General features: G+C 37.6%; 10 protein-coding genes across 16 annotated transcripts; 8 read left to right on the top strand and 2 right to left on the bottom strand.

Annotated features, from left to right (window-relative positions):
* Positions 1-8,706: 8,706 nt before the first annotated feature.
* On the top strand, positions 8,707-12,886 carry LOC112193360 (serine/threonine-protein kinase STY13). 2 transcript variants are annotated; one of them, XM_040517162.1, is made up of 7 exons: positions 8,707-9,195; positions 9,374-9,622; positions 10,008-10,140; positions 10,308-10,503; positions 11,103-11,227; positions 12,019-12,177; positions 12,345-12,886. In XM_040517162.1, the coding sequence occupies exons 2-7, from the start codon at positions 9,456-9,458 to the stop codon at positions 12,636-12,638; spliced, it is 1,074 nt and encodes a 357-aa protein (XP_040373096.1). In that variant the 5' UTR covers positions 8,707-9,195; positions 9,374-9,455; the 3' UTR covers positions 12,639-12,886. The 2 variants fall into 2 exon arrangements, with proteins under 2 accessions (XP_040373096.1, XP_024189233.1); XM_024333465.2 differs by having other exon boundaries at positions 8,707-9,622.
* A 120-nt stretch (positions 12,887-13,006) lies between these two features.
* Positions 13,007-15,163, top strand: LOC112193358 (pentatricopeptide repeat-containing protein At5g15300). Its single transcript, XM_024333464.2, has one exon. It carries the CDS (start codon positions 13,346-13,348, stop codon positions 14,951-14,953), a length of 1,608 nt encoding a protein of 535 aa, XP_024189232.1. The 5' UTR covers positions 13,007-13,345; the 3' UTR covers positions 14,954-15,163.
* An 806-nt stretch (positions 15,164-15,969) lies between these two features.
* LOC112193357 (MACPF domain-containing protein CAD1) lies at positions 15,970-21,169 on the top strand. The gene is made up of 7 exons (XM_024333463.2): positions 15,970-16,713; positions 18,473-18,711; positions 18,793-18,988; positions 19,117-19,194; positions 19,386-19,569; positions 19,694-19,857; positions 20,195-21,169. The coding sequence occupies exons 1-7, from the start codon at positions 16,456-16,458 to the stop codon at positions 20,822-20,824; spliced, it is 1,749 nt and encodes a 582-aa protein (XP_024189231.1). The 5' UTR covers positions 15,970-16,455; the 3' UTR covers positions 20,825-21,169.
* A 1,767-nt stretch (positions 21,170-22,936) lies between these two features.
* On the bottom strand, positions 22,937-24,328 carry LOC112191658 (expansin-A2). The gene is made up of 3 exons (XM_024331050.2): positions 24,128-24,328; positions 23,727-24,039; positions 22,937-23,391 (listed from the first exon to the last, which is right to left on the bottom strand). The coding sequence occupies exons 1-3, from the start codon at positions 24,273-24,275 to the stop codon at positions 23,088-23,090; spliced, it is 765 nt and encodes a 254-aa protein (XP_024186818.1). The 5' UTR covers positions 24,276-24,328; the 3' UTR covers positions 22,937-23,087.
* Positions 24,329-27,731: 3,403 nt separating this feature from the next.
* Positions 27,732-29,381, bottom strand: LOC112191659 (F-box protein At3g62430-like). Of its 2 annotated transcripts, none has more exons than XR_005807725.1 (2): positions 28,576-29,381; positions 27,732-28,433 (listed from the first exon to the last, which is right to left on the bottom strand). XR_005807725.1 is itself a non-coding variant. In XM_040515804.1 (2 exons), the coding sequence occupies exon 1, from the start codon at positions 29,328-29,330 to the stop codon at positions 28,614-28,616; it is 717 nt and encodes a 238-aa protein (XP_040371738.1). In that variant the 5' UTR covers positions 29,331-29,381; the 3' UTR covers positions 27,732-28,194; positions 28,576-28,613. The 2 variants fall into 2 exon arrangements, 1 of the variants encoding a protein (XP_040371738.1); XM_040515804.1 differs by having other exon boundaries at positions 27,732-28,194.
* Positions 29,382-33,457: 4,076 nt separating this feature from the next.
* LOC112195143 (non-specific lipid-transfer protein 1) lies at positions 33,458-34,542 on the top strand. The gene is made up of 2 exons (XM_024335497.2): positions 33,458-34,235; positions 34,316-34,542. Exons 1-2 carry the CDS (start codon positions 33,904-33,906, stop codon positions 34,323-34,325), a joined length of 342 nt encoding a protein of 113 aa, XP_024191265.1. The 5' UTR covers positions 33,458-33,903; the 3' UTR covers positions 34,326-34,542.
* A 4,022-nt stretch (positions 34,543-38,564) lies between these two features.
* LOC112193438 (non-specific lipid-transfer protein 1) lies at positions 38,565-39,355 on the top strand. Its single transcript, XM_024333585.2, has 2 exons — positions 38,565-38,997; positions 39,116-39,355. The coding sequence occupies exons 1-2, from the start codon at positions 38,657-38,659 to the stop codon at positions 39,123-39,125; spliced, it is 351 nt and encodes a 116-aa protein (XP_024189353.1). The 5' UTR covers positions 38,565-38,656; the 3' UTR covers positions 39,126-39,355.
* A 5,393-nt stretch (positions 39,356-44,748) lies between these two features.
* On the top strand, positions 44,749-45,496 carry LOC112192331 (non-specific lipid-transfer protein 1). Its single transcript, XM_024332000.1, has 2 exons — positions 44,749-45,176; positions 45,273-45,496. The coding sequence occupies exons 1-2, from the start codon at positions 44,833-44,835 to the stop codon at positions 45,280-45,282; spliced, it is 354 nt and encodes a 117-aa protein (XP_024187768.1). The 5' UTR covers positions 44,749-44,832; the 3' UTR covers positions 45,283-45,496.
* Positions 45,497-54,993: 9,497 nt separating this feature from the next.
* Positions 54,994-61,507, top strand: LOC112192328. Of its 4 annotated transcripts, none has more exons than XM_040516055.1 (10): positions 54,994-55,153; positions 55,358-55,487; positions 56,825-56,879; positions 57,683-57,746; positions 58,035-58,099; positions 58,198-59,836; positions 59,935-60,560; positions 60,648-60,932; positions 61,020-61,125; positions 61,226-61,507. In XM_040516055.1, the coding sequence occupies exons 5-10, from the start codon at positions 58,065-58,067 to the stop codon at positions 61,352-61,354; spliced, it is 2,820 nt and encodes a 939-aa protein (XP_040371989.1). In that variant the 5' UTR covers positions 54,994-55,153; positions 55,358-55,487; positions 56,825-56,879; positions 57,683-57,746; positions 58,035-58,064; the 3' UTR covers positions 61,355-61,507. The 4 variants fall into 4 exon arrangements, with proteins under 4 accessions (XP_040371989.1, XP_040371990.1, XP_040371992.1 ...); XM_040516056.1 differs by having other exon boundaries at positions 58,017-58,099; XM_040516058.1 differs by having other exon boundaries at positions 61,006-61,125; positions 61,226-61,362.
* A 6-nt stretch (positions 61,508-61,513) lies between these two features.
* LOC112192329 lies at positions 61,514-65,437 on the top strand. 2 transcript variants are annotated; one of them, XM_024331998.2, is made up of 11 exons: positions 61,514-61,827; positions 62,042-62,519; positions 62,745-62,951; positions 63,037-63,126; positions 63,239-63,346; positions 63,452-63,706; positions 63,803-63,841; positions 63,939-64,247; positions 64,344-64,652; positions 64,753-65,026; positions 65,196-65,437. In XM_024331998.2, the coding sequence occupies exons 2-10, from the start codon at positions 62,052-62,054 to the stop codon at positions 65,017-65,019; spliced, it is 2,052 nt and encodes a 683-aa protein (XP_024187766.1). In that variant the 5' UTR covers positions 61,514-61,827; positions 62,042-62,051; the 3' UTR covers positions 65,020-65,026; positions 65,196-65,437. The 2 variants fall into 2 exon arrangements, with proteins under 2 accessions (XP_024187766.1, XP_024187765.1); XM_024331997.2 differs by having other exon boundaries at positions 61,514-61,907.
* The last annotated feature ends 3,823 nt before the right edge of the window (positions 65,438-69,260 follow it).

Below are 69,260 nucleotides of genomic sequence, written 5' to 3'. Positions count from 1 at the left end.
TTCAGAAGAAGATGAACAACAATTGTTTCTAAATTTCGTTTTGCGGGTTCATGATTTCTCTACTTATTTAGATGATAATCTTGACACCTTAGCCCATGATCTTGGTGACAATAGCCTTGCTGCTCTTCATTGCATTGACACCACTGTTGTTGAGATGTTGAACACAAGTGATGTTGGTTGGCTTCATCTTATTCTCTGCTTATTAACTCATGGATTGAATGATTGGAAAAGGAGTTATGGATATCATGTTGTTCTTGGTCTTGCAGTGTTGAAGATTTACCTCTTTGTGTTTACTGCTTGGCCTAGAGCTATTATTGTTGATGTGCTTACTATGTATCTCATATCCGAACTGAGGACAATCTTCAGCATGCTAGAAGTTGATTCTAAAAGTGAAACTTGAGGTCAAGTTTCTGTTTAAGGGGGAAGAAATGTTATGATTCATTTTATTTACAATTAAAACGCAGCGTTTATTTAGTTGGTGCGCACCTTTTGGTCCTTGTGCTGGGAGTATGTTAGGTAGGGGTCTTCACTAGTTGGTCGACACGTGTCCTAAACTGTTCTTTATCTACTAACTTTCTTGTACAACAGATCTATGAATGAAAAATATGCATTTCTATTTTCTTAGTTTTCTCTAGAATTTCTCTTTGTTTCATTTCGCAATGTCATACCATTGGCGTTATCCTGGGGATCCTAACAGAGTGCAAAATCGCACTACCCTACTTCCAGTTAGTTGTAGGACTACAACGTGGTCAGACACTACGAAGTTGTTATGGGTTCTTTAATTTTTGTTCACCTGAAAAAAATTTCCATTTGTAGATACCTCTACTAGCATGACTAGTTTGCTATCTCACCAAGCATAATTAACACCCTCTTTGGGACACCCACAAACCATGGTGAGGCCCAACCGCTACTTGCATCTTGTAGCCCTATGTTCAAGCTACGCTACGGTATCCGGAAGTCGCAAATCCGTCGCCGGGAAGCCACCTTTCCGGCCTTGCAAAGTTGCCCTCACAAACTAGGCTTTCTACACTAGAATAGTTGTTTGCTTGTCCCACATCGAAAACCATGTAAAGGAGATGACTTCCTTCACCTATAAAAGGAACTCTCCTCCCACTTAAACACCATTCATTCATTCCATCTCAACTCCATTACACACTTTGTAATCTTGTTAGGTCGCAAGGCTCAACACACATAATTAAACATTCAAGTGGACGTAGTCTCCCGCTCATGCGGAGGCGAACCACTATACTTCGCTTGTGTCACTCTCTCCCTCTCTTTTACTTATCGTTAATTAGATCCCCACGGATACAAGCATTAACATTGGCGCCGTCTGTGGGAAGCCAACACAAAGGCTTCGTCACCTACCACGAACTTTGACCCAAAAATGTCGAGTCGACGCTCATTCAACATCAAATTGGGGCCGGTCAACGCCGGGCTAGCTTGGTCAACGACCGGCGGAGTCGGTCAACGCCCAACATGGCTGGTCAACGCCCATCAAGGCTTGGTCAACGCTGAACCTTCAAAAAAAAAAAAAAAAAAATTTCTCTGGACACCCAGAAAACTTCTCTGGGCACCCTTCCAAATTTCAAATTGCCCGCCAGTCACTACCAATTGCAGCTCCGTCCACCTTCGACCTGGAACTCGTGGTCTCCATCAGGCTCCTCTCCGCCGAACTCTTCCTCCGCCAACCTCCAGGTCACCGCCGAGCTCTTCCGTCGAGCAAAACTTCCGCTAGCCAAACTGCTCCTCCGCCGGACTGTACACCGCTGACCACACCTGTGGTCATGCTCTACCAACCGCCGCTAGCCAACCCCGCTAGCAAACTTCCAAGCACCAGACCTTAATTTTGACTTCCGGCTTTGAAATTTTGTGGCGGACGAAACCCCCGCCAATCTCCATTCTTCCGCCCATATCCATCAGCGGCACATTCCTCCGCCCATATCCGTCAGCGGAAAAATCTCTGCCAGCCAAGGCTTCCTCCGCTCAGCACCATGAGTTCCCCAAACCCATCTTTAATCATCACCTCCGCTCCGCCAGGCTTCTGCTGCTAGGCAAGCTCCGCCAAGCTTCTCCGCTGTGAGCATCAGTAAACTCCGCTGGTGTCCCAGGGATCCGCCGGAAAATTCGCTGAGCAACTCATCCGCCGAGCTGTGTCGGCGGCAGCGCCAAAAATCCTCCGCGGAACTCCGTCAGCGGCAGCGGTAAATCTCATGACCTCCGCTAGCCGAACTACACTCCCAAGTCAACTTCCGCCGGCGAGCAAAGCCCAGTGCTCCATCAGCGACAACCTAGTCCACCAAACGGCCTTCCGCTAGCTATCCTCAACGGCCCCGTCGGTGTGCCGCAGGACAAAGCATAGAAGCTGCAACTGACAACACCACCGCTAGCTGCAGCCAGCGGAACCGGCCTCCTCCGCCAACTGTCAGCGGCTATCGGACCGCTAGCCACACCCCACTAGCATAGCTCCGCCGGCAAGATCTCATCTGCACAATCTCCGCTGAGTTCCAGTTCACCGCCTAGCACCTAAGCCTTCGCACTCCGCTGGGCAGCCTCCGCTAGGCACCACCAACTGGAAACAGATCTGCTTGCACCATCAGGCGGTAACCAGCTCCGCTAGCTGGTTAAGAATTGATATGCATCTTGATCTGATATGCAACAGCAACCCAAACAGGCCCCGAGCTTTTATGGCTGTCAAACTCTGCAAAATAAGATAAGCCTCTCTCTTTATTTTATTTGGTACACACGGTTAAGCATGCTGGCGGTATCATATCCACTCAACTATATTTAAACAATTTATGGTTTGCTATTCTCCCAGGGTGTTGTTAAGAATTGATAGTATATATTGACTCTATATGGGTCAATTCATTCATGCCATTTATCAAAACAATAGTATACTATCCATGCCGCCAATCAATTCACTTCTCCATGTGCTAGATGTTGGTTTTGCATTCTCACTCGCAGGATATATTACATCATGGACACATGCATGTTTTGGGGGGGCTCACTGTCAGTACAAATTATATATACCTTGGTTTCTCTACCTTATAAAGCATCAATAAATTGGTATATCAGTGGACTCAATTATGCATATACTCCCACTAGAAGTGCATGTTTTGACTCCAACATGGCAACAAACTTTGGGTCATATTGAATTTTACTTCAGCGGCACACTACTTATTTGCTTGCTCCAACTATTCTATTATAGTTACAATTAAGCATCAGGTGCATATCTCTACACACGTGATCTGGGCTTCTACTTGTCATTGATAATTGATTAAACGTCAACTCACAGATTATTTCATGCTCTCTCATATTTAATGGCTTGTGATTCATGGGCATCGTGTGCCTTCAAATGTCTTCCCAACACAATGTTGACAGGCAAGCATGTTATTTTCGTCACTATTGGCCCATGATATGCTTGCTCGTACACAAATATGCATCATGTAAACCAGCTGTCGAAATTAGCAAAAATGGATGTATATGCAAGTTATTTTCAACCACTACATTTGCTTTTACACTCTGATTACTGTTTTATCAAAGTACATATGCAAATTATTGATGTTGATTTTACAAATCTACATACTAATCATCTATTTTGTGGCAAGGAAATTCAATTATTTCTATCAAGCATCCAACCTCAACTACGAGTCGACGGACATTATCGGAGTACTTTATCCGCCACAAGCAATGAACCTCAAATCGGCATAAGATAAGTGCCTTCCTCTTATCTTTTCGCTCTTACAATTTGAGCTACCGCCGATGCCATGACTATACATGTCTCCATGACCCTTAAGCATGCCTATAAAATGTTATTAGCAACTTTACTACACACATACATGCTTAAATTCAATTACTTGTGACATGCATCTAGAAGCTTGTGACACTTATGACTTAATTAAACAAGCTCGGATAAACGACTTGTTCGGGTTTCGACTCGCTTGGGTATCGAGTATGGCCACGACTTGCGCTTGGGCCACGCCTCGCATGCTCGCACAACGCCTACACACTCAACTACACCCAACTTGCTCGAACAACCCGACTTGCTCGATCATGTCCAACATGCTTTACTTAAGCCCCAAGTTCACAAACGCTTCATACGATGTCACCGGGACTACTCCCACAAATTTATATGGACACCCATTACACTTGCCACTATCTATTGTGCGTGTTATATGGCCATAAGATCCACATATACAACTACCAATATTTTACATGTTCATACACATTAATGGGTTTTTTCATTGTGTAGGTTAAAAGAGTCCATTCTTGCTTACGGAGCTCGGGGACTTGTAGGGGCTCCGTACCGCCCGGTTACTTATGCTTGGTGACATCATGTGTATAACTCCCCAACCAAGAAGCTCCTCTTGCTTGCGGACTTCGGGGACTTGTAGATACCTCTACTAGCATGACTAGTTTGCTATCTCACCACGCATAATTAACACCCTCTTTGGGACACCCACAAGCCATGGTGAGGCCCAACCGCTACTTGCATCTTGTAGCCCTATGTTCAAGCTACGCTATGGTATCCGGAAGTCGCAAATCCGTCGCCGGGAAGCCACCTTTCCGGCCTTGCAAAGTTGCCCTCACAAACTAGGCTTTCTACACTAGAATAGTTGTTTGCTTGTCCCACATCGAAAACCATGTAAAGGAGATGGCTTCCTTCACCTATAAAAGGAACTCTCCTCCCACTTAAACACCATTCATTCATTCCATCTCAACTCCATTACACACTTTGTAATCTTGTTAGGTCGCAAGGCTCAACACACATAATTAAACATTCAAGTGGACGTAGTCTCCCGCTCATGCGGATAACACCATTCAATTTCCTCTTCCATCTTGCATTCTTTTAGGGCTATTCCAGTACGTTATGGGACTTGCCCCCTCCATTAAGTTTCCGAAAAGATTCTACTATATGACAAAATACGTACAGCAAAAATATTACGAATGAAATACTTTCTTCAATCATCACTGCATGCATTCTTTTTATCTTTTATATATGAAGACAACTGTTGACCAAGCTCCATTAGTGAGTCTTGCAATTCGCTTCTAATATGAAGTTATGAACTAGCTAGCGACTCGTTGTTAGATTCTAGGTGCCAGACTCGTTGCAGCTGTTGCTTATGCTGATTCTGGACCTAAGGGCAGTACTATTATTGTGTCGACCCTCTAGCTGTGTTCTGTTTTGATATCCACTTTATCTACTTTGATCAATAAATCAAGGCATGATGAGATAGAAGAAGTTCCTGATTTCCAACTCGACGAAAAGACGAAGCGACTCAGGCATGCTCGCTATAATGAAGGCCAATAGCTCCTGGAGATCAAAGACCACGCGTCTACTCGATTTGAGTATCAGTGTATCACTACATGAAATAAGATACAAGTCGAAATTATATATATGTAGATAGTTAGCGTTCATAGAGTTCAATGCCAATCCATCACGTTGAAGCTAGATAAATTTTCTTTCCATAAGGTGTGTCATTTCCACATAATAATTAGCTTTAATTGATCTCATGAGTCCCGTCGAATGTGGGGATTCAATGTCGTTTGTACATTTTTAACGTGTTATGTTCGCATCAGCTAACTTCCAAATAAGTACGTTGATTATTTAGCTATGATCTAATTTAGTGTGATTCATAATGATTGAGGATGGAGGATTCAGAGCACCAACTTGCATTTACACAAACTTTACAATAAAACTTTTTGGACCACATTAGAGCTTGTACGTCTATATTAGCTTTTTTTTTTTTGAATTCATGACCTCCCATGATGTTAGTTAGATCACGAGTCTTCCTTAGCTGGTTTTAAAGTGAATATTTGATTTTCTTTTTGTTTTTAGTTTCCAAGTAAATAATTTGCAGATTGGGAATTCCAATTTGTCATCAAATCTACCATATGAATTCTAATTAGTTGAGGATTGATTGGATCTTCTGGGCTGTTTAGCTAAGGCTTTTGAATAAAAGCTTGGGCATCTATCTCGCTGCTACGAGACAGAGAGACTTGGTGTTGCATGCTTATGTTGATTCTGGACCTAAGGGCAATACATGTTATTGTGTCGACCATCATGCTCTGTTCTGTTTTGATATCCATGCCACATTATCTACTTTGATCAATAAATCAAGGCATGCTGAGGTAGAAGAAGTTCCTGAATTCCAACTCGACGAAAAGACGAAGCGACGCAGGCATGCTCGCTATAATGAAGGCCAATAGCTCCTCGAGATCAAAGACCACGTCTACGTAATCATTTAGTGATACTAAATGAAATAAGATACAAGTTGAAATTATATGTAAATAGTTAGCGTTCATAGAGTTCTCATAGAGTTCAATGCCAATCCATTATGTTGAAGATAAATATATTTTCTTTCTAACTTGCATTTTTACCAACATTACAATAAAACTTTTTGGACGACACTACAACTCGTATGTCTATATTAGCTAAATTTTTTTAATTCATGACTTCACACAATGTTAGTTAGATCACGAGTCTTCCTCAATTAGTTTTTAGGTGAATATTTTTTTTTGTTTTTTTTTTTGTTACAAGTGAATTATTTGCAGATTGGGAATTCCAATTTGTCATCAAATCTACCTTATGAATTTCATGTCCTGATGAATGGTTACGAGTACAGCAACTGAGAACTAACTAAGCTACTTAAAAAAATAAAATAAAATAATACCTAGCTACTTTGAGTCAATCAAATCCTCTCAAGGTTAGAAGTCTCCAGACACTTGTTTCAATCAGGATGGTGATGGAACATGTGGGATCACATCTCCACCATTTCACTAACATGTAAAAGTAAACAAGAAATGTGATTGGCCAATGCGTACACAATGAATGCTACCTATACCCCATGCGATAAACGTATCACCCACGTCTCACTCACACGTGTCGTGTATTAATTGAAAGCGGACGTTCATTTTGAAAATATTAAAAGGAGTGGCTGGTATTCTCAAGTGGAGCCTTACCCTATTTATAACAACATGGACAAGTCTAAGAATCAAACTTAGTTCCATCAAATCATCTAATACTTTGGGTTCGAACAAATTAGACTATGTACTACATGTTGAAGAATATGGCCAAGTTATGTGTATCTTTCCCTCGTCGGCTAGAGCCATCGACTTATTTGTTTGGAAGTGAAAAAGAATGGTGAATATGAGAGGGGGATGATGAGAGAGTTATTTTAAAAATTTTATCGAGTACTAATTTATTGAACGGATGAGAAGATTCTAATAAACAACAGAATACAAATGAAGATAATCTAGGAGAACGAGTGAATCTCTTTAACTAGATAATTTTCCCATCATTATCTCATGTTATCTTCTAATTGTTTCGACAACGACTATGAGAATATTAGAAGCAATAAGGATATGATACCCCTGAAAGATAACCCAATAATATCTGAAAATTCCTCCATAACGACATCCCGTTAGAGACATTTTTTAAATTAATTGACAGGTATAATAAATTCAATTTAAAAGAACAAAGATAGTTGATGTAAGTAGCACCAGCACCCAAAATAGAGAGCATCAGATATATTGGTGTTTAAGTAATTTCATTTGCACAACTCTTTCCTTCCAAAATCCAATTATGCTCGTGATATGTTCATATTCGTCCTCATTCGTCGTAATTTTTCAAATTTTAGAATTAGCAAGGTATAATACCCGACATTTTGGTACTACCCTAAGAATTAATAAAAAAACAAAGTGTTACTATGACTCATACTTCAGTGCCAAACTTATTGAATATCCACTCAGAGAGAGTTGTATGTTGCATTTAAAAAGGATTAATCACTTTTGGAGAAAATCCATTGATTAGTAGCCAATGGTTAGAAATTGCAATAATTTTTCACGAACAAATATCTCTAGTTCAAGTCCAAAATAACATAATTGTGTTAAAGAAGCATTCAAGATGAGATTAGAAACGCTGTACAATCATTTCACTTTTTTTTTTTTTTATAATCTAACGTACTAGAAAAATTTAAAATTACAAATGTATTCATTTTGAGAATCTAGTGGGGAGGAGATGAGAATTGGTTTTAGTTTTCAGATCACAATGCAAACTGCAAAGTCAACTCATTACATATTGTATTATATTCACCTCAATATATAGGCAAATCAATGAACCAAATGTCAATATATATTACCTAATCAAAAGGGAAGGTTCTATCTAACAATAGTAAAAATAAAGTCAAATGTCAAAGAGAAACATCACAATTTCTAGCATGGCTCCTATCTAGATGAGAAGATGCACATTTCTTTGAAAAATGAACACATAATTAGCGTAGATGACAGTTTTGGAGAAATATCAATATCAACATCCACATCAGATACACAAGTATTCCCACTAATCTCAAATGAAACTTCAAGATTGTCTCTTTCTCTCATATTTTTTTTATTAATGAACAGCAACCCAAAAACAAAAACAAAAAAAGAACTGAAAATAATAGAAAAAGACTGGCCTGACTTTTTATTATAAAAAAAAAGTAATAAAACAATAGGCAATAAACACGAGGCAGAAAAATAACCCAAGCCGAGGCGAGGCAATTCATTCTCAACCAAGAACGTCAAAGTCGCTGATGCTACTATCAAAAAGTCCAATATGTGCTCTCCACGTGGGGCTCTCCCATTGGCCACTTCGCTTTCCCTTTTGAAAATTGAAAAAAAAAAAAAAAAGAAAAGAAAAGAAATTCGCTCTCTCCAACTTTTAATACAACCCTCGTCGTCGGAACAGATACTCGGAATATCTATCATCATCGGAAGCGCGGGCCTCTCGAGTGGGTAGAGAGAGAGAGAGAGAGAGAAAGTGCGAGAGATTTCTAGAGAGAGAAACTCTGAGACTCAAGAAAAGAAAAGAAAAAGACTCTTATTAGTGCTCTTTCTAGGGTTAGGCTTCCTTCAGCAGTTATTTTTTTAGTGAGTACAAGTTAAAAAGGAAGCAAAAGAAGGACGGGGAGCTTGATTATTGGAAGCTAGAGGTTGCGGGATTCTTTAGCTTTTAATTCTTTTTGTTTTTGTTTTTTGGGGTCAATTTTTCTTCTCCGGTGAATGTCGCGTCGATTGTAAGGTTGTCTGTTTTCCTTTTAGGCCTTTTGTGGGTTTGTGTTTATCTCTTTACCTTTTGTTGTGTGTATCAAGTGCGCGGAAGCGGAGGCTTCTTCAACCTCAAGCAAAGTGTGTGGTTTAATTTGAGCTAGTTTAGCGGTGAGAAAGCTGTGTTCTTTTGTGCTGGGTTTTTTTTTTTTTATAGTAATAGTGGAGTTTGCTCTGAATGTTTAGTGTGGAAAAGAGAGTTTTGATTTTTACAGGAGTTGGGTTTTGGTCTTATGGTGGATTGAGGATGATATGGAAATTGAGCCAAATGTTTACTGAAACTGGATAGGTAGCGTTTGTTTAATAATGCCAATTATTGTGGAGGATCATATTGAGATGAGGAATTCAGGGGTAATTTGAGGGGTGGCAATATGAGTTGTAGTGTGAACAGTGGAGGAAGACAGCAGAGGAATTCGGCTTCGGTCTCAATTACGGCGCAGCAGCTGGCAATCGACGACAGCCTGCTGGTTGATCCCAAGTTGTTGTTTATTGGGGCGAAAATTGGTGAGGGAGCTCATGGGAAAGTTTATGAAGGAAGGTAATGCTCAGTTGTTTGTTAGTCAAATCATTGTGTTACTTCTTGCTTGGTGTGATGAAATCAAAGTGTTCGCTGATTCCAGTTTAATTTGTTGCTTTGTTTGTTGATTATGTTGAGGATATGCTTTTGCCAATGTGGGGCGTTGGATATGTGATATAACATTCTTGTGAGTTGTGACTTTATATTCGTACATTTTTCAGGGGGAATCTATTTGACACTGTACTTGTGTGAATTCAAGCCTTCATTATTAGATTACAAGTTGTTTTTGTTTGTCAACTAGCGGGAGTTACTAGTTCTGATGTCAGCAGATGAATTGTTCTGTTTCGCTTTGCTTTGCTTTGCACAGAGTGTTCATGAGTAGTTTGTTGTCTAATTATTTTACCAGGTACGGTAGTCGAATTGTGGCTATCAAAGTTCTCAATCGTGGGAGCACTTCTGAAGAAAGAGCTCAACTTGAGAATCGATTTACCCGTGAAGTTAATATGATGACTCGAGTGAAGCATGAAAATCTTGTGAAGGTCAGTGGATGCTTAAGCATGTCCTTACACATGTTCATTTTGTATCAAAAATTTAAGCTGCGAGTTTAATATATATGTATTCCTGGCTGCCTCAACTGTTGAAAACCTTTTGTCTTTTGTGTTAGTTTCACTGGATGTAATACCTCTTTTTTTTTTCATCTCTTCAGTTTATTGGAGCTTGTAAGGATCCTCTAATGGTGATAGTTACTGAGCTATTACCTGGAATGTCACTCCGGAAGTACCTGATTAGTATTCGTCCCAATCAATTAGAACTTCATGTGGCCATTAAATATGCTCTTGACATCGCTCATGCAATGGAATGTTTACATGCCAATGGCATTATACATAGAGATCTAAAACCTGGTACCATATGGCTAGTTTGAGTTGTACTTCACTACTGTATTTTATATTCTGGGTTATGTACTGTAACAATTTGTTTGTTAACACTTATTGAATTTATTGACATAGTTTATTTTGAATGACATCCAATACTTCTAACGTTAACTTTCTGCTCTAGTTCTGATTCTCTGTTCATGAAGTTAGTAGAAATTGCAGCACTGCTTTAGCCATAAGTTTCCATAGCTTAATGTTATTTGTATCTCTTATTTTCTTTCTTGGTTATGCTTATCCAGTAGGCTGCAGATGGTTCTGAATTCTCCCTTGTCAAATTATTGATTCTGTTGGATTCTTCTCTTAATTCAGAAAATTTTACTCACATGATCACTTCATGTTATCTTAGGATTAACATTGTAGATATAAATATTGGTAACAAGACCGTACACTCAGTCTTTGATGCTTGCCTTTTATGTATTAGCTGGGGCTTTTTATGTGGTTAACTTTAATATTATGTTTGCTGCTGCTGATTAGTAGGTTTCATTTTATAGAGCATTTTTTTGTATGGCTCAATGAGTATGATTCATTTCTTTCTAGTTTAACGATACATATGAACTGTCTGATTGCAGACAATCTGTTGCTTACGGCAAATCAGAAATCTGTAAAGCTTGCAGATTTTGGTCTTGCAAGAGAAGAAACTGTGACTGAGATGATGACTGCAGAAACTGGGACTTACCGTTGGATGGCTCCTGAGGTTTGTAAACATGTTTACCTTGATCTTTTTGCACGACTTTTTTATGTCTTAATCAAGATCTTTCATTTAGTTCAACAAACTAGTGTGGGTGAATGCAAATGCTTCTCCAATCTTCTCTAGCACGGACTTTTAATTTGTGAAGCCTTTCAGGTCTATTGGGTATCTCTGAGGTTCTTGGAAGTGGACTTAATTTTAATTTTTTTCTCTTTTGGAAAAGCTGCATGTGTATTTGATTGAGTACAGAATGACAAAGTTATTACTCTCTTTTTGGCTTTTGAATGTTTTTATAGTGTGCACTTGAATCTTTCATCTATAATAGGTCAGGGATAATGATATTTTTTTTCATTTTGCACATGGATATCTCTTTTGATTCATTTTTCCTCTCTACATTTCACTTGGTGGTGCCTGCATTCTGAAACCTCGACTGCTCTTGGGGTGAAGACTGCTCTGGCCTTCCTGGTAATATATAACTAGTATATGGATCCAAATTTTTACAGTGAGCAGTTTCTTTCTTTTCTAGGGCTTGAAGTGGAGTGAGTTAGAGATGAATGGTAGGTTGAACTGGTTACTGACAATCTTGATATCATTTAGCACAAAATTAAAACACAAATTGGGTGTCAATCTTACAGCCCCTATTCACTGATGTGATAAAGTGTTAGTTCCCATTGGGTTAACTTGCGGTTTTGTTACTGAATGTGTATGTTATATATCGTGATTGCTAATATGTTCCTAGTTTCCTACTATGTTTGCACAATTGGTAGTTCCCTTTGACCAACTATTAGCATTTACAGCTATATAGCACTGTCACATTACGGCAAGGAGAGAAGAAGCATTACAATAACAAAGTTGATGTGTATAGCTTTGGGATCGTCTTATGGGAATTGTTGACCAACCGCATGCCCTTTGAAGGCATGTCTAATTTGCAGGCTGCCTATGCTGCTGCTTTCAAGGTGAGACTGATTATGTTATTTCTGTTCTTCCGGATGTCAATATTAGTGTGTTATGTGCAGTCTGCCGCTATGCTTTAGAGCATAATCTTTCTTTCATCTGTAAAGAATAGAAGACTGCTATCCTTGTTGGTTGCTTACTCTTGTATTGTTTCCATCTGAGAATGCAGCAAGAGAGGCCTCGACTTCCAGAGGATGTCTCCCCTGATCTTGCCTTCATCATCCAGTCATGTTGGGTTGAGGACCCCAATCTAAGGCCTACGTTCAGCCAGATCATCCGCATGCTCAACTCTTTCCGCTTCAAACTCTCACCCCCCTCACCACCCCTACCGGACAGTGACAGCAACGAAGCAGAAGCAAGTAACGGTACCATGAGTGAACTATCTGTCCGGGCAAGAGGCAAGTTTTCTTTCATTAGGCAACTCTTCAATGCTAAGAAGAACAAGAACACACAATCAAGCTGACCAAAATTTTGGAAACCATCCCGTTGTTTCAACTGAAGGAACACCTCGAGATCGATGGTAGAAACAATGTTTAGTAACTTTATGATTTTAACTACCCAAACAACGATGAAATTCAAATGATGAGAAAACACTGAAAGTGAAAAGGATGGATTCAGCACGGTTCACATTGTGTACGTGATTTGATTGTAAAGAAAACCACATGGTTTTGGAAATTTCTCTTCATATCAATGGAACCTCCCTTTCAATAAGCATCGTGCATTTTCGCAAATTCATTTATTCTAGGTCAAGAAATAGTTTAATAAACACTTAGGTCCCGTTTGGTTAGTAGGAATGTCGAAATAGGAAAAAAAAATTATTATCTTTTTCAGACCGATAGACAATGAGAAATGGAATTAGAATACCACTTGAAATTAGGTAATTCTCTTTCCAATCTCTAATTACAACCAAACAACACCTCTAAATGAAAAATGAAATTAATTCATATCCATAATATGATTTCCTGCCATCCAAACAGGGAGGACCCTAGTAATCTAGCCTAATCCTAATCCAATTTTTAATCTTCCGTCGTCATTTCATGACAAAGCTTCCCACTTTCCATGAACCCCATGTGACGTCGTTTTGGTGGGAATTCCAATTTAAATAGAGCCACGCTAGCTGAAGCTCGCCATAACCAAAAGCTTTCATTTAGGAAATGGAAGTTGCTGAGTATGAACCGCACCATTCCTCACATACTTTCAGACCTTCGTCGTCATCTTCAACCTCTCTCCTCCATCAAACAAGTCGAAGCAGCCCAAGCTTTCCTGACCAAAACAGGCCTCTTCTTCACCCAGACACCTCTCCTTGCAAAGCTCATAGCTTTCGCATCTCTTTCACCACTGGGCTGCCTCTCCCACGCTCAATCGCTGTTCCAAGAAACCGCCATGGACGACCCTTTCACCTGTAGCACCATGATCAGAGCTTACACCAACAGCGATTTCCCCATCAAAGGGATTCATATCTATAATCATATGATCGTGACCCAAGTTGGGTGTGATCATTTCACTTACAATTTCGCACTCAAGGCCTGTGCGAGAGTCATGAAAGGTATGAAGAAAGATGATGCGAAGGTTTTTGGCTTGGGGATTGATTTGAAGGGAGGTGAGATTCATGGCCGGGTTTTGAAGCTGGGGTTTGATTCCGATTTGTATGTTCAGAATTCGTTGCTGTTCGTATATGCTCAAGCTGGGTCTGTGGGACTCGCGCGCCAGGTGTTCGATGAAATGTCTGAGAGAAGCGTTTCGTCGTGGAACATCATGATATCAGCTTATGATCAGATAACGGATTTCGAATCGGCGGACTGGCTGTTCCAGTTGATGCCTCAGAAGAATGTGGTGTCTTGGAATACGTTATTAGGGCGGCATGTTAGATTGGGCAACGTTGAGGCTGCGAAGATGGTGTTTGAAGAGATGGTGGAGAGGGATGCGGTTTCGTGGAATTCGATGATTGCTGGTTATGTTCAGGTTAGAGATTATGGTGGAGCATTGGAGCTGTTCCGGGAAATGCAAGTTGCTGAAGTGGAAGCTACGGAAGTGACGCTTATATCGGTTTTGGGTGCTTGTGCTGAAACCGGGGAGTTGGAGATTGGAAGGAAGATTCATGAGTCGTTGAAAGGAAAGCAGCATAAGATTGAAGGGTACTTGGGGACTGCCCTTGTGGATATGTATTCTAAATGTGGCAAGTTGAGTTCAGCTTGGGAGGTGTTTAGTGGGATGAAAATGAGACCGGTTGGTTGCTGGAATGCAATGATTATGGGTTTCGCTGTCCATGGTCACTGCGAGGAAGCTTTGGAGTTGTTTGCAGATATGGAAATGCAGGTTGGTGAAGTGAAGCCGAATCGGATCACCTTTGTTGGGGTGCTCATTGCTTGTAGTCACAAGGGTTTGGTGGAAGAAGGGCGCCGGTATTTCAGTTACATGATTCAAAAATGCAAAATCGTGCCTGATACTAAGCATTATGGTTGCATGGTTGATCTTCTTAGTAGGTGGGGATTGTTAGATGAAGCCTACCAGATGATCAAAGCTGTGCCTTCCCTATCAAGCTCCTTGTTGTGGAGAACCTTGTTGGGTGCTTGTAAGGTACATGGAAACGTTGAATTGGCTGAGCAATGCTTTGAGCAGCTAGCCAAATTGGAACCTCTTAAGGATGCAGATTATGTTTTGTTGTCAAACATCTACGCCGAAGCCGAGAAATGGCACGATGTCGAGCGGTTGAGGAATGAGATGGTTTGTAAGGGTGTTCCCAAAAGCCTCGGCTTCAGCCATGTAGAGATGAAATAAAGATGGGCGGTGCAAGGTCATGTGCCTTAATACTACTCTCGCGCAAACAAGCTAAACTTAAATTTATAAGCTTAATTTGGTTTGCAAGTTTCAGACGGTTGATTGTTCATCAACAAAACAGAAGAAAACTGTCATTACTAGATGTTGTAACTTGTAACTTACATTTATAGAATGTCATTATTAGAAGGCAATAATAGTCAATTATTGATGCGTGCATATCGGGGTCTGAACTAAAGAGAATTTGACTGACAGCCTAGAAATTCAGTTCAGTAATGAACTTTTTACTCTCTGGTAAATGGTGGTCCAAAAAGGACCATAATTTCTCTTGAAAGTTGGACGTTGTATAAATACCCTGTGCTCTCAGACGTGTCACTATCCTAATAGTTTGGCCATATCCAAAGATTCCCTTGATACATCCACGACATTTTCAGCTTGGCCAAACTCATATAGGGACAGTTCACACTTCACAGTGCACGTACATGGTTCTTTTGTAGTTTTCTGGGTAAGAATTTAATACAGGAGTCATCTCAATCATGTACCACTAAATTTGTACATACATGAGTTAAGGGTTAAAAGGGTGTATGAATTCTAGCACAATCTGGCTATCCGATAAATGAAGCTCCAAGACCTTTAACTTTATAAGCAAGCTAGGAATGCAGAAATATTCAAGGGTCCAAAGAACTTTTTCTAACTACTCATTTCTAAAGAACAAAAAAGCATCCTTCTTTCTTATTTTCATCATGGATTCATGGGAAAACCAAAATTCTAGTCGGTCAGTCCAAGGTTCTGATCGATCAAAATCGACATATATGAGCATTGAACAGAATTTTCGTGAGGAGGACGTCGACTACAAAAGAAAAGAAAAAAACCCAAAGCTGACGTGTAGCTTCAATCCCCATAACTCTCAGTGCTATAAGACCTAGTCAAAGTCTAATCACAGACCTAATTAAAACAGAGACACACGTGTCAAGATCATGATGGCCAAGTATACGTTAAAGTAAACACACTTGAAGTCTATGCACTGGTACATGGTACAGAGAAAGTTTTTACAGGAAAATTGTGGAGAGGAGAAGCTGCTGAGAGAGAGAGAGAGAGAGATTAGATAATCTTTTTCATGGATTTGAGATCTAGAGGAGTAAAAGATACAGATTGAGTGGTTCATGTATCAAAGTTCGAATCTTTTTTGAAGATTTTTCTTTTGGTCAACTTACCAAGGAGGATTTAGTCACAGAGAGAGAGAGAGAGAGAGGAGACTGGTCAAGAACCAAGCTTTGAGCTTAGAAAATGGTTGAAAAGAGGAGTCTTAAAAAAGAACCCAATACTGGAAACGTTATGATTGTTCAGTTTCTTGTGGGTTTCCGGGAAAGTTGCCAATTGGGTTCTGGTAATTGAGCTCTATAAGGAGAACAGGGAACTGGGTTTTGGATTTGGTTGAGATTACCAAACTGGGTCTGGTTCCGGGCAGAGAAAGAGTTAGGGGTTTGAAGGTACTGTGATGAGAAATGGGGGAAAATGTAGCAGCTTTGCACACTGCTGTTAACTCTGTACAGGCACTGGGAAGAGGGTTTGACGTGAACTTTGATACGAGGCTGCTTTATTGTAAGGGTGTGGCAGGGTCTAGGGTACTAGAGGTTGATGAGGAGCACACCAGGGACCTCTGCCTTTATGATGATGTAGTTGTGCCCAATGTTTCCAAGGATATTAAGCGCTCTCAGGAGTCCAGTGGGCGGCGCAGTTCTGGAGTCTGCAGCTTCAATGAGGTAATGCTTGTAACTTTGCTTCTCTTTTTATGCTTGTGTAATTTTATGCCTCACTTATTGTATTTGTTTTGAGGTGGTGGATGTCTGCATGTTGTAGATACATTAGGTTTCTGTATGTTGCTATGGACTAAGGTAATTGATGTTCAGATAGAAAGTATGTCATGAAATGGAACAATTAGCAATGAGGAGCTAGCCCGAATTGATTGGAACTTCCTACATATATTTATTGGAGTAGTTAAAGGCATGTAATTCTGCTCCAAGTGGCCCAATTATCCAAAAAAAATATATTACCACATTGGTGCCCAATAGGTAGAATAAATCTTGAGGAAGGAGTAGAAAACTGACAAGCCAGTCATCAGTTTTAAGCTCAGCTAGTTGGGCACTTGTTTGAGCTGGTTTCCAACTCAAACTCAAGTTTCGAGTTACAATGAAAATATAGCTGGAGTAAGTGCAGTGGTTAAGACCTCAAGATACGTGTTTGAACCAAGGAAATTGATATTTAGATGGAAATATACATCTTGAAATGGAATAAATTAGCAGTTTGGAGCTACGCTGAATTATTGGAACTTCTGAGGTACGTTTGTAGTTAAGATTATTGGTCTGGTTTAAAGGCATGGAATTCTGCTCCAAGTGGCTCCATCTTTTTCCGTCTTTGTTGGTTCATATCTGAAAAGAATATCTTACAACATTGCTCCCCTAATAGCCAATAGGTAAAATAAATCTTATAATTCCATTATTGAACCCATTTTTAATGGAGTAGAAATAGACAAGCTATTCATCAACTTTCAAGTTCCGCTTGTTATGCACTTGTCTGAGCTAGTTTACCAGCCAAACTCAAGGATCAGTATTTAAGTTTTAATGAAAAGTTATAGCTTGAGCAAGAGTTAACAAGTGAAAGGATCACCAGAAGCTTTAATATTTGAATAGTACTCAGGCATCACTCATGATGAAGAAGAACATTTGGAAGAACATTGGTGTGCACTGGTATTTGAGGAGCTGAGGCTACCTTTAACTTTTTGTGTTAAAGTGAGAGACAGAGAGGGACTGTTAGAACTTGATTGAGAATTTACAAATTTTGACTTTGAAGTACATTAATTTGTTTTTCTCAGTGCTTTTTGTCCCCACTTTTGATGAGTTTAGTAACAGGTTTATGACAAATCACTTCCGGCATACAACAAAGAATAGATTTTAAGTTTAGCAAAAACTGACATGTCTGACTTTCTGAGAAGAATCCAAAGAAAGAATCTGGTTTCTGTTGATTGTTGTAAGTTCCATGCTGTGGGCTGCTCATATAGAGATTAATGGGTGCCAATGCTCCCATTTGATATTGGAGAAATGGTACAGAGTTGTCTGTGACCAATGCTTGCTGCTGTTGGAAAACATGCAAGTCCAATATTCATTGCGTATGTTAATATGCTTCAAAAGTATCCAACTGTTGAAAAGTTGCAAGTTCATTACTGATCCTTTACATCCCACTCTGAACTTGTCAATACATATCATCTATCCTGATACGTGTGTGTGTGTGTGTTTATATAATTTATCAATATATCAGTATATTTTTAAACATATATTTGAAATCTTTAACAATCTTCCAATTTCAGATGTATGTATTGGAATTATTCTCCAAATTATTACAATCTTCAACAGAGAACTCCTTAACAAATTCTCTTAGCATCCAGAATGATGTGTGCATCAACCGCATAAATACTATCAATATTTTGAAATTATTTTACATAATCCTCATGGTGAATGATTGCAGATGGTTGAGTATTTTAATCAAAAGTCTAATATATCTGGAGGCTATCCTGTGGGGAGTTTCAATTTTGCATTTAGCTTCAGCGGTTCAAAGCATGTTGATATGGCAGGAACAAAGACACTTTCTATGGATGGCCTCTATGTTCCACTTGCTAAGATCCATCTTTTAAAATCCCCACTAATGTTACAACAAAATGTGAAACAGGCTGTCCCAACTTGTTGGGATCCCAAATCCTTGGCAAGGTATGAATATTTGGAACTTTTGTAGGAAATTAATGATGAAAGAGTTTCAAATCCTAACTATTGGTTACTCTTACTTCCCAGCTTTATTGAAAATTTTGGTACTCATGTCATAACATCTGTAACTATTGGTGGCAAAGATGTAATTTACGTTAAACAACACCAGTCTTCTCCTTTGTCAACCATGGAGATCAAGAACTACATCCAAGACATTGGAAATCAGAGGTTCTCAAACACAGAAAGCAATACAAGTTCAGTTCAAATGAATTTCAAGGATAAGGCTAGTTCCACTTTGTTACATTCCCTTTTTGTTTTGTGTTTTGGCTTGTTTGATTCTTTCTTTCTTTCTTTATTTTTTTTCTTTTTTTTAAGATTCTGATTATATGATTATGCTTTTCAAAATTTCAGGGGTCTGATTCCGGTTTATTCAACAGTCAGGGGATATACCCTCAACCCACCACTGCACCACATCTTGCTGGGAAAGAAGTATGTAACAACTACTGAGCATATATATGTATTATCTTTATTGCACTTGATCAATTATGCTATGTGCATTTATTTTATTTTTGATCCCAAGTTACTTTACTTCTGTATGTGACTGTTACTTTGCCGGAATGACTATAACACCTTAAACTCAGAATTAGTTTACCTTGATTATTAATTTATTATTGATGCAGGATGTGACTGTCATTTTCCGAAGAAGGGGAGGAGATGATCTGGAACAAAACCACACCCAGTGGGCAAGAACTGTCCGGTCCTCTCCAGATGTTATCGAGATGACATTTTTTCCAATAACAGCTCTCCTTGAAGGGGTAATTGGAAGGGAGCACCTTACTCGAGCTATTTGCCTTTACCTTGAATGTAAGATAACCAAAGTTAAATCATAGATGGCTTAAACTAAGTTAAATCATAGATGGCTTAAACTATGTGCTCTATCATTAGTAACAAACTAGTTGTGCTAACTGCATTGAAATGCTTCTTTCAGATAAACCTCCAATAGAAGAACTGAGATACTTCCTAGAGTTTCAAATTTCTCGAATATGGGCTCCTGTATATGACAGAAATCCTACCCACCAAAGAAAGGAACCTGTTTGCCCATCTTTGCAATTCAGCATAATGGGGCAAAAACTCTATGTCAGCCAAGAGCAGGTAAGACCCTTTTTGTGGCAATGACTACTTTGTCTACAGAGCTCTTCCAACTTTTGGGAGGGTTCATACCCGTAGAAGATGGATTTATATCATGTATGGACGGAATGAGACATACATTATATGTAATGCACAAATGCTAAGACATACATGTCCTTGAGATGTCTAAATGACTCTTCAGCACCAAATGAGTAATACCTCAGAAGATGAGCTATGCATTTCATAATTTCTCATTGTGCGTTTAATACATCGTTCAATGGCATGAACAGTAGGTATAAAGATTACTTGTTATTCTAGTTTATTTCATGTATTCGTTTTCAGCAAATTTTTTTGCATGCAGATAACAGTTGGACGGAAGCCAGTGACAGGCTTGCGGTTATGTCTCGAAGGAAGCAAGCAGAATCGTCTTTGTATCCATCTTCAACACTTGGCATCTCTTCCAAAGATCCTTCTACCATATTGGGATTCCCATGTAGCAATTGGTGCTCCAAAGTGGCAAGGACCTGAGGAGCAGGATAGCCGATGGTTCGAGCCAGTGAAGTGGAAAAACTTCTCTCATGTGAGCACAACACCTATTGAGAACCCTGAAACCTTTATAGGCGATCTCTCTGGTGTCTACATCGTCACAGGAGCTCAGCTTGGAGTGTGGGATTTCGGATCAAAAAATGTTTTGTACATGAAGCTATTATATTCCAGGCTGCCTGGCTGCACTATACGAAGATCCTTGTGGGACCATTCCCCAAATGAAAAGTCAAAGAAAGGGACGTCTGCTAGTTTAAATGTCAATGCCAGTGACTCAAGTTCCGGTTCACATGTTGCGGGTAACAAGTTGATGAAATTTTTGGATATGTCCGAGATGAGCAAGGGGCCACAAGATCATCCAGGTCATTGGTTGGTTACTGGTGGAAAGCTTGGTGTGGAAAAAGGAAAAATTGTCTTAAGAGTGAAATATTCGCTGCTAAACTATTGATTGTGTATACATTTGCATGATGATGTGCAGTTGCGGCTTTTTGTTAGGTAAAGAGGCAGCGTCTTTTCAGGTTCATCTAGCATACATTGGCTGTGTAGTAGACTTGAGAAGAGGATGTATTTGGCTATGGTATTGGACATATCAGGGCTTTTGCTAACTTGATGGCAAAGTTGGTCGAGTTTCCTAGTCCAAGAAAACTACCAAGTTCTCTATTAGAGCGAGTAGAGTAGATGCTGCGTCTTGTAATGTGTTTGTAAGTAATTTCTAGTAATTTGATGAAACAACACTGTAGATCATAATTAAGTGAATTATATATATATATATATATGCTTCTGTTGCCTCCCATTTTCTGTTTTTTTAGGAGAATAGTTTAGGACAACATCTAGTAAAGACTAAAGAGGAACAATGACGGGTGTATCGGCTCACCGTTATCTCTCGAACTGGAAACAGGTTGAAGATCATTGTAATAAATACTAATAATGCTGAAATAACTGATATAGAAAGCGATGAAATTACCTGTGATTCCAAGTTTCCAACTCCTTAGATCAAGGTTTGGGGTGCGCCTAGTAACAGTAACAGTCCTCCCGAGTGAACACTAACCAAACACAATGGTTCAGAGATGTAGTCAAATTCGCAATGCCAATCTATTCCTTGTGAAAGTGGACTTCTAGATGTTGAAGTGACTGCGGAGCTAGCCTGTGTAGCTTCTCAGGAAATCGTGTGGAGGGAGCTTTGGATGAGCCAACACGATAGTGCAGTAAGTTGAAAAGTTGGTGTTGACTGTTCCTTGAAATTCCGTTACTGTCTCCATTCCCTCCATATACCAAGAAAATTAACTCACTTCAAGGATGCTATCAGAAGTGGTGCTTAGTTTATCAGAAAGGTCAGCAAAGCCACCATTAAGCATATTCATAGAACAGAGAACATGTAGTTACTTTGCAATGTACTGTTACAGTCTAATAGGAACTCAATCCTAACTGTAATAAGGTTGGTTTTTCTTTTAGAAGTTTAGTGTTGCCTAGTCTTGCCAGACACTCGTGATGTTTGGTTGACTTCCTAAGTGGGGTGTTATATCAAGGATCTATTTAGTCACTTACGGAATTGAAATCCATTTGTAAACAGTATCTATGTCTACGGAAAGCCCTTTTAACTGAAATCTGAAACTTAAGTCAATCTTTTTGAACTTCAACTTATGTTTGGAACTTGGTTGCTCGTGTTGTTGAGGGATTTAGATGGTTTTCCGATACTAGTTGAAATGCTTAGTTTTTGGTATATTTCTGGCGCCCCAGGTGCATTCTCATCTGACTTGGCAGCGCTAGGTCTTAATTTGCGTGATTTGAAACCGGAGACCCCATTAGGGTGATGTGGAGTCCCGCACCGATCCCAGAATAAATGTTGTACTTTAAACTCCCCACCCATGCACCTGCAATGCAAATGATATACGATATACCGCAATGCTAAATACAAGGAAGGCTTGCGGATCCCCGCCCTTGCAACACGTTTTTGTTTATATTTAGTAGGAGCCTTGAACATGGCTCTTGTAACCAGTGTATTCCGTGTTGTAATACTCTATTGACGTACTTATTCGGAGAATGCTTTAAGCAACATTTTCTCAAAGGAACTAGGCAATAAGAAGAATTTCCATGCTATGACTGATATTTTATAGAAAAGTATGATTAGCTTTGGGTTTGTCTTAGGTTAGTCTTACTTCAATAAAAAAAGAGTTCTGCTCTTTTCAAAATTTGACGCGGTTTATGTCTGCCCATGTTATAGCCAAACTTTAGAGCAACTCAAATCATGGAGTCAAAAGCCAAAATGGCTCTCCCAATCAAAATCCACCATCTCCAACAATAGCCAAGGTAGAGTCATTTTGGCTTTTGAGCTAAAAAGGGAGTCAAAATGACTACACATTGTAGAACGAAAGCCATATGTGGTGAGACATGAATTGAGGTGGGCTCCAGCAGCATGTGATGAATTTATGAAATGACTTTAGCTTTTGACTAAAGATGGTTGGAGATGCAAAATATGAATGAATAGGGATGACACTAGGAGAACCAAATTTTGCAAATGACTTTGACTTTTGACTCAATTGTTGGAGATGCTCTAAGTTAGTTAGTTGGGATGTACAAAACTTGCATTTATCTCACTGATGTCACATTTGTAACTTTATCTTACAGTATCAATGATGCAGAACCATTTTATTCATAATTTATAAAAAGGGATGTGTAAAGATATATATAAATCACTGCTCTCCAAGATTTATCTAGAATTGACCACCTTCAAAGGTCTGTCCAAATTGCCAACCAGCAGGAACGACATTATTGTGGGTGAGTGTGGCTCCATCACTGGTTGTGATTTTGAAGGAGAGGGTTTGGCCATTGAGGTAGGAATTGCTCTGCCAATTCTGCCCCCAGTTTCTTGACATTGGTAGCCACCCTGTCCTAGATCCCTTGATGGACACTGTTTTAACATCCCCTGCACCCCCAACGTTTGTTATCAACACCAAGTTGAAGTATGAGTGACCATTGATGGTGAACCTTATGCCTCCTTTCTTCTCACATGGAACCCTGTCCAAAACAAACACAAAAGAATTCAAAGTCTCTTAACTAAGCAACAATGTTATTTTCGGTTATCAACCAGTAAGTAAACACGAAAACAATAGCTCATCATTGAATAAATAATGACTTATATCAACGGTCTAATACGCTATGTTATCATATTATGATCGATACTAATGCTAGATCCACTATCAGGCAAATAGATTCATTTCACCGTAAGGATGTCTAGCATCTCATATAAAAACCGTAAACTTCATATTGACAAAACGCCCCAAACTAAATGCGTTATAGTTTTCTCTTCTATGAGGGAATGCACTTCTATTGAAGAACTAAAATACAATTACCTTCGGAATAGTACAGGGACAATCCCAGCACGATACTCAGCAATCTGCAAGAAAGCAGGCTGAGCCAAATCGAAATGTTCAAGAGGAGGATTGCACCACCCACCATTGTCGTTGGACAAAGCTTGATTAGGTGGGCAGAGGTTGGTGGCAGTGACAATGATGTCACCATGGAGGCACCATTTGGGGTCGTCGTTGCATCGCAATTGGTAACATGCTCCGCAGCTCAAACCACTGTTGAAGAGAGCAGTGCTTAGAGCTGCGGTGCGAGTCCCGTACCCTTGGCTGTACAAGTTTCCATAACCACATGCACCTCCTACATCAATATTTCTACCTCCATCAGACCATCTCAGTATGTACATATGGAAATACATATAGATCGAGTTGATTAGTTTGTAGCTTACCCATTGTGCCAGTAGCATCACTTCCCCCATAGAATGTTGCATGTGCAGTTTGCCATTCTCCGTATTCTCCACGACTTCCCTGACAACCAGTCAAGGGGATCAGCATAAAGAAGAGCAATTGCAGGATCTGCATTGCTTTCTTAGCCATTGTGTTGGTCTTATATTCAGTTATGTGTGAGTGATGACTGTGTGAGTGTGTGTGTGTGTGTGTGTGTGTGTGTAGAAGAGATGCTATATATATATTAGTAACGAAGGGACTTGGAGCATGGAAATGAAATTAGTAGTTTGAGGGCCTTTGCGGTTGTCACGTTTGAGTTGGCCCAACTGCCATACTAAATGATCTTAATTGAATATCATTTAACTCACCAATAAATATATTATCCGAAATTTTGAATTACCGAACGAAATAATTTGTTTGTAAAAATTTATCATAAAAAAGTATAAAATTTGAAAGAGTACATATTTATTGGTAAAGTTTCCAATAAGAAACACTGAAAAATTACAAACCCTCTAATCGGTTAAGTATCCAAAGGACAAAATTAATGTAATATATATATTGAGCTCAACTCTGATTCTCATTCAAGCTAATAAACATTTGATTATCAACTCTATAATTAATAATATGGGGGAGATGACATATGCTCTCTTAAGAGCATTTTTGGTAAACTCTCTATTTTAGCCCCTTAATTATTTTAAAGAGCATATTTAGCTTTCTATCTATTTTAACAAATGCATCAGATACCTAAGTGACTCTCCATTATAACATTTAGGCTTTAGCTATCTCGCTCCTAAATATAGAGAGCGAGATGAGACTCTCTATAATTTAAAACATTATTTTGAGTTATTTTATGTAATTTATAAATACATTTAAACTATTTAATCTTTATTTAAAAAAATAATATAAATTCAAAACTATCTAAAATAGAAAGCACTGATACATATGTATTTCTAAAGTGGCTAATCAAAATAACTTTTTAGCTATTTTGCTAAAATTTGACTAAAAATGGCTAGTGTTGCTAAAGATACTTTTAATGCACCATATATATTCTCTTCCCTTGCTTATGATTTTGAAATTCACTATCAAGTTTTGAATACGATAACTAAACTCTAAGCTCACCATCGTTCAAGTTAGTTCTAAACCTTAAGAACTTGAAACCCCGATTAACAAATCGGATGAAATCATGACATCATGTCGAGGTGGTAACATTCTCCAAATACTGTTATTCTCAAATTTCAATTTGCTCACTTTGAATTTGACTTGTCATTTGATTATCATATATTTAATAACCGACTAGTAGGTTTGCACAAATCCCTAACCACATAATTAATCATATTGTCAAATGTCAAACCCCTAGCTAATACAACAAATTTCGGATGATCTCCTCAAAAAAAAAAAAAAAAACAAATTTCGGATGATAATGTAAACTAATCATCTTTTTAGTTTGGAGGTGGTGGAGTAGTTTTAGAAAACTAAGTATGAAGGATGACGAGAGAGTAAGAACAATAGACTAGATTAAGTCAATTGAAAGAGAGGTTTGAATTTAATTCGTTGACCGACTGCCGACCAATTAGAAGTGTTGATAGAAAAGTGATCGATATGTCAGGCTAGCTGATCGATGTGTTTTCCCTCACAATCATCCTCTCATCAAATTAGCGTAAGGCTCAGTTTGGGAAAATTAGGATTAATTTATAAGCAGCTATATAACTTTTAGCCTATAAAAGTTGTTGTTTTCCAATTTTTATAAACAGTAACTTAATGGTGCAACTTTTGAATAAGCTGTTTTTAATTTTTTTCCAAATTTCATTAAACACCTTTTGGTGCTTGGTGCTTGGTGCTTGGTGCTTGGTGCTTGGTGCTTAACTTATAGTTAAACAACTTTTTGAGATGTGCCAAATTGGGCGTAAGAATGATGAAATGTGCCGAGTGAGTCTCAAAGAGAACTAGACAGACAAAAAAGTCACTCAATCTTCTTATTGTTATGTGGTCTTAGGAAGAAAAGTTTCTACATTATTCTGTTCCAAAATTCATGTTCTAAGGCGTCCAAAGTTGCATGCAGAACATGTGGATGTTTTTCATTGTTTTTCCGATGAAAAAAAATGACATCGAAAATCTATAAATGAGACATGCGATGTAGTGGAATAGCCATGATTACTAGTATTCCTTGATTTCAAAGTTTACAGAGTAGAAATGAATTCAAGTTCCTGCAGTTCAATTTGGATGAACGCATAAGAGGCCATATTAGAGAGGCTTCCCGAGTTATAAAATTCAGATTACTCATGTAGCAGATGTACTCATTATTTTACTATTTTACTACAATAAGAAAACAAGAAAGTTTCCATTGGAGGTGGATCAGCCAGTGCAATCAAACTTAAATTGAATACACACACCAAAAATAAGGTCGATGAACAAACACAGATAGGTCAAGTTCAACCATGGACATTCTGAAGGTTTGAGCCGCTACTGTTTGATAGTGTTATATTCATTTTCATTGAATTGTTGGTTGGATTATGACAGATTATAACTGTTTCTAGGTGGTGAATAATTGTCCCTTAAAAGTTCTTCTGGTGTAGCTTTTTGGTAAATGACAGTTAATTGATAGAGCTAGTTTTGATGATGCGCTTAAAAGCCTACCATACTGCGAGGAGTAAGGACAACTGTGACGTAAAAACTTTGATTATTCTTCCTCCACATTTATCAAACAGCAACGGAGATGTGGTAGAACCGTGGGTGGAAGGTTGGTCGAAATGACTAAACATGGCTCGAAATAGTCTTTTACACTTTCAGCAGTTTTGGTATTTCACTTGAACGAGTTGATTCACATCTACAAGTTCTAGTGAGATTAGCGAGTCTGAGGTTCTGACGCAGTCGGAAAGATCACCTAGGTTTACAAGCAATAAACCTAAAACAAAAGGTTTTGGAGTCCAGCAGAGATAAAAGAGATAAATCTCAATTTAATTGAAAATATGATAAAAGATAGTTCCAATCGTTTAAGGTTGCTTATATATGAGAAAAGAAACCCTAGGACGACTAACAATGAAACCCTAAAACCCACGGGTAAAAATAAAACAAACCTAAAATAAACTAGGAAACCGAAATTTCAAAAAAACAGTAAATTGCAGTTTTGAGGCCCTAAACGACCCTGAAAGGCCGAAAAAGCCCACACGTCGTGGCATAGCGACGAGTTTTGTTCCTGGCGCGATTTCCTTTCCGAAAAGCTATGGCGCGCTCCTATCGGACACCGAGTTCTGTCGTGGCTACTAGTAACTATTCGTTTTCCTCCTTTTGCACGATCAAACTGCTCTTCAAATTGGGCTGCCATCCGTTCTTGTTCATTCTAAATTGAGTGCATCATTATAATATGCCCTCTATCTTTAGAAGACGCCCTCTACCTCGATTTGCTCAAGATACCCTCCCAGGGTATTTCGACCACTGTAATTGTTTGTTCTTTTACATAACCACACGTATGGATGACAGTTTAGTAAAGGTTGTAAAGCTAATGATAGCTAGCCAACACAAAAGTGAGTTTCCGAGAATAAGCTATTCCATATGGCTTAGTTGCAATGCTCCGGAGAAATGTGGAACAAATGAAAACGAATACCCATTGCAAATAAATGTCTCTTGAGATAAGATCCATACATGGAGTCTAAAAGATTCTTCCGAGGTTGGAGAGCTAATAATAGAAGATAAGAAGAGTTGTTATTACACAAGAGTTGAATCAATTCATGGTCTTATCTAAACAAAAAAAGGATCCATTTCACAACTCTGAAATGTAACTCAGATAATTAAGAAGGCTATGCTGTGACAGAGAGGCATGGAAATTCAATTTGACATGTCTTCGAACACCTTGGCAACTTCTTCATTTGGAAGTCCGATGAACTGTCACCTTATCCAAAACCTCACCGTGCTTCAACAAGTATTCTGCCACTTTCATATGATCTGGCCTCCCCCTGTACCCACGTATACAAATAGTCTTCAAGTGTGACACCAAACAAACAGGCACATTCTCTGGTGGATTCCATTCATGATGTAATTCATCCGGATCGTGTCGACATAGGCAATCGCAGCTCTAAAGATTAACATAGATGGGATAAATTAAAATATTTCAAAATTCTCATTTATCAATACAGTTGGTAAGGGTGTAAAGCCATGTACACTTGCCCTTTTCAAGACAAGAGATTCCAGATTTGGCGATGCATTCAGAAAACTAATCAATGGTTGCCAAGAGCAGCAAGCTTGAAGAAGTAGCTTCAAGTGCTTCAAATTAACAAATGTAGGGAGATGATACTGATGTACAATGTGGGGATCCTTTCAGAAATTATGAAGTAAAGATCAATCAAAAACTATCACAATTAAACATTTTCTCTGCGTAATATAGCATTTCAGTTAATAAACTTGAGTGTCTAGAAAGGATTTAATCCACTAAGGGAACCAGTTAGAGCATACTTACCCCAAAAATAGGAGCTGAAACTGACAGGTAAGTAACATTCAAAATTCCTGTGAAAAGCCTGTGCAAATTATCAGCAGCATCAAGGTGATAGTCAAGCTCTTGACCTGCATGCAGGTCTGCGCGCAATCAATCTTGGCTTCGTTCAGGGATTTGGCATTGCTCGAGGAATAGATTGCCAAAAGATTGCCGTGGAAAGTGAACTTTTCAAGATTTGGAGCATTGGCATTGATAAAAAGTTTGTGCTCATATTCTACTACCTCTAGATCATATGTTTCCAGGAACAAGCTTATTTGTAGTCTTTTCAGCTTCGGTGCAGAGATGTTAACGTTAGAAACTGAATCATCATCATATTCAGGGTCCGCATCAAAAATCAACTCTTCAAGTACAGGGCAGCAAGAAAAGAGGCTCTCCATCAGATGAGAACCAGAAAATGAGACTGAAACATGGAGAAACTTGAGACTTGGGAACCAATTTGGTTCAGGAGTAATGGTAATAAACGATTGCAGGCTCAGCTTCAACTTCTCCAAACTTTTCATCACGAAAAGGCTTCCTGGCAACTCGAAATACTGGGGCGGAAGTGACGAGTACACAGAACCCATGGGAATAATACCAAGATCGAGTTCAACAACATTACAGCCAATGGCAGTGCTAGTCCAATAATCAAACAGAAGGGGATCCACCATCTTAGTACAGCAAATGCGGAACCGATGAACTTTCAAGGAGTCATGAGCGAAAAGTACATTATCAAGAAACATCGAAAAACTATCGCAGTCGAATTCTTTTGGATCATAATCACATAAGTCTATAGTGGGCACAGAAGCCCACACATTCTCCCTCTGTGTGATAAAACACTGGTCTTTACAGCGTCAACTGTTGAAAGGAAAGACAGAATGTGGCAAAGAATTGCATCTGGCAATTCACTGAGTCTATCTTCGGTGCATCGTTTTCGTCGACGCTTTGAGTTCGAACCCTTTTTCATGTGATAAAATTTCTGTAAAAGCCATACGAATTTCTAAGCTAGTCTCCCAGGGAGAGAGAGTTAATCTAAACACAACATTCAGCGAAATCCTCAATATTTGCACAAAGATTTTTCCCTATTAAAGATCTAGTGGTTTTCCATTTAGCGGTATAAATTATAAACCTTTGGCACTAGACAGCATAACTTATAAACCTTTGGCACTGTACTTGTTCTTTTTCTGGGTTTCTTACTTTCTTGGTGTCCAGAATGTATACAAAACCGCACTAAAGAAAAACAGAGGACATGCAAACTTGAGGAATTGGCAGACAAGGAAACTTTAGCATTGGGAAAATACCTGAATGGTCGAGTCGGTTCTGGGTTTAGGGTTCCGGGATAGTGTGTGGTTGCTCAGGAAAAACAGGAACTACTGTAGTAGTGTTGGTTGCTACGCGCCTACGCCAATCTTGAATCTTCTCCTCGAAATGGTAAATAGTGAAGAGTGAGAGTGAGAGTGAGAGTGAGTGTCTTTGAGTCATTGAAGCTGGGTTGAGGCTTGGGTGGGCCTTAATGCCTAGTTAAGGCCTATGACGTTGCCGGCCATCTCGGTGATCCGTAGAAGAGGCATATATTTGAAACCCAAACTTATTTGATAAGCTAAATGTATAATTTATTGCCCAATTTTTCCTAGCTGGATTATTATGGTATTGGCAATCACCTAGGAGGTGCTTTAAAATAATGGCAATGGGGCTAGTAGTCATCCGGTCATTTTTTTGTTTCTGTTTTTAAATTGTGTTGCTTCTCTTTAATTTTTTTGAGAATAATACTCAACCTTTCTATTAATAATAAAAAGAAAAATTACAAATTATAGATGTAGAGATTACATCAAAATGAAAAATAGCAGAAAAAATACTAGATGCAATAAGGTATAAAAAGCATTTTATGAAGCATTAGGCAGACCCTGGGCTATGTAAAATGGTAGCAATAGTATGGTCAACCATAATTCCACACAAAAAAATGCGTCTAATAGAGGGTGACCTTCTATCAAGATAACTGGCGCTGACCTTACCCACTCCACAAAAATTAATACGTCGAGTAGAGAGCAATCTTCTACCTAAGTAGCAAAAATTCCAATTCCAGAGTATAGCAAAAAAAAGAGTCCGTAAAAAATCTCCTAGATCCGAGATGCAAATCCAAATAGAAGACAGAGCCCAATCAAAGGCCATCTTGAGTAGCCCAAACAAAAAGCAGCCTAGGTTCACAGTTGGGCACCCAGACCTGCCTTGTCCTCAACCCCAGCAGCTACGCCACCAATCCTCGCTGGAGGAACCCTGTCCCGCCCCTGTTCACACGAATCAAGATGTCGTCGCCTGCCCCACCAGTCTTGGGGGGGGGGGGGTGCCCACAGAGGACCGAAAAGCTTCTACACCAAACCCAAACCCCGCCAGTCAGATTTGTAGGACAGCAATAGCCAAAGCCAATCCCTGACTCCGACCGCCGATATGTCATCTTCCAATCACCAGCTATCATGGTCAAACAACAACCCACTGTACACCGCTCCACCACCGGACCAGATCTATCCAATAAACCCATATTCAAAAGTGCTCGGCTCAGTCGAAGTCAGTTCATAGCCACTGCGGTTCCAACCCAGCAAGGCGGCACAACCCCTTCTTTTCCCCACAAACCCTTTATCAGATAGAGGCTGGGACCAGAAAGTCGTCGCCGGGAACCATGCTTGCCGCAACTGGTAAGGACGCATGGTAGAAGCCGTGCGTAAAGGTAACGACGCTGGAAATGTGTTCCATCGATGATGGAGGAAGGTACAGAGAGGCCAAAAATGGCGTTCTCCCAACCTTAGTAGAGCGCTAGGTATTTTCATTTTTTAAAATTACATTCATAATTTGAACAACACAACATACATAAGTAAATGTGAATTTGATTAAACGCATACTAAGATAGTCATTACATATTGTTCTGTTGCCTTCAAACTAGACAGATCAAGAAGTTGTGGTAAGAGAACCACTGTGATATATAGAGATAGAGCACCTATATTTCAACTAATCGCTAACTTATTAAAGAAAGCCTATAACTATGAACAAGCTAAGACATAGAATATAGGTATAGTGTTGTTAATTTTTAATCAGTGCTATTTGGTAGAGATTTATTTGGTAATCCTTCTATACTGATTTTCTTATTATCTTTTTATGTCTTATTATTGATTATTTTTTTTAAGTTTACCTTTCTTTGTCTGTATTATTCCTTTGTTTTGAGACGACACTCCTCTTGTAAAAATAATACTAGACTACTAGTCATTCTCTATACATGTTCTGCATGTGCAAGTATTTTTTTTCTTCAGAAAAAAAGAAAAGAAAAGAAAAAGGTCATTACAGAGAGAAAAGTTGGTTGTGGGTTTTTTTGTATAATAAAAATAGATTTTGTGAATGTCATAATTGTCCTAGTGATTTAATTAATTCTCAAAAAAATTTAATTTTTTAGGGTTATTTCCGTCAAAATTTTTAATTTTAACTAACAAACATTTTTATCTTAATAATAGTATATATATTTTTGGAGAAATGTGGCCAAACAAGTGAGAAACCAAAATAAACGCTCAATCATGCATGAGTGCATCCAAGAGTTATAACTTTATTTTGTCCTTCTCTTTTTTTTTTTTTTTTTGGGCAATCTTCTTTTGTGCTTCTCCAAGGACCAATATCGATGACACATCAATATACACAGATGTAGCTAGCTAAGGGTTGTAGGGCTAACGCTCAATCATGCATGAGTGCATCCAAGAGTTATAAATTTATTTATTTATCTTTTTTGGCAGTCTTCTTTTATTCTTAAGAGTACCAATATCGACGATATATCAATATATAGATGTAGCTAAGGCTTGCCTAGCGCTACAACCCCAAAGATGTAAAACCAGAACCCAATTAGGTGCTTTGAGGGCCAATGTGAAATGGCGAAGCTACTAGAGGCCGAGTTCTTCCAAAATAGGATTAATTATGCAGCGATCATATGTGGTCCATATGGACCACAACCCATTCATTGCATTGCATTTCGGTGGTGGCATAGTATGGGTAAAATGTCAATGGTGGTTGGCTCACTACCAGAGACAGTAGCGCACTAACCCATACCACACAATACGGGAGAGAGTTAAAGGTTGATAGTTGTGAGAGATGACTATTCAAGAAACCGTTCAATGCTGGTAATTTGATCGATGACAGTAAAAATCAGATATTACAAAGTTCTCGAGGTTAAAATCCAACAAGGAGGCAATGTGAGAGCTAAAATTCTATAAAAATTACAGAATTCTATAGTTCAGTCACAATTTACAGTATTTCTGTATAATGAATTAATCTAACTGACTTTAAAATTTCAATACTTCAAAATAAGATTGGAGATTCATAAAAGAGGTATATTACCTCATAAAGAGATGTCCAGTCTGCCGGTTAATGCAGTAATGAGCTCAACTACTCAGTTCTGGTATCTATTGCTGCAGGTGTGGTCACTAGCCAGTATTGAGTAACAAGTATTTTTTGTTTTTTGGTCGAAAGGTAGCATCAATTAACAAGGCACATGGTGACATGGCCAAACAACATTACAAGGGACACAGCATAATACAGACAAAGTCTGCAAAGCATGATTCACATAATCAATTGTCAAAACAAGCAAGATTAGAGAAATCAAAAGGAAAGAAAGAACAGCCGAAAACAGAAAGCAAATGAAAAAAAGAAGGAAATAAAATAACAAAGCCCAGAAACAAGAAACACCACAAACCTTCTTCAGCTGCCACAAGCTAGAGAGTCCTCTCATGTTTAATTTTAAATCAGACAATTTTCTATCACAAGTAAATTACTACAGGTAGTAACTCGTAATTTACTTTGTCCCAATCGTTTTTCCTAACTCGTATTGAGTAGCAAGCTAGAGGACCAGTTTAACTCTCATGTTTAATTTTAAATCAGACAATTTTATATCCCAAGTAAATCACTACAGGTAGTAACTCGTAATTTACTTTGTCCCAATCGTTTTTCCTAACTAATTTTCTACTTTTTCTGTTTCGTTCATCGATACTGTATGAACATTATTAGGGTTTTGACAATTGGTAACCCTAACACATCTTTCAATGGGTTCTGGCTCGTCGTTTTTATCGCCGGTCATCGTGTCTCGATCTTCTTCTGCATGCGCTCAGAGCATTCAAACCAGGTCTGCACGTCCACCACTGATTTTGACGCACCGAATAGCACAACGCTGCCACTTGCCACCACCATTCCCCCTATATAAGCACCACCACCTTCTTTTCCGAGCATACAGATCACTGTAGCAATACTCAGAGCATTTTAAATTTTTAACTAAGAAACAGATCGATCAAAATGGCCGGAACCCTAGCTAAGCTGGCTTGTGTGCTCGTGATGTGCATGGTGGTCGCCGAAGCGGCCATGACATGCAACCAGATCCAGGGCGGGATGGCACCGTGCCTGGGCTACCTCACCAAAGGTGGGATCCCCAGTGCGGGGTGTTGCACCAACCTAAGAAACATGGTCAACTCGGCGAGAACCACCGCTGACCGCAAGAATGCTTGCAAGTGCTTGAAAGCAGCTGCTGCTAAATTCCAAGGGATCAACCCAACCAACGCTGCTAAGCTCCCTTCCAACTGCAAGGTCAACATTCCTTACAAGATCAGCGTCTCCACTAATTGCGCCAGGTACCCGTATTCCTAATTTCACATTCATGCCTGTAAACCCTAGCTGCTCGTCTTTCTAATTATCTTGTTATGCCTTGCAGCGTGAAATGAAGATCGAGTCGGATGATGGAGCAGAGCAGGATATGAAACTAGCTAGTTTAGTCGGCTTTATTAAGTTCAGAATAATAAGGGATTGAGTGGGTCCAGATAGGGCGAGTTCATGCACTACTTCAGCGACTGTCGTTTAAGTACTCTGTTTTTTACTTTCATGTTAGTTTCAGATGTATGTCTATTATCTTCAGGGAATTTATATCCTGCTATTTTTTAGGCATATGCATGCATCTATCTTTTGATTAACCTGACCTTACTCTGCTTTCGGGTGTGTATCTTTATTTTGCTCGTGCTTAGGCTTTTTAAATATTTTTGTTATTCACTACAAAAAATAATTCAAAGACTACACACATACGGGCATATTTTGATCATTTAATGTTTGCCGACATATTTATGGCCAGTAGTATTCTCTTGGTCAGTACATGGTACATGTTTTGATTTAGATTGAGATGATCGAAAATGAGTTTATTCAAATTTTAATATATCTTTTTTATTTTAATCCAATTAGAAGTGTAGTAGATGAACACTACTCATACGTCAAAAGAACATTTCAACACTAACCAATCAACCGTAGTATAACATATGGTGATTGGTGAAACAAAATTAAACTAACGAAATCAGATGAAATGTCAAGGTCATAGAGCCCTGCCCTCAAGGGCTATAGTAGTGCAAGGATACGTGAACCCTAGGGCATGTATTACAGGAACCCATCATTTATATAAGAAGTTATTGTTTTTTACTTATGTGTATATAGAGAAGTTTTATATACACATCTCTATTTATTAGATACACATCCCTAATTTTTTTCCTTTTCATATTCTTCTTTGAACTTCCTCTTCTATTATTTTTTAATTAAGAAAAAATTATTTACATATATCTATTATATGACATTCCATGTACGACCACCACTCAATTCATATTCTTCTAGTTTCAAAAAAGGTGAGAACATAAAAGTTATGGAGTAAGGTCAAAGGAGAAAATATACACTCAATTCATATTCTTCTAGTTTCAAAAAAGGTGAGAACATAAAAGTTTATGGAGTAAGGTCAAAGGAGTAAATATATAATTGACTTTCACAACTATAATCAAATTATCATACAAACACAATTAATAGAGTGATGTAATTATCATACAAACACAATTAATAGAGTGAGGAATTGAGGAGGTACTTGTTGTCAGCATTTGTTTAATAATCTATCAAACATATTAATTCAATTAATGTTGTATTATTCTCTGTTTATATGTGGTTCAAATTTAATGAATTGATGTGGTGCTTTTAACTCTTTTAAAAGATAAAGTTTTGGATAAAAACGTAAGTAAATAGATATGTGTAAATAAAATTTTTTAGTGTAAATAAAAATTTTTATTAAGAAAGAAGGGCAGAAGAGGAAGTTTAAGGAATATGATGAGAAAAAAAAAAATTATGGGTGTGTATCTAGTAAATAGGAACGTGTATATAAAACTTCTCATGGGTATATCGTTGAGAAAATTGATTAGGCCTCCATCATCATAAATATGTATCTCGAGAGAGGGAGGCAGATCCATACTCTTCGAGTCACGTGATCCATGGAGACTGTTACGCACTACGGCACTAGTAGCTAGGGATTTCTGGCGCGCAACGTGCATGACCAGATCTGCAAGGCGATGCCGCGATAGTAGGCAGACCAAGTTTTCATTCTTTAATTTCATGGGTCCGCAACCTTAATTATTTACCCAACTATTTGGCAATGCTCACAAGTTTGGACAAAGACTTGCTCCGTTGTTGGAGTCTTTGAGATGTCACAAACTTATTTAGCCAACTAAAACCCAGATCTGGGGTTAATGTATATGGTAATGTACGTCTTGGCTTTAGCTTTGACAACAATGAAAGTGAGTCGGTGTATGTAAACGCAATTTGGACACGAAATGTGGTGTCGGGATTGGAAGCTTCTGGTACGACGACATTGATGAAGTTTTGGCACTAAATGAATCATGATGAAATTACAAAATGACCCTAATTTCAATCCTTCACCGACTACTTGATTTTGGCCTTTTATAGAACCTGAACACGATCTAGATCTAGGGGAATTCTCATTTTACATCCTTATGGCAAGAAGGGTTATAAATTCCACCTATACATGGTACAATTTGTAGTTGCGTTGCATTCGAAAAAGTTCTATAATAATTCAAAGTACTGAAACCTTAGAGGTGCTTAGTCAGCTTAGAGGTGTGAACTCTTAGATTAGTCACAACTCAATATTCACTAGACACTAGTTGAGATGTGTTTTGAACTAATCTACTGGCTTTCTATTTCGAAAATTTAATATTGTCTCAGTACCCCGTCTCTTTGTCATTCATTCGATCAGTGTACGAGTCTGAATTTGTCCTTGAGAGCGTTTAAGGTGTACGTGCCAACTGCATGGTGAGATAATTAATGGCTCTTCGGATTTAATCGCTTAAAATTAGAGGTTAGAGGATAGTGCAAAAGCATTCAATTGAATACAACTGCCAACCGACTCCTTCCCAACTCGTACATACGTTTTTGACCTGTATCCTTCTTCATTATCGAGCAATGATATGGCTAGTCATACCAAGCTAACTTTCTCATAATGAAACGTCACAGTTGAATTTTGATTAGAGATTGATTGAGAATTATATTATAGGCCATACTTAATTCTGTATTAAGAAGTGTTTAGAAGTGCTTTCATATATTCAAAAGTGTTTCTAGCACTACTTGACGGAATTAGCCTAAATGTTCTATGAATTATACAACTACTTCATTATGTTTTGTGGAGAAGCTATTCGTTTTTTAAAAAGAGGTTTGGAATCCAGCCTAATTGGGAGGATCAGTCCTACGCTCGGTTTTATTTATTATATTAATATTAAAGTTTTGCAATTGGGGGGAAAATAAAACCTGAACTCTGTGCTACAATAGAATAGCAGGAGTCTCCTCTAACCAAACATCATTTAATCAAGCAACACTAAGATGATGTGCAAGCCTATGTGCAACACCATTTGTTCACAGTAAATATGCCAAATTCTAACTGATTGAAAACAGATAAATAATATTTACAATCATTTAAAATTCGACTTATCTCCGAATAATTCACCTCAGAACTCTTGAGCGCAACAATCAGAAGGGCAGAGTCACTCTCAATGTCAATTTTCGTCCAATCTTGATGTATACAAAAAAGAAAACGAGCTCTACACGCTTTAGCTTTCATATTAATAACCGAATTTGCATGCAGAAAATGCCTCGCAATAGCTACAACTCCCGTATCCAAATCATCTATGACCACCATCCCAATGCTCCAACTCCACAATCCAATCTAAAAGCACCATCAATATTAATTTTCAGCCGTCCTGTGGGACGACCGGAGGACATTCCCACTCAGTCAGAACCCTCTTCTTTTTTCTCGTTGCTTTTGGGTGATATTGTTGGAAATCTTCCAACCTCTGTTTACACCACTCAATCATATGCATGGGTTGGAAATTGCCACCCTTCCAGACAAGATTATTTCTCTCACTCCATAATAACCAAAGGGCCATGAAAAGATAGTCACACAAATCAGCCCCTAAAACGAGTTCATTACGTCAAACACCCATGTTCTCAAATCATGTGCGACATGCTCTTTCGGCTTTAGTTTCAAAGGACAAGAGTTTGCTTCAATGCTAAACAATCATTAAACACATGTTAAGAACGTTTTTTATTTTTTTTTGTAAAAGTTCAACGAAGCAAGTCAAAGAATTTATGATTGATTAATTTGCAAAGCACTAACAATGAAGCTTATTTACAGGATATATCAATTCTCTACTAAAATTGGTCATGTAGGAATTTTCTAATGTAACATGGATATATGTACATATAGGAAATAAATGCGATTGCGAAATTGAGTTGGTTATTACTTGATCAAAATCCATGCCAGTCTTAATCCGTGCAAAATCCTATTTGTATGATCGAACAATAGATTTTATTTTCATTACCGCATCGGTAATTAATTTGTTTTGTCATTGAAGAACAAATTATATTGGAGACCCAAGAACGTGAATACGAAACATAAATATACAGAAGATATGTTTGCAATCTATCCTACTGAGTTTCACCTCAATGAAATATACAGTATTTGTCTTCTTACCGTCATCATATAGATGATGTGACCGGTCAGTATGGCGTGAGAAAATTAATCTCTGCAGAATTAATCACTCACACATGCTAAGCTAGTAAAACTCACCCAACTCCCCTCTATATAAACCACAGTCCATAGCATGGTTCCAACTCACTCAAGCTCCCAACTCTAGTGATCACAAAACCCATTCCTACACATATTTCCTTATCTTCTCCATAGTGCATTATGGCATCTGCAGTGGTGAAGCTTACTTTGGTGGCTCTCATGTGCATTGTGGTGGCTGTCCCCGTCGCCCAGGCCATCACTTGCGGCCAAGTGACCCAAAGCTTGGCAGCGTGCATCAACTACGTCAAGACCGGTGGCTCTGTCCCTCCCGCTTGCTGCAACGGAATCCGCAGCCTTAACAGCCAGGCCAAGACCACAGCCGACCGCAAGCAAACTTGTACTTGCCTAAAGAACGCAGCTGGATCCATTCCCGGAGTTAACCCTAACCTCGCCTCTGGTCTTCCCGGCAAATGTGGTGTCAGCGTTCCCTACAAGATCAGCACGTCCACCAACTGCAACAAGTAAGCATAGTACTGCAGAATATCAATTGTTTTCAGTTTTTCCTGTTTATTTATTTATTTTGTCAATATCATCTGATGGGGATTGATGAAGCTGATTTCTTGTTGTTTTATGCTGCAGTGTGAAGTGAAGAGGTTGATGGATACTCAATTTTCGGCCGCAGAGATCATATTATTATTAACGTGAGAATAAAGTTGTGGGTGTTTATGAGATCCACTTGGGATTCCTCATGTGGGAATCCTTAAGTTATCGTTCTGTATGTCATCTGCTAGGTCACAACCTATGTAGCTGGTCTATCTAGGATTGATTATAGTACCTATATTTCAAATTAATGCTGCATCTGGTCTCTTTCTTCTCTTATGTTTTCTTCATCACCTACAACCGTCCAGGCCCTCTTCTCTCTCATATTGAGCAGCCTTGGGGAAAAAATTATTAAAATTAAATAAATTAAAAAAATTGAACTGTATAGAATATCTTGCTTCTTGCCAAGAAAATCCCTCGCCATCTAAGTGGTCCATCACGATATGATTAACAGTGGTTAACCATATGAAATATAAATATACCTAAATATAGGCTTGCGTAAAAGATGAAAGATTTTTATTAATTATTGAAGAAGACATTTAGACCTGCAAGGCTGCAATGCAAAAAGTTATTGCATATATTCTGCATTTCTGCTATAAATTGAACAAGTTTCGGTGAAGAAGTGGTTGGTGCACAGGTGGGTCTGTGACACGTGATTAGAGTATAAATGTATTTGGAATTTGAATGTTATGAGCAAAGCATTTCATTTAAAACTAGGATACATAAAGAATTCAAGGCGGCATAGAAGAATTTTCAAGAATTCAAAGATCATTTTGGAAATGAATGAATTTCCAAACCCCTTTTCAAAAAAATATGTATATATATATCTCATTTTGTCAACAAATTATCCTAACCATCCTTCTTTGCAATTATGTTTTTTTCTTATTTATTTATTCTATTTAGCAAGTCAATCATGAATCAACCATCATTATACAATAAATCAAATTTTTTTTGCTACTAAGATATTATGATACTAAGATCTTCCAAGTAACACGAATTTTTAATAATAAATATGGTTTTGCTCTCCACATTGTTAGGTAAAAAGATATCGGACCTAATTCAACATTGCGAAGATAATGTCAATACAATAACTAATTTGTTATTTAGAGTAGTAGTTATAGTTATTGAACTGAAATGTATAGATGGTAAAAAGTTGGTATGTATATAAAAATGAAATGCATAAACCATAGTTGGGGCTACAAAACCAGAGAGTAAAAAGTTGCATATGAACCTACAGTAGCAAAGAGCAAGTTATTCTTATCTCAAAACATTTAATTCCTTTCAACTGGAAGCAATGATAAAATTGTCAGCACAAATACTTCAATAATGTATATTGGAGCATGAATTACCCAAATAATTTGGTAGAAAATAACAAAAACCAATGTACTAGTCCACAACATTGCTTCATAAAAAGAAAAGATAATAAACAAGAGTAACTAGAAGCATCAAAACCAATCAACCCTCAATAAAAAACACAAACCCTTGTTGAAATTCACCCCCACCCCCACAAACAACCACTCCTTATCTCTGAAACTCCCCTCAACTCATATTTGTATAATTTTCCTACTGCAAAATCTTTAGTATTCTAGCATAATATAATAGAACAAATCATGTTTATAATCATAAAGCTATCATAATTAGGATGTTGTAAAGCTATATAGTTGCTCAATGGATTCAAATATACACCAAATATTTTTTGTTAGAATCTTACCAAGAATGATGAATTCAAATGGACTCGAATGATCATTGAACTCATATTTTTCTCACTTATCTCCATTGCCAATCAAGTGTAAAATTTGCTCCAAAGATGGGTCTAAAGTTGTTTGTTCTGCTTTGATTGAACTTCAGAGCATCACATTAGAGAGATAAAATGAATATGCTAGAGAAGTTTTGATGGAAAAAAAAAAAGGATTGAAAAGAGTTTTGAAGTCCTCTGTGCCTGAGAGAAAATAAGGGTTCAGGATTTGGGAATGATTAAATTGCCAAATAGAAAAATAAATAAGAAAAAAAAAAGTTAATTGCAAGAGAGGGGAATTTGTGAAAAAAAATTAATTTAAAGTAATAAAAATATAGAGGGTGTGTGTGAATAGAGAAAAATTGTGTGTAAATAACACCACCCTTTTTCTATTTTAATTTTATCAGAGAGAACTTTCGTTAATAAACTTGGTCATTCAATTAGTCCAAATTAATTTCCAAACTCATCGACCATTTTATCCAAACCCCCAAGAGGTGGCAAACGGGCCACTAAGCACTGCTGCACGAGCATGGCACGGGCCTGGCAAGCTTAAAAGCGGTCCGACACGACCTGAGTACGTTAGAATAACGGGCCGGGTTGGGTCTAGGAATATTAGCCCATTGGCCCGGCCCGGCCTGAACCCGTAATGGACCTGGCACGGTTACGGGCTCGGGCCGGGCCTGAGCACGACATATTTGGGCCGGCCCGTTTCAAACACAAAATTTCATTTTGTTTTTAAAAATATTAAAAAACCACAATGATGAGATTTGAATATTAGACCTCCTTATTTAAAATCTCATGACAATTCCACCAATGCTATTTCTTTTATGTTGTCAAAATAGTGAAAAAAAAACATTATATCCTTGTTTTGACATAAAATATTTTTTCTAAATATTAAATATATGTTTATGAATAAAGATTAATCTCATAATAATACAACTATAGAATGAAGGAAATAATAATATGATACTAAATCTTCATTATATAAATCTTCATTATATTAATAAAGATTAATCTCACAATAATATACTAAAAACAATATATTTTGAGTTATTTTTTCTTTCTTTCTTTCTTGTAGTGGAATATAAAAAATTATTAGAAAACTAATCTTAAAAAGCTAAGATTGAGAAAAACATTATAGAACTTAATTTATTTGAATTTTCTAAATAGTTAAATAAAATTATTTTTTATTTATTTAAATTAAGATTTTAAAATCGTGCTTTATAGTGGATAGGCACGAGCACGGCCCGTTTATGGGCCCGGCACGATATGGGTTCGGGCCATGGGCCGGACCGGGCTTAATGTTTAAGTAAATGGGCCAGCACAAGCCCGACACTATAATAAATGGGTCTGCCCAAACACTGCACGAAGTACGACTAGGTTAGCTTAAAATGGGCCGGGCCGGCCCGTTTGCCACCTCTAAACCCCCCTCTCTTAATACTTCTTTCCTTTTATTTATCATTTATTTTTACTTTTTTCATCCTACTTCTTGGATTTTCAACTGGACATGGCCTAGTTTTCACCTTCATCTCCCCGGAACTTTTATCTTTTAGCATTAATATATGCACATTTTGTTTTTCTTCGATTACATACTTTTTAGCGTCCTTGTCTGGAGTTTCATTTTTTTCTTTGGGTCAAAACATATCGTTGTAGTCTTGTAATCATCATCTACCAAGCAAAAAATATGCGTTCACAAAAACTTTCACGGTCGACTTTTGACTGAAATATTATATTATTAATTTTCTGTAACAATTTCTTTATCTTAGCTGCATGAGGGTCGACAGTTTCATAATCATCTAATCTGAGAATTTTTACACGCTAAATTAGCTATGCGCGCTTTGGTTTCGGGAAAAAAAAAAAACCAGCTGGTTGAATATATATATATATATATAGTTGAAACCCGCTATGCGCTGTGTAGAAACACCACAAGTACTCAGTAGAAACACCACAAGTACTCGGTAGTAGACCAGGCGGGAATCACATTACCAACTTTGGTAGCCCATATTTAGTTTCATGGAAAAGGGAAGGGTGATAAGCCCTAACCTACACTATAAATACATGTTTATCCTCTCATTTATGCTAAGCCACCATTCTCTCCACTCCCACCTTATCAACATCCTCACATGTATCTGACTTAGCTATCGAAGAGTCGTAGGCCGACAACTCCGGTCTACCCTCTGACCTTTATTTGTGATTGACTGGTGACGGAGATTGGAGATGGTGCGCCCTTCAGGTGATTTCTAGTACCCCACTCAGGTATCGTACGTAAACACACACACACACACGCACGCGTGCGCGCGCGCGCACACACACACACATATACCGCTACTCCTGGATTGTGTGACCAAGATTTACTTCCCAAAAGACATGTTGAAAGTAAATTAAATTGAAAATGGTAGCTAATTTTGAATGACTTTGGTAATAATTTTGAGCCGAGCCTCTAACGCATACCATGGCTTTATTTTATATACAATTAATGACCAGATGATAACCTCCTTAGAAACTATGTCAACGATACATTGTTGCATATTTTTTTCTATTGCGTTCTACATATTTTTTTTATAGAAAATTTCTATTCATACATCCAAAATTTGTATTTGAACCTTCCCACTTAATAAACCTTCAACTTACTTTGAAAAATAAGCAATATGTTATCTACCAAAACAAACAATAATCTTCATTGTTTATAGCATCTTTCTTCCAGACAAGATGAAATAAACTAAAATAGATAAAGAATATAAGAGGTTTGCTTGGGAAAAGAAGGCTTAAAGAATAGGCATTTGAACATTTACAACAAGAATAGAAGGGACATCTCCATCTACATTTACAATTAAACTAAATAATAAATAATAATAAAAAAAACCTCTCTCTCTCTCTCAGATATTGAATATCTAAATAGAAATTTATGGTATAATCTAGAAATGTAAGATTGAAATTCGAAAAAAGGAGTTTATGTTGGAGAAGAAGGTTTTCTCGAAGTTAAAGACTACGTACTATTCGTGGAGATAAGAAGAGACTCTTTTTTATTCATTCTTTTCTGTCATTTTTGGTAATTTAACATGTAACATGAAAGAAAATAAATATTTAAATGTCAATTCTGAATGTATGAATAAAACTTTCAGTTTTTTATGATGAATGTCGACATACTTTATGATTTCTTTTAATTGTCTAAAACAAATAGATTTTCGGTCCAAATTCTTTAATTTATCAATTAGTTGAAATTAATTGGACGGTTGCATGTCTAATGCACATGTGTATATTTTTCAAGAGTAGGTTGAAATATATTGATTGAGGTTTTCAGTTTTCTTTTGATAGGATGTAACGGACGTGCCCAACTACCATTTTAAAAACCAAAAAGTATATTGTACGTACCCAAGCATTAAAGTGAGCACAACTGCCAACAGAATCCTTCCCAACTCCTCCTACACGTACACACTTTGAGTAATGACATATATAGTTTGATAGAGATATAACACTGACCTTACTGTTTGAGTGATTGTGGAGTTGTCATAAAATTCCAAACAGTCATTACTTATAGTTTGAGTGATCAAGGAAAATGCATTTTTAGGTTTAACAGAAATAGTTGAAACCACGTTCCCTGTTGGAAAGTATTTTCACTTTTCTTGAAAAAAGATATATAACAAGTGAAAGTGCACACATAATTTGAAAACTATTTTTACAAGTTTCTTAAAAAAATATTGCTGAAAAGTAGTTCCTACATGGACTTGTTTATGCATGTAATTCTCTCCCAAATTAAACTTGTAGTCCAGAAGTTTCCAATGGTTTAAAAACATATGGCACATATAATTTTATATGTTTTACCATCAAAACATCACCAGAATTGATGTCACAACCAATAAGTAATGACTGATGTGATGGACCCGAAGGGCTAAGGAAACTTGGAGAAACTCACCCCACTCCCCTATATAATCCCCATCCGCGTTGCCCCTTCACTCACTCAAGCTCTCCCAAAACAAGTGATTACATACCCATTCCAAGCTCATCATCCTCCGAGTGCATTATGGCTAGCTCTAATGCTATGAAGCTTACTTTGGTTGCTCTCTTGTGCGTGGTGGTTGCTTTGCCCATAGCCCAAGCCATCACATGCGGCCAAGTGGCGAGCAACGTTGCACCTTGCACAACCTACGTGAAGAGTGGCGGCGTTGTCCCTGCCGCTTGCTGCAACGGAGTTAGAAACCTTAACGCCATCGCCAAGACCACCGCTGACCGCCAGGCCGTCTGCAATTGCCTCAAACAGGTTACCGGTGGCATCAAAGGACTCAACCCTAACCTTGCAGCTGGGCTTCCCGGCAAGTGTGGAGTTAGCGTTCCCTACAAGATCAGCACCTCCACCAACTGCGCCACGTAAGTAGATATACTACTCAATCGTTGACAATTTGTACGTGTTTTTCTCAAATGGAAACTGAAGTTAATTTTTGTTTTCTTCTGTTGATGTTGCAGCGTGAAGTGATGAGCAAATTGATGGAAAGTGATAGCATCGAGCGTTAAATAAAGTGTGGGCGACATCCACAGTGATGTTATTACCAAAAGTTACTTTATATGTCATCTACTAGGTTATGAACTTATGATTGATGTAATACTCGTCTATTTAATAATATAGAAAACCGGAGTTTGCCGGAGGTCGGCCGGAAACTCGCTGGAGAGAGAGGTTTGTTGACTTTTTACTTTAGTGACATTTACGTAAATATGTTGGTTTTTATATCTAAAATTTAATACAATATTTAATCTAGTAGCCTTAAAAGAGAGAAAAATAGTTTGTGGCCGACTAAAATAACATTCTAAAATGCACCTTTTATATAATTAACTCTTAATAATACTTCTGAAATTAAGATTATGCTCTTTCCCTTATTAATCAAATTATAAAATGCTATCCTAAAATGACCGAGCATTTTTGTGAAAAACCTTCAATAAAGGCCACAAAAAAAGTCTCTCAAAATGCAATTTGAAAAGCTGATGAATTCTAGCTTCTCGGAAAGCCTACGTACTTTGGGCATGATTTCCTGCTGCTTTGATGTTTCTGACCATCTCTTAGGCTTCTATTGTAATACAACATTTTTTCTTCAAGTGTTGCCAACCCATACGGCAAGAGTCCCCTCGAAAGGTTACCTAAAAAGCCCTCCAAAACTCAATCTAAGAAGCTGATTTTGAACAGTTTTCAGTTCTGCAGCAAACTGTTTTGCACAATAAATTTCATGATCTTCTTTTGTGATTTCTGACCGAAGGAGCGATCAAACTTCGTCCTTGACATCTATACTTCATGTTTAATGCCTGCATTGCTCCATTAAAGCTCATTTTTCTCTCGACTTGCTTCACAAAGTACCTAAGAAAATAACAAAGTTACAATAGACTTTTGAAGGAAATAGCTAAGTAAAATGTAAAGGATTAAACAATGTAATCGTCGCTTTTTTTACTTCTATCAATAATAAAGCATTGAACTTTCATTTTCATAATAAAGCATGATTGCACAAAGTAAAAGCTCACCACAGAACAATACAATCAAACTAGGCCGTAGCCACTTATCATGACAACATGGCCACTTATTGAAAACAATAAATTTAAAACTCCTCACTAGTGATTTTGATCAACTTGTAGCTTCATGGTCCACAGGTGATTGACTAAATCGTCTTGAAGGTTTTTATACATCACTGGACATCTAACCTCTTTATAACAATACAAGATTTTATTAAGTCGTTGCAGATTGCGATAAATATTGGTGTGAATTTCCAATCTAGCATATACCTCTGCTTTCCTTGGTCTGGTTGGGATATCATTCGGATCAAATGGCTCTGCTGCATCTTTGTCATTTTCATCTCCGATAATCATATTATGCAAGATAACGTATGTCATCATGATGTATTCAAGGCTCTCCTTACTCCACTCACAAGTTGACCCTCTTATAATTTCCCAACGAGCTTGGAGAATACTAAATGTCTATCCACATCTTTCTTGTACACTTCCTGCATCCTTGTGAAATATTGTGTCTCCAGCGTCCTCAGGTTTCTAATTGCATGTACAAATGCTGCCCATTTAGGGTATATACCATCAATTATATAATAACATTGGCCATAATTCCTATCATCTACGTGGTAGCTCACTTAAGGAACTTAACCAAGGCACACGTCATTGAACAATGGTGAACATCCAAGGACGTAAATATCATCTAGGGAACCTGGAAGTCCAAAGAAGATGTGCTAAACCCAAGTATCATAGGAGGCCACCGCCTCTAAGATGATTTGTCAGTTTTCTCTTGTAGCTAGTATACTGTCGTGCCTATCTGGTGGGACAACTTTTCCACTTTCAATGCATACAATCAAGGCTCCCAACCATCCTCGAGAACCCCCTTTCTGCAGCTTTGTTAAGCAGTCTTCCCAAATCTACCAGTGTTGGTCAACGGAGGTAGTCATGGTACACATTCTAGATTGCTCTCGTGAAGAGCTCTAAAATCTCGATGGCAGTGGATTCCTCTATGTCCAGGAGCTCATCGCAGAAGTCAACTATAATGCTATACACGAGCATCCTCATAGCCCATGTCAGCTTTTGTTCAATAAAAAAGCCGACTCTCCTAGTAGCATCTCTTGTTTGGATAAAATATGGGTCGTAGTTGGCCACGTCACGCAACATCCTGTCAAAGACCCAAGGTTACATTCTATATCGGCTATGAAATATGTTTGGTTCATAGCTACATGGACCCGTGAAGTTTTGAGCTTTAAGTCGTTGATCCATAAACTCTCGAGTTCTGGCGGTATACTTAGGATCTTCTGAAGAACCACCTCATAGTGATTACTCATCTTGCAGAGTTTAGATTTGTAAGGCAGCGCCAGACATCATCATGGATCTTCGAAGGTTTCTCATGACAGCCTTTTCTTGGTCTTTCATCAACCGTTTTGTCAAACGATTCATTACAGAAACGGTTCAACAAAATCAAAAGAAAACAAATTTGGGGATTTGTAGGATTTAGATATGAGAAGTGCTTGTGAATTTGTGAGAGATGAGAGTGACAATGACTTCATATTTATGGGTGGTTTGAAATAATATCAACAGATAAGATATAACACGTGGTAGATAAAATATCAACCGTAATTTACGTGGTAGATAAAATATCAACCGTAATTTGGACAGCCACTTATAGTTTGACAAGTGGCGACAAAATCACATTCAAATTCGAGATAAGAAACTATATCTATACACATGGCCAAAATATCATGTCAATAATTTCATTGTTTGTCATATATGCCGATACAACACCACAAGAAAAAAATTAATATGAAATAATTTTTTGGGGAAATGATCATTTACCCAATTTCAGCTTAAAAATTGCCCACTTGCTTCACCAACAGTTTTTTAACCCCATTTACCCAAAACACTCTAAGGGATTATTTCCCTATTACCCAATTAAATCTTTTTTTATTCTTTTTATTTATTTTTGTGACTTTTTTTCTCTCTCCTTCTTTCTCACTTAGAGAGAGAAGTCATCCTCCACCTTGCTGTGCTTCGGTGACCAGTGGCCGGCCGCGGTCTCCGGTGACCAGACTCCGGCTACCGATGACCGGAATCCGGCAGCCGATGACCTGAATCCTGCGACAGGTCACCGAAATCCTGAATCCAGGTCCCAGACTAGTGACCGGATTCCGGCGTCTGAGTTTATTACCCCCCAGTAACAAGTTCATTGGGGATTAATAATTAGTGAAAAATGAATATGTTTTAAATTTTGAATGTTTTAGTAGGTTTATCCAAATAAATAATCTTATTATTGCCCCCCAATAATCTTATTATTGCCCTAATAAACATTTTATTGCCCCCCAGTAATATTATTATTGTCTCCCAATAATCATATTATTGCCCTTGAGTGAAATGCATAAACTCTCAAAACCAAAATGAAACGGACACAATTGATCAATTCATATGTTCAATTGTATAAGTTCACTTTTTTTTTTTGCTTCCCCATTCTAGGAACTCAAAGTATACCAAAAAACAAAAAATTACTCTCGGCACCCAGAAATTGCTCTGGGCACCAGATCGGGATTGACCGGGATGAAGTCACCGGCGATTGTTCTGGCCCAAAACCACAGAGTCGCTTCACCGAACGAAGACACCAGCGCCGAGATCACTGGGGTCTGTATTGAATTTCTGAAATTTTTTTGAACTGGTCACGGATCTGACGAAGGAGATGTGGACGCCGAGGTCGCGGTGGTTGCCGGAGCACTCTAGGCACATGAAGACGTCGTAGGAGACCGAAGCCCATTGCGGATTCTTCAACGAGCAGTCCACGCAGATCTTGTTTCCGGCTGCGATTGCAAGTCCCGGAGCCTCCTCGATGCCTCCATTTTTTAGCTCCGATCAGCTCAGATCTGAATCGGATCATCGATCCACAACCAAAATTTGCGACATGGAGAGAGAGAGAGAGAGAGAGTCTGAGACGAGTTGAGAGAGAGAGAGAGAGAGAAATCAGTAAGGGGGAGGAGAGAGAAAATAGATCGAAGAGAGAGTTGAGAGTTGAGATGTAATTTATTAATTAAAATAGGGACAAAACTGTCAAGGGATGTTAGATTGGGTAAATGAGGTTAAAAAACTCTTAGTAGAGTAAGTGGACAATTTTTAAGCTGAAAATGGGTAAGTGGTCATGGCCCCTCATGGTAGGAGTTGCCCTAAGCCATACCACGACTTTATTTGATATACAATTAATGACCAGATGAAAATCTCCTTAAAAACTATGTCAACGAGTGATGTCGCTAAAAGCAGCGCGCAATTTAACCCTGAAATATCGTTAGTAGTATAAGCAAATAGGGATCGTTCTATCCGGGGATTGAGGGTACACTTGTAATTGTGAAACAAATAAAGAAAAGTATTATTTACAAAAATAAAATAAAGAATATAAATATATACAATTGTATAAACAAATAAAGAATTAAAATAATAAAGTATTATTTACAAAATAAAATAAAGAATAGAAATATATACAAGTAACAAAATAAAAAGGGAGGGGGGTTTAAGAATTATAGAATTGAAAATTAAGATAAATAAAATAAAGAAAATGTAAAAACATATATACAAGGGTGGATCGCAAGGAACAAAGATCAAAACCACATCCATATGTAAGAAATCCAATTACAATTCCTATAGTTGATTTTAAATGTCATGAGAGAGGAGTTGATCATGTGAAACATTCGAAAGCAAATGATTTCCCATATTTTACTTTTCAATGCTAATTAACCTAAGCGAAAGCACCTAGATTAATCCTATCAAACATGCAATCAAGCCCTAGAAAGCTAGTCAATCATGACATGTTCAACGCATTAGACATAGAGAAAGGCTATCAACTCAAGTGTACAACTTAGTATGGAAAAGTCCACCTAATTGCAATCCTCTTCAATTAAATTCGATTCTTGTCCAGAACCTTTACTACTTTTGATTCAAGTTACACAAAACGAAAAGTCGATTTCATGTTCTTAAACCTAGCACCAATTACATGCAAATCCTATAAGTGTCGACCCAAATAAGATAAACATATAAAAGTTTTCTGTAAAGCAAATTTAATCGAACAAACTCACATAAGCAACTTAGAATCACAATTATAGAATTCGAAAACTTTATTTAAACATAGAAATTGGGCTTAAACTTTGCCCTAAACATTATTGTTAACTAGAAACAAGTTCATACGAAATCAAACAAGGAAACCAAAAAGGTTACAAGGAAAAGGAACGAATTACACCGTGAGTGGAGATGGAGATGGAGAGCTAGATGGTTGGATCTTGAATCTTGGAAGCAAGCCTTCAAGGTGGATGATGGAGGATATGATCTTCACAGCTCCTTCTTCTTCTTCCTCTCTTTGCTTGAAAATGCAGAAACTTAAAACTAGAGAATGAAAAAGAAATATGGAGAGGAAATGGAGAGACAACGAGATGAGATGGATGAAGGAATTTAGAGAGAAAATGGAAAGGAAATGGAGAGACAAAGAAGATGGAATGGATGAAGGAATTGGTGACTAAGGAAAATGGAGAGGAAATGGTGAGACAAGGAGATGGAATGGATGAAGGAATGTCTTTTAGAATGAGAGGAGAAGGTGTTTATATAGGGAAGAAAAAGAAGAGTGAAATGATGAGATGAAGAAAAATAATGAAAGTAGAGTATGAGAATGGTTTGTAAAATATGTAAAAGATGAGGTAATGATGAAAGCAAAGCATGAAGGTGAAGAAATGTGGAAGTGATGATGATCTTTTAGGGTAGAAAAATTGTATCCAAGGAAAAAGAAATGCTTTCTTCATATGGGTGGGAAACATGAATATGTGGTGTTGAGCTGTTTTTAGGTCAGTTTCTTCCCCTTTATTCCTTCAATTATTTCTCCATCAAAACTTCAGAATGAGCCTTCGACTTCTTCATAAAAAATGTTCCACTATGAGTGTATATCATCCTCACAAATTTTCAGAGCTTTATTCCATGTGGTTGGGCCGGAAATGCTGCTGGACCTCTTACAGGTCCAGTTTTCCTGTTTTGCTTCTGTAGAAAATTGGGCTGATTGTTTGAAGGCCTTCCACTCATATTTTTCTCTGGCACTCTTCATAAGAAATGATCCTTTGGGTGTCTAGAATGGATCTGGAGAGTTTCAGCTCATTTCGAGTTCATTTGGTCAGGTGGCCGCTCCTTCTTCCTTGCTTGGCTCTGATTCTCCTAGCCGGAGTAAGAAAATATTCAAGGTTGACTTTTTAGTGCATTTTCATTCTTCTCCATCATTTCTAGGTAATTATGGACGTAACACTCATTTCTTTTTCATCTACTCCAATGTACCTAAAAATAGAAATTAAGTTAAAAATCGATTCGTTAAGGAATAACTAAGCAAAATGTGAGAAATTAACATTTAAAATATCACATTAAAATGCGCCTATCAAATTCCCCCACACTTAGCTTTTGCTAGTCCCTTAGCAAAACAAAACAACAAAAAAATCCAAAACAGAACAAAGACTTGACAAAAAGCAAGTAAATGACTCTATTGCTCATAACTGTTGTCTCAGAGACTCCAAACTCATGGCTTTCACGTTAAACACTTAATCAAAATCACAAAGATAATTCCATGGTTAATAAACCTGTGACATTCATATGACTAAGCAAGATATGGAGAACTTAAGTTATACAGTGAATGATAGCATGTTTCGAACAAGTCCAATCCAAACTCACAGGGCATACTCTCGATTTTTCTCTCAGAAATGGCTATGCTTAAAAGCTTCACACTCAAGTATATGCAAGAGAACAAATTGTAAGGCAACAAACAGCTTGCATATTTCATCAATAAACACATTTTGTGAAGAATTTTTAAAGACCTCATGAAATGACTAAGTGCACAAATGAACCTAAACCATAAGCTCGACTGCGTAACTGACTCCACTAACCAAAGATTGCCCATCTCAAGGATCAAGTCAGCACTAAAAACAGGTTGTAATGGGGCTAAGCTAGGGTTTTCGAAATGAAGATTAAGGATACAAAAAATCCTAAGGACCTAGCAGAGCATATAAGGACCACCTTATGTCATTATTTTTGTAGACCAAATATCATTGTTTTGGGCCAAACCTTCACTCTAACCAATATGGGAATGGACAAAGGCATAATTTTCAACTTTGAGCCTTCTACAAATTTGCAAGTCCAAAACCATACTTCAACATTTTCCCAAGAGTTTTCTTTTCAATTTTTCTTCTCTTTTGCCGCTTTCCCTTCTTTCTTTTTTTTTTTTTTTTTTCAAGGCAAATTTTTTTTTTCTTGGATTTTTCCCACCCCATACTTGTCTTTCATCGTCACCCCTACATACTATGTCATGCTCTACTAAGTCCTTAAGACAAGGGTAGAGATATCCTGTACTAAGCTCATGGTAGGGTAGTGAGGGTGATGAAACAAAGGTTTTCAACGTAGGCTCAAAGGGGTTCATTCTAAGGAGTCCCACGACGGGCACAATTGGGGACACATGCTTGTTTGGCTATGGTGGTTACCCTAATGCATTCTATCCTATCCAGGATCAGTGCATATTATGGCATACAAGTTTTGACAGTCACAACAGCCGAGTTCTAGTACTCTCTAGTCCATTAAAATCTATGGCACATGATCATTGGATTTTCAAAAGAATGATGAGGTTTTGCAAATACAGCCACAAAATTCTAGAATTATCAGTAAGCACTCAAAAAGAAAGTATTTTAGCTCAACAGCTCACTTGGGTCAAATGAATCAGACTTAATCCTAGCATGCTTAATGAACCAAGTTACAATCCTATCTCAAATCTTCATACAAGCATCACAATGTCGATTAACCACAGAATTCAATTAAGTCCTATTTTGATTGTGAAAACCTTCAGCCATGAATTCGGAGACATGTTCATCCTAGACGTTAGGAGCATCCTAAGACTCAAACACACAAAAACACTCTAAAACCAACCTTTTTTTTTTTTTTTTTTTTTTTTTTTACAATTTAATTTAATTTCAACACTTAGGTACGGGAACAGGGAGTCTCGATGTGCAATGGGACTGAAACAGCTACCCTTTTTCAAGACTATGTTTAATCCAATATACCTTAGTGTATCACAACATTTTCTTTTGTTATAAACATTTTTTTTTTTTTTTTTTTTTTACATACTACTAAAAACACAATAAAGCAATAATCCGTCCCCCATACTTAATTCATGCATTGTCCTCAATGTATAACAAATATAAAGCATGCAAAGCATAAATCAAGCACGGAAGAGAAAGTTAACACAACGAAACCTAAAACAACTTAAAATTCATGAAAATAAAATAGAAGGAAGAGTTCAAGAAAGCAAATCTGCGTTTGATGGCTCCTCCTCAGATACGGTTGAAATGGGTTGCCTCCCATGCAGCGCTTAATGTTTAAAGTCTTTCAGCCTAGACTTGTACCTCCATTTACTCCTTTGGAGGAGCGGTATGCGAGCGAGTGGCAGCCCTCTTGCTGGTTTCAGCCTTCGGAGGCGGGTTCTCATGTTGTGATGCAGTAGCGTCCTTGCGAGGAAACCCAGGAGGATAACTCTGCAAGTTATTGACTTCCTGAGCAAGCTTGTTTATTGCAGTGTGACAGCGGATCAAAGAGCAGTTCATCTCAGAGATGTAATCGATCATGCAATTGACTCTCCAATCTGTCACCATAATACCATCGCGGAGAGAGGAACGCAAATCATCAATCGAATCCGACAAGCTTTCCAGGGTGGCCATAGGCCGAGGAGCACGAGTAGCTGGTGAGGAAGAAGACTCTCCGGGATGCAGTCTAGGAGAGCGACGAGGCAGATGAGCGGGACTGCGGGTACGCTCACGGATAGGACGATGGTCCCATGGACGAGTAAGCCCAGCTCTAGTGGCCGCTTGACGACCTTCTTCTTCCAAAGAGAGAACACGGCGTTGATTGACGCCCCTGCGAGGGGTAACCTTGGTTCGAGCCATGAGGAAGTAGAAGGAATTTGAAACTGCACGCTTAGACAAACCTTAGTAAAATCTGGAGGAGACAAAAAAGGATGTATATGTAAAGCACAAAATAGGGTAGAAATCTCAACAGGCACACGGTTTTAACAAAGCTTCTCCGGGAACGAGAAGAGTTATGACAGTTCACGGCCCAAGAAACTCCCCCACGTGTAAATATTCCTTTCTTTTCCTGGATTTATGGCATGCTTTCGGCTATAGCTTGTCTGTCACGGATCCTCGAGATTAGTTTGATTCCCCCACACGTCCTTTCTTTTCCTTAATTTACGGTAATCATACCTGCTTTCGGCTGTAGCTTATCTGTCACAGCTCCTCGAGATCAGTTTGGTTCCCCCACGTGTCCTTCACGCGCCAACAACTTTTCCGTGTTTTCGGGTGACTTTAATCCAACGCGTAGATTTAATCTCAGAGATCTTCGATCCAACGGTGGAGATCTGCTCACTCGTTCTATTCATAGGTGCATTCTGAGCGACTGTTCACTCCAAAAGAAAATTCTTCCGAGTTCACTACAAGAATTTTGTTTATTGATAGCACAAATTAATAGCGTTTTTCCCTTAAGTGCTATTATTTGTCAGTTTTAAGACCCAAAAAAAAAAAACCAATATTGAAACGCTATGGTATTACTTGAAAGGTTACCGCCAGTAGAATAGTGAAGGCGGGATTAAAATTTTGGTTTCGCGGTTCGGTTATTGATTTAGAGCGTTTAGCTTATCGAATGAATAAAAAAACAATGGGAGTTTATTATAGCGTTTTCACTCCACCGCTGCCCTCATCGTCATTCTCTCTCATCCTCCTCTCATCCTCTTACTCCCCTTCATCATTGCCGCTGCCGTCATCACCATTCTCTTCAATTCTTGTGAGGTGAGTTTATTCTATTCCTTATGGTTTGCTCTTCTAAGCTTCGTGGTCTGGTGGTTTTCTTTCACAAGTGAGATTGGGTATTTGGATTCAGTTTTAATCTATTTGGGTTTTTGTTTCCCTTGATTTCTTCGATGGGTTTTTCTGTCTCTTGAAGATTGGGTGCTTTGATTTCGTGTTTGTGAAAGTTATTTGTTGTTTTTGCAGTTCTAATTTATCAAGGCAATTTGAGGGGACTCTCTGCTCTTTCTCAAACTAGATAGCATAGCTGCTTGTTGATGCTTCTCAATCATCTGAACGACCAATATCTCCAACTCTCTTTGGAATTTTCTTGGAGGTACGTTTCGCTTCGTTCATTTGGTGATGATCAATTTTTGTTCCAACAGCTCTGTCTTGCTTATTTTTGACTTTTGCTTATTCTGTGTGTGGGCATGTCCTCAATGTTTTATTGGAGTTGGTTTTGGTTGCTGAGAGAAAAGAAAGAGAGAGATAGAAACCAGAAAGAAGAGTTTGTGAAATTTAATGTTGAATTGATGTGTGTTTGTTCCATTAACTTTCAATTCCGATAGATTTCTTCTGCAACATATCTTTAATTTGTGGAATGGTGTAGTATGTAAGTTGCCTTTTTGTTTGTTTTTATAGTTTTGATGGATGACAGTGGTAATGGATAGAGTATTTGGTTGGTTAATCAATTGAAGAATTGATGAAGTTGTATCATAGTTTATATATCTGGGCAACTAGGTGCTCAGTAAACCTTTTGTAAAACCAGAAAGAAGAGGAAGAGGACGGGAGATGAAAAGAAGAAGAAGAAAGAAAAGAGAGGAGAGGGGAGTGCAACTAGTTGAAAAAGTCAAAAAGAAAGAAGAATGAGAAGTACAAAGGGGGAGACAGAAAGGGATTGAGGAGAGAGAATGTGGGTTTTGCCAGATTGAAAGAATCATCTTATATCAATTATAGTGTGGGGGGTTGGAATCAATTACGGCTTGCCAGCAATTATCCTTATATGTCCAAATTGACACCTATGGCAGCAACCATCTATTTTAATAAATTGGCTATATAAATTGATTATTGGTTTTATTGTTATCATTTTTTGTTTCTGTACTTAGTTTTATTTATGTTGCTTGAACTTTTTGTTAAGTAATTGGATCATTGGATTTATGTTTTGTTTGATCGATTGTTTGAATATTATGTCTTGTTTCATTGCAATTCCATCATTTTATATGTAATATTTATCAAATATATTTATTAATAACACCATGTATAATTATATATATATATATATATATATTTATATATTACATATTATTTAAAAAAAACGTATCGTATCCTGTTTTTTTTTTAAAAAAAACGTATCCACGTATCGTATCATATCGCACCCCGTACCCCGTACCCGTGTCAGTGCATCATAGGTGGAGAGTAGGTTTTCTTGTTTTGGTCGACTCTCGTAAAATAAAAGCACTTTTGTTTGTAAGTAGCACTTGGAATCCTTTTGGGATCTAATTGCTAAATTAGTTCTGCTGTGAACATATTCTGCAAATTCTCTTCTTGCTTTTTTTTCGTATTGGAATTTTAAATTCAGCTGGCAAAAAAAAAAATCATTTATAGTAGTAACACTGTGGTTGCTTGTTCAATGGTGTAATGATTCTGGATGTATTCAAATGATTTTCGCTGCAGGAGATTAACCATGCTGGAGCTGGTGGGTTGTGGGCTGAGCTTGTAAGCAACAAAGGTACATCTCAACTCTCAAAACTCCAGATAATGCAAAGTGAAAAAGAATGTTTATTATAGAAAGATACTAAACATGGATCTGACTCTATGAAAAGAGTGGGATCGCATGTGGACCAACTCCTTACATGCTCATTGAATATTGTTAAACTTAGGAGTTTGGGTTTTGCCATTAGATAACCGTTCCGTATCAACTTAGAGATCACTTTGCTTCAATTAGTATAGAAGCTGCAACTTCAATGGTTGTGCTTTTGTGCCAGTATGTGTTTGTTCATAGCTATTTGAGTATCTTTCTACTGTCTCAAGTGTGTGTTCCATTGATCATTGCTCTCCTAAAAAGTCAGATCTATATATGTAATAAACTAACATGATTCTAATTGTATAAAGTTGTTGACTCCAGTTAGGGTAATTTAGCTTTTCTGCCCAAAGTGACTTGCACATAGAACCTTGGCCTTTGACTCATGTTTGGTGGTTATTGTGTGCCATTTCAATTAGCTTGTTTAGTGACTTAGGAGTTAACGCCTCATCCTATTCTATTAGAAAAGGTTGTAAGATCAATAAAGATAGTTTTTAATGAAGTTTAGTGTGGTATAACTAAGGCATTTGTGCCAAGGTTCTCTTCTATCATATTCCTGTTCATTTGTTCACACACCCCTTGAATGTTTTCGCAGTTAGACCCTTTTTTTCGTTTTCTTTCTTTCTTTCTATAATGCTACTTCTTTCTCAATCTGATATGTGAACCTCATAATTTCTTAACACTTTAGATTTATTATTTGTTACTTAATTAAATCTCAACATTGCTGCTAGGATATTCAAGGACAATAGGATCGTGTGGCATAGCTGGTTTGAAATTGTTTTCTCAACACAAGTAGTAAGTTCCACACCCCCCCCCCCCCCCAGTCATCTCTCTTCCTTTTACGTATCAAGAAACTATGGTACATTAATTGAAAAAATATAGTTAGAACATCCTATTGCATGTCTCACTTGTTTCTCATATTCTATATATGCATGATAAATATGTTTATATATTTTAATTTATGCATGTGACTCAGATACTATATGTAATTAATTCCACAATGAATAGTTTACTTAATAAAGAAATTGCTTTCGAATTTTCTGCACTTCCATAACTCGTAAATAGTTGTTGTTTGAATTTTAGATTTTGCTTGCCTACAAATTACATGAATATATGATGCTGGATAAAGGTTGGGTGCGTCTTCACAGGTAAAACCTATTGTACTTGGCTGATATAGAATCTGAAAACTTCGGTTATAGAACAACATTATTTTCTTCTTTTCTTTTTCTGTTATGTTTGATCATAGAGCTGATCCCGAGTACGAGAAAGGGGCATGGAATTTTGTGAAAACGGTCACAAGGAACCTGGGAAACCCTGAAATGATCTTATGTCCTTGCATAGATTGTCGCAATGTAGATCATCAGCATGGCAGTATTGTTGTTGAACATTTGGTTACAAGGGGAATGGAGGCCAAGTACAAACAAAGAAAAGATTGGTATGAGCATGGGGAGCAGACAATTAATGGTCATAAAAATGAGGAAGTGGTCAATGATGAGATATATGAGTTATTTAAAGCTGCCCAATTTTTGGATCAAGACTGTATCAAGCCTACTGAGTTTGTTAATGAAGATTGTGTTGAGCCCACTGAAGACATACATGATGATGATTTCATAGCAAAACTAGAAGATGCAGAAACTCCTTTGTACCCGAATTGTTCAAACTACAACAGGTTATCAGCCATTGTAGCTTTATATCGACTTAAAACTCAGAGTGGGTGGTCTAATAAGAGTTTTAATGAGCTTCTTGAGACATTGCCAGACATGCTTCCAAAGGACAATGTACTTCATAAGTCAATGTACTCAGTGAAAAAGTTTCTAAAGACATTTGAGATAGGCTATGAAAAAATTCATGCTTGTGAGAATGATTGCTGTCTATTTAGAAAAGAGTACAAGGACTTGGACAATTGTCCCAAATGTGGTGCCTCAAGATGGAAAAAAAACAAGCGGACCAATGAGATTAAAAGAGGTGTTCCGGTTAAAGTTTTAAGATACTTTCCTATCATTCCAAGACTCAAAAGGATGTTCAGGTCTGAGAAAATGGCTGAAGATTTAAGGTGGCATTTCAATAATAAAAGTAATGATGGGAAAATGCGTCACCCTGTTGATTCGGTGACATGGGACTTGGTTAATGATAAATGGGAATCATTTGCAGTTGATCCACGCAATCTTAGACTTGGGCTTTCTACTGATGGTTTCAATCCCTTCTCCATGTTAAGCTCCAAATATAGTTGTTGGCCGGTGATGTTGGTTACATATAACTTGCCTCCTGCATTGTGCATGAAGAAAGAGAATATTATGCTAACACTATTGATTCCGGGTCCAAAGCAACCTGGAAATGACATAGACATTTATTTACAACCACTTATAGAAGACTTGGAACACTTGTGGCACAATGGAGTGGTGGCTTATGATGCTTTTAGTAGAACAACATTCAATCTCAAAGCAATTTTGCTATGGACTATAAGTGATTTTCCAGCGTATGGAAACCTTGCCGGATGTTGTACAAAGGGAAAAATGGCATGTCCTCTTTGTGGAAAGAATACACATCATAGATGGTTAACTCATAGTAGAAAATTTGCATACATGGGCCATAGGAAATTTCTGTCACCTACACATTCATATCGGGGAAAAAAGGCCTGGTTTGACAACAATGTGGAACATGGAAGGAAGCCAAGAATCTTGACAGGTCGGAATATTTCAGTTGCTCTTAGAAATTTTCCAAATGATTTTGGAAAAGGTAGTAACAAAAAAAGAAAAAGGAATGACAATGCCGATCCATATTCTGATGGTGAAGACAATGATGATGTTAATGATGACTATGATGATCAAGAGGAGCTATCAAGGTGGAAGAAAAGGTCAATCTTTTTTAATTTACCATATTGGGAGGTTAGTGTTTATGTCTTAAATGCATTTTTTTTTCCTGAATTAATTGCAAAGTGTCAAATGCTAATTACTGACAATAAACTTCATGCTTTTGTACGTAGGAACTTCCATTACGTCATAACTTAGACGTAATGCATGTAGAGAAAAATGTCTGTGAGAGCATAATAGGCACAATGTTGCATTGTGGTAAGTCAAAAGATGGACTTAATGCTCGCAAGGATTTACAAGATATGCAAATTCGGAAGGATCTACATCCTCAACCTCGTGGAAGAAGAACATACCTTCCTCCAGCTCCATGGACATTCTCAAGGTCAGAAAAAAAGAGATTCTGCAAGAGATTGTATGACTTCAAGGGACCTGATGGTTATTGCTCAAACATTGGGAAGTGTGTATGTTTGGAGGAATACAAAGTTATTGGCCTCAAGTCCCATGATTATCATGTTCTAATGCAACAGCTGCTTCCGGTTGCTTTAAGAGGATTGCTTCCGAAAGGGCCTAGAAAAGCAATACTTCGGTTATGTGCTTTCTTCAACAAGCTATGTCAGCGTGTTATAGATAGAGAAAAAATAGCAATCTTGGAGGAAGAGATCATTGAAACTTTGTGCATGCTCGAAAGGTTCTTTCCACCTTCTTTTTTTGATATTATGGTGCACTTAACGGTTCATCTTGGAAGAGAAGCCCGACTATGTGGTCCTGTTCATTTTCGTTGGATGTATCCCTTTGAGAGGTACGAAATACTTCCTTTTAAAAAAAAACTTTGAATAGTTTGTAGTTGATGCATTACAAACATTACTGTTGTATCGCTTATTTTCAGATATATGAAAACACTAAAAGACTTCGTCCGGAACCCTGCAAGACTAGAGGGGTGTATTGCTGAATCATATCTTGCAGAAGAGTGCATGAGGTTTTGTACTGAGTTTCTGAAAAAAACAATACACATGGAGGAAAAACAAGTTCGCAATGACGATTTTGGCAATGAAGTGATTCTCGAAGGTCGTCCAATTTCTGGAGCCACATCCATCACATTAAGTGATAGAGAGAAGAAAATTGCACATCTTGCTGTGTTAATGAATACAGCTGTGGTGGATCCATATTTAGAGTAAGTAAAATTACATTTTGTATTATTCCAGTGTTTCAATATGTTTAGATATCAATTGGAAGTACTGATTTAGTTTTCTACTACTAGCATACACTTGGAGGAGTTACAAGAGTCAAACGAACGCCTTAGAAATGATGCAACCTTACTTTGGAATAGACATACTGAAAAATTTGCAGAATGGATAAAAAAGAAGGTTAGGTGAACTGTTTTGTGCCTTATTTTTATTAATTTTCATTTTCTTAGTAGCTCTACTTAATTAAAATAATTCATATAACTTTTTACACTGTAAACAGGTTCCTATTGATTCAAATAATCACTCGGAGACATTGAAATGGATTGCATATGGTCCACGGAGTAGTGCGTTGTCTTTTACTGGGTATATTGTCAATGGGCAGCAAAAGATACGCAAAACAGTGGGGTGACTTATGATGCAACTAGCATGTGTAGGGCAAGCGCAAAAGATACTGCACAAGTGCCTGATTTGGTTACTTACTATGGAACGTTGACAGATATAATATTACTAGACTATCACGTATTCTATGTTCCGGTCTTTAGGTGTCAATGGGCAAATAAAGGTAATGGTGTTAAGGTTGAAGATGGATTTACCCTTGTGAACCTTCACCAAAGTCAAGTATCATTTGCGAGAGATCCATACATCCTAGCATCTCAAGCAAAACAAGTCTTTTATTCAAGAGAAGATGATTCCTCTAATTGGTATGTTGTATTGAAGGCACCACCAAGAGGTTACCATGAGCTAGAGGTCGACGATGAAAATGCAGATGTAGCCTCAATGCCACCAGAAATTGACATGGATATTGACGAGTCTAGTGATGAAACTAGATATGTCAGGGAGGATTGTGAAGGCATATTTGTGTAAAGGCATAGTAGTGATGAAGTTAGTCATGATCTGGGTTATTTTTTGGTTCAAGAGTGATTGATTTAGCTTGCATTTTGGCTGAATTTAGTAGTGACAAAGTTAGTAACATGTGTCATGAATTTGCTGTGCTTTTATTATAGAACTTACTATGCTTGTCTCTTCAATATATTATATGCCTAATTTTAAGTTAATGAATATATACTTACAGCTATTTTTTTTTTTTTTTGAACAGGTGAATAACAATGGCTAGTGATGCAAAGATGAGAAGTTCTCACAAGAGGAAACATGCTCGGGAAGCCACACAAGCATCAAAGGTTTCTCATGTAGGGGATAAGAATATACAAGTTAGTCCAGAACTATGTCAAGATACATTAAAACCATGCGATGAGAGTCCAGAACCTAACATCCAACACCACTCACCTTCCACAAAAGAAGTGGTACAAGAAGATGCACCACCATCACAAGATTCAGCTGCAGACCCGAGAGGACTTAAGAAAACTAGAGGTCCAACGAAAATGAAAGATATTGCTGTGGAGCCTGGAAGTCGAATTCATGTTGAATTTACTGATAAAGGTGAACCATGTGGTGAGGGCTCAGTTAGTTTGTCTTCTTATTTAGGCCCACTTGTACGAGAACATGTATCTGTAACACTCCACGATTGGAGGAAGCTTGGTGATGACATAAAAGTAGTTTTGTGGAAATCAATTCAGGTATTATGTTCCATTACTCTAGCCTCACTCTGACATACAAGTTATTCATACTAGCATTTTATAATTTTGTTATATTGCTGCATTACTTTGCTAATGCTTTCTAAAATATTAGGTCGGTGATTTCTATTATAACACGACAAGTTTGGATATTTCATACAAATTACCTCTAGCTTTCTTTATTTCTTTTATTAAAATGTCTTCTAGCTAATTGTATATAATCTTCAGGCAAGATTTGACTTGGAGGAGGAATGGCAGAAGGCTGTCGTATTTAAATCGATGGGATGTATATGGAGGGCCTCAAAGTCAAGATTAGTGAGCCAAATACAGGAGGCCAAAAACAAAGGAGAAAGACTTCGACTCCAACCTAAGAACATTCAAAGTAGAGCAGAGTGGAAAAGGTTCATCCGTGCAAAAACTAGTCCAGCATTTAAGGTACAATATTTAAAAAGTCCTACAGCAGCTATTTCCTTGTGAAAGATTGTACAGTTATAATCATGCTAAAATAAAATGATTTCAGGCTGTCAGTGATAAGTATAAGGCAATTAGGCACAAGCAAATCCCACACACATGTAGCCGAAAAGGAATGGCTCGATTGGCAGAAGATATGGTGATACATATATTTCATACTCATATGCATTTTTATGTTGCAGTTGACATATTTTAGAGCTCCAATGACTAATCTCTCATAACCTGAAATAAATTTATTTTCTTTCTTATAGAAAAGGAACAGTGCCGACCCTTCTTCTGTATCTAGAGTTAAAGTTTGGATCAGATCACGTACCAGAAAGGATGGTAAACCAGTAAACACTGAAGTTTTTGAAACTATAGTAAGGGCATGCATTATGTATCTAGCGTTTTGTGTAAATTTATATAACCTATTAAATGTTTTGGGTTTCTAACAATTGATATTATTTATATGTTCAATTATTTAGGAGAGGGTGAATGTAGTTGAAAGTGATTTGCCATCATCCTCAACAACTAATGTGAGAGAAGATGCTTTATCTAAAGTCTTAGGACACGATAAACCTGGACGACTAAGAGGAATGGGAAGAGGAATGACCATCAGCAAATTGGCATTCTTTCAAACTAAGGACAAGCATGTGGCTAAGATGCAAGAGCAACAAATTAACATGCAAGACAGGATAAATCATTTGGAGAACTTGGTCAATAAATTAGTGAAAAATAAGGTATGTTTTGTTTATATTATGATCAGTGAAAAGGAAAAATTCCAGCTATTGCTTGAAACTTTTTATTAATTGTAACCAAACTTGTTCTGTTGTTAGATTCAACAAAGTGAGGAAGAGGAGAAAACATCTCCAATGGTAAAGTTATTTTCGTTGCATCTTTGAACTAAATGTGGCATTAAATATTCAACCAAAACTTAGATCGATTATAGTGTTTGTCATTCCTAAATTGCAGAGCGTCAACACCAACTCATTGAATAAGTGCAAGCTACTAGATTGGAGTGGAACAGAGGACATTGTTGCTGAAGGTCGCTGGGTTTCAAGTGATCCAGAAGAGTCTGTCAATGAAATTCCCTTGGGACCTAATGCAATGAAAGTCTTGGTTGATATCTCAAATAAACCAGATGCTTTTCTTTGGAGGCCTACATCTAATATGTTTTGTTTTCAACATGCTCAAGGTAAAACAATAGCATGGCCTGCTGACAGAGTTATTTTTCAAATGGATCAGCAGTCTGAGGAACAAGACAATTTATCTATGCCTTCGGTAAAATATTCATATCCTCTTATTTTTTTCTTAAGTTGTTGTATCCTTTATTATATAACTAGTATGTCGTGACTCTTGTATATTCATTGTTGATAGAGTTCATACAACAACTCAAGGAACAAGTGCAAATTATTTGATTGGACTGGAAAAGATGAAGTAGTTGCAGAAGGACGTTGGCATTCAAGTGATCCAAAAGCGTTGGTAAATGGTATTCCTCTTGGACCTAATGCCATGATAGTTTGGGTAGATATTCCAAAGAATCATGAAGCATTTTTATGGAGGCCTACAATTGATATGACTTGCATTGAAGATGTCGTGAATTCTGCTATAGCATGGCCAGCTAACAAAGTTGTTTTGGAAAAGATATCAGAAAGTCAAGATGGTGAAAATGCATCCTCTCCTTCGGTAAAATTTTTTTTCCCTATATTGTTAATTATCATTGCTGAACATATGTGTGTGGATCTTGTCCTCAACTCAATATATTTTTTCTTGATAAACTTGGTAGAGTGTCAACTCCAAATCAAAGAAAAGGTGCAAGTTGTTGGATGTTAGTGGATCGGGACAAATAGTTGCTGAAGGACGTTGGTCCTCAAGTGATCCAGATCAGGTTGTTCATTTTGTTCCCTTGGGGCCTAATGCTATGAGAGTTTGGGTAGATACACCGAAAGTCCCAACTGCATCCCTTTGGAGGCCATCATCCGAGCTGGAAATTATTGAAGATGCTATTGGTACTACAATAGCATGGCCAGCAGACAAAGTGGTTTTCTTTTAGATCTCCGGTATGCATTTAAACTCTTATGTTTATATTTCTTCCCAAATAATTTGTTAACATTGACAAAATTTCTCTAGCTAGTTGGTTCTCAGTAAGTTATTGTAGGAAACTAAGTTAATGAAGAATGACTACTTGTTTGATTGCCTTTGCTTTTTTTATTTCTTATTTTGTGACAGTTCAGAGATGCTAAGAGAGCTATATATGAAGGTTAGAAGCTACTAATGGACTGATGTGGTCATGAATGATAGGAGTTGAGCACAAGTACTTTTTGATTGAGACATTGTAGTACTTGTTTATATTTTCCTTTGATTAATTTTGCAAACTGATCGACTGCTAGCTTTTGAGACAATTTTATTGAATTGTATTTGAAATTCATGTATGAAGTTTGAACCTTGATGAGATGATTGACATTTATTTTTGTATCATCTTCATGCTTTATATGAAATTTTGTGCTAGCTAGCGATAAAATTAATGTCTAGACAATGACAACGTTTCTTAAATGCTATGAAACAGGATATGTAAATGTGTTATGAATTTTCATTTGATAGCACTAGATAAGTGCTACAGAAAACCGAACAATAGCGTTTACTATCACCAGAAGAGGTCAATTTATAGCACTTGAGAAATGCTATGGAAACCAAGACAATAGCATTTGTTAAATGCTATGATAGGTCAAACTACAGCGCTTAGAAAATGCTATTATTAACTCGACAGTAGCATTTTTCAAACGCTACTAAAGGTCAAGCAATAGCGTTTCAAAAACGCTATCAATATAAGATGTATTATAGCGTTTCCGGAAACGCTATGACTGACCCTGTACCTATTATAGCTCGGGCAGACATAGCGTTTACTAAAACGCTATTGAATCCTACCATAGCGTTTTTCAAACGCTATAGATGAAAATTTATGGTGTAGTGGTTCCAGCCTTTCTCTCTCAACCCTTCAGCCTTTCTTTCGAAACTCAAATCCTTTCTTCATCAACATGGAACCACGAACTCTGCAACTAATGGAGTTACAAACCCAGCAACAAATGGAATTACAAGCCCAGCAACCAACCGAGGAGGGAGGAAGCATCCAAGCAACCGGGAGTAGTAACCGGTGGGCTCCCACACCGCCTCAACTAAGAATCCTCAAGGGCCTTTACTATGATAAGGGTTTTAAGTACCCAACTCCAGAGCAGATTCAAGAGATCTGCCTTCATCTGAAACAGTATGGGCAGATCGAGGACAAGAACGTCTTCTTTTGGTTCCAGAACCTCAAGGCTCGTGAGAGGCAGAAGTTGAAGGAATTTCGGAACGTTCCGGTTGGTGGATCTCTCAATCTCAATTTTGGATCCACTAGTTCTACTGATGATGGTAGATCCATTGATCTAAACTTTGGCTCACGTGTCGGCTATGGTGTTGATGGATCGATCATGGAACAACGAGGAGAATATCACCAGGAGATTGAAACCCTTCCACTGTTCCCCATGCATGGTGAGGACATCTTTGGCAACATGAAGACTACTTCCGAGGGAGGTAGCGGCTATGGCGGTGACTCTCGCATTTCCCTTGAGCTCAGCCTCAACTCCTACGGAGATGCAGACATGGCTTAGTATAGTGTATTTTTATTATTTTTTTTTTTAAATTTTTTTTTTTTTTTTGTAAATAGCTGAATTTAATAAGACTGAATGAATGCAGTTTTTTTTTTAAAAAATTTTTTTTATATTTTTTATATTTTTTTATATAAGGGACTCAAAAAAATAAAAGACAAATATAAATATATATAGGACTCAAAATGAAAGACAAAAATATAAATCCCTTCCCCCACACTTAAATATTGCATTATCTTCAATGTAATCAATTAAAAGCATGCAATGAAATAAGTAAGCATATTTAGAAGACATTTACGAAAACAAATCCTAAAATAAAAACTAAAGAGAAAAATTGAAAAATAAAAAGAAATAGGTAAAGAGAAAGCAAATCTGATTATATTCTGAATTGGGTTGCCTCCCAAGTAGCGCTTGTATTTTACGTCTTGCAACCAGACGGTACCTACATTAAATAAAGTTAGTAACTATAATTAACAAAGAAATACAAAATAAAAACAAGTATAACTATTAATTACAAACTACAAGTATAATTAACAAGTATATTGTACATAAGACACAAGTTAAGTACTCAAGTGAGTATAAAACGTGAAAAGTATTTTTACAAGTTTAAAGTGTGAAACAACAAAATAATTTACACGTATAGAGTATTCACAAGTATTTCTTTTATTATAAACATTATTGATATCGAATCAAATTCCAAGCGGTAAATCAAGTGGACGTGCGGCCCAAGTATAGTCGCCTAGACACAAACTCCCTTTCAAATCGTTTGGGCAACCTTACAGAAATGGCCAGGTGGGGGAGGACGAACACGAGAGGAAAAATCCATTTTGGCATGAGCTACTCCCACATAGTGGTTTAGGCCCATTTGCAAGCACTTCTGGATTCAAAAACCCGTCATGAACGTTGTCCCCTTCCTAGACACCATTCCACATAGGCTATACTTACTAAGATGAAAAAGTTCATAAGTGTGAAGACAGTTCAACAAGTGTTAATAAAGGCCGCCCTCAACCTTAAGGGACCTGAGCTAGGTACCAATAAGGGGTTTAGGCCAATATTAACAAAAGAGACTTCACCTATTCCTCTCAATTTACAACCTACAATTAAAATTCGTGTTCAAAAATATAACTAACATCCTAGTTAATTTAAACTAAGTTTCAAACAATTTTTAAACAACAAATATATACAATAAATGACACAATTTAGCAAGTGATTTTTCAATCCCCGGCAACGGCGCCAAAAATTGATGTCGCTAAAAGCAGCGCGCAATTTAACCCTGAAATATCGTTAGTAGTATAAGCAAATAGGGATCGTTCTATCCGGGGATTGAGGGTACACTTGTAATTGTGAAACAAATAAAGAAAAGTATTATTTACAAAAATAAAATAAAGAATATAAATATATACAATTGTATAAACAAATAAAGAATTAAAATAATAAAGTATTATTTACAAAAATAAAATAAAGAATAGAAATATATACAAGTAACAAAATAAAAAGGGAGGGGGGTTTAAGAATTATAGAATTGAAAATTAAGATAAATAAAATAAAGAAAATGTAAAAACATATATACAAGGGTGGATCGCAAGGAACAAAGATCAAAACCACATCCATATGTAAGAAATCCAATTACAATTCCTATAGTTGATTTTAAATGTCATGAGAGAGGAGTTGATCATGTGAAACATTCGAAAGCAAATGATTTCCCATATTTTACTTTTCAATGCTAATTAACCTAAGCGAAAGCACCTAGATTAATCCTATCAAACATGCAATCAAGCCCTAGAAAGCTAGTCAATCATGACATGTTCAACGCATTAGACATAGAGAAAGGCTATCAACTCAAGTGTACAACTTAGTATGGAAAAGTCCACCTAATTGCAATCCTCTTCAATTAAATTCGATTCTTGTCCAGAACCTTTACTACTTTTGATTCAAGTTACACAAAACGAAAAGTCGATTTCATGTTCTTAAACCTAGCACCAATTACATGCAAATCCTATAAGTGTCGACCCAAATAAGATAAACATATAAAAGTTTTCTATCAAGCAAATTCAATCGAACAAACTCACATAAGCAACTTAGAATCACAATTATAGAATTCGAAAACTTTATTTAAACATAGAAATTGGGCTTAAACTTTGCCCTAAACGTTAGGTTAACTAGAAACAAGTTCATACGAAATCAAACAAGGAAACCAAAAAGGTTACAAGGAAAAGGAACGAATTACACCGTGAGTGGAGATGGAGATGGAGAGCTAGATGGTTGGATCTTGAATCTTGGAAGCAAGCCTTCAAGGTGGATGATGGATGATATGATCTTCACGGCTCCTTCTTCTTCTTCCTCTCCTTGCTTGAAAACGCAGAACTTTGCAACTAGAGAATGGAGAAGGAAAATGGAAAGGAAATGGAGAGACTAAGAAGATGGAATGGATGAAGGAATTGTGTTTTGGAATGGTGACTATGCTTACTTATTTCATTGCATGCTTTTAATTGATTACATTGAGGATAATGCAATATTTAAGTGTGGGGGAAGGGATTTATATTTTTGTCTTTCATTTTGAGTCCTATATATATATATATATATATATTTTTGTCTTTTATTTTTGAGTCCTATATTTAAAAAAAAAATTAAAATTAAAAAAATAATAATA

This window comes from Rosa chinensis, chromosome 3 (genome assembly GCF_002994745.2).
Source record: "Rosa chinensis cultivar Old Blush chromosome 3, RchiOBHm-V2, whole genome shotgun sequence".
Lineage (NCBI taxonomy): Eukaryota > Viridiplantae > Streptophyta > Magnoliopsida > Rosales > Rosaceae > Rosa > Rosa chinensis.
The sequence above is the reverse complement of the archived record's forward strand: the minus strand, read 5'-3'. Positions and strand labels throughout refer to the sequence as shown.

Coding starts and splice junctions, on each gene's coding strand:
- LOC112193360 (XM_040517162.1), top strand. CDS start 9,456: ATGAGTTGTAGTGTGAACAGTGGAGGAAGACAGCAGAGGAATTCGGCT. Junction 10,141..10,307: donor AGCATGAAAATCTTGTGAAG/GTCAGTGGATGC, acceptor TCATCTCTTCAG/TTTATTGGAGCTTGTAAGGA. Junction 10,504..11,102: donor ACATAGAGATCTAAAACCTG/GTACCATATGGC, acceptor GTCTGATTGCAG/ACAATCTGTTGCTTACGGCA.
- LOC112193358 (XM_024333464.2), top strand. CDS start 13,346: ATGAACCGCACCATTCCTCACATACTTTCAGACCTTCGTCGTCATCTT.
- LOC112193357 (XM_024333463.2), top strand. CDS start 16,456: ATGGGGGAAAATGTAGCAGCTTTGCACACTGCTGTTAACTCTGTACAG. Junction 18,712..18,792: donor GATCCCAAATCCTTGGCAAG/GTATGAATATTT, acceptor CTTACTTCCCAG/CTTTATTGAAAATTTTGGTA. Junction 18,989..19,116: donor AAATGAATTTCAAGGATAAG/GCTAGTTCCACT, acceptor TCAAAATTTCAG/GGGTCTGATTCCGGTTTATT.
- LOC112191658 (XM_024331050.2), bottom strand. CDS start 24,275: ATGGCTAAGAAAGCAATGCAGATCCTGCAATTGCTCTTCTTTATGCTG. Junction 24,040..24,127: donor TGATGCTACTGGCACAATGG/GTAAGCTACAAA, acceptor ATATTGATGTAG/GAGGTGCATGTGGTTATGGA. Junction 23,392..23,726: donor GTCCCTGTACTATTCCGAAG/GTAATTGTATTT, acceptor TGTTTTGGACAG/GGTTCCATGTGAGAAGAAAG.
- LOC112191659 (XM_040515804.1), bottom strand. CDS start 29,330: ATGTTTCTTGATAATGTACTTTTCGCTCATGACTCCTTGAAAGTTCAT.
- LOC112195143 (XM_024335497.2), top strand. CDS start 33,904: ATGGCCGGAACCCTAGCTAAGCTGGCTTGTGTGCTCGTGATGTGCATG.
- LOC112193438 (XM_024333585.2), top strand. CDS start 38,657: ATGGCATCTGCAGTGGTGAAGCTTACTTTGGTGGCTCTCATGTGCATT.
- LOC112192331 (XM_024332000.1), top strand. CDS start 44,833: ATGGCTAGCTCTAATGCTATGAAGCTTACTTTGGTTGCTCTCTTGTGC.
- LOC112192328 (XM_040516057.1), top strand. CDS start 58,065: ATGATGCTGGATAAAGGTTGGGTGCGTCTTCACAG. Junction 60,933..61,019: donor GTGGTGGATCCATATTTAGA/GTAAGTAAAATT, acceptor TTCTACTACTAG/CATACACTTGGAGGAGTTAC. Junction 61,126..61,225: donor CAGAATGGATAAAAAAGAAG/GTTAGGTGAACT, acceptor CACTGTAAACAG/GTTCCTATTGATTCAAATAA.
- LOC112192329 (XM_024331998.2), top strand. CDS start 62,052: ATGGCTAGTGATGCAAAGATGAGAAGTTCTCACAAGAGGAAACATGCT. Junction 63,127..63,238: donor CTCGATTGGCAGAAGATATG/GTGATACATATA, acceptor TCTTTCTTATAG/AAAAGGAACAGTGCCGACCC. Junction 63,707..63,802: donor ATAAATTAGTGAAAAATAAG/GTATGTTTTGTT, acceptor TTCTGTTGTTAG/ATTCAACAAAGTGAGGAAGA.